Source organism: Tachypleus tridentatus, chromosome 9 (genome assembly GCF_004210375.1).
Source record: "Tachypleus tridentatus isolate NWPU-2018 chromosome 9, ASM421037v1, whole genome shotgun sequence".
In the NCBI taxonomy this organism is placed as follows: Eukaryota; Metazoa; Arthropoda; class Merostomata; order Xiphosura; family Limulidae; genus Tachypleus; species Tachypleus tridentatus.
Window position 1 is genome coordinate 57,685,508 of NC_134833.1, and position 72,089 is coordinate 57,757,596.

The 72,089-nt window shown below is 32.3% G+C and overlaps 1 protein-coding gene across 1 annotated transcript; it reads right to left on the minus strand.

The window, feature by feature from the left end:
• Positions 1 to 27,153: 27,153 nt before the first annotated feature.
• On the minus strand, positions 27,154 to 52,225 carry LOC143227378 (B-cell receptor CD22-like). Its single transcript, XM_076458832.1, has 14 exons — positions 52,219 to 52,225; positions 51,421 to 51,786; positions 41,229 to 41,546; positions 38,556 to 38,852; positions 37,980 to 38,252; positions 36,698 to 36,961; positions 35,695 to 36,033; positions 34,214 to 34,468; positions 33,187 to 33,456; positions 31,140 to 31,277; positions 30,009 to 30,042; positions 29,567 to 29,676; positions 28,319 to 28,421; positions 27,154 to 27,513 (listed from the first exon to the last, which is right to left on the minus strand). Exons 1-13 carry the CDS (start codon positions 52,223 to 52,225, stop codon positions 28,336 to 28,338), a joined length of 2,757 nt encoding a protein of 918 aa, XP_076314947.1. The 3' UTR covers positions 27,154 to 27,513; positions 28,319 to 28,335.
• Between the last annotated feature and the right edge of the window lie 19,864 nt (positions 52,226 to 72,089).

The following is a 72,089-nucleotide window of genomic DNA, read 5'->3' on the forward strand; positions in this document are numbered from 1 at the left end:
ACTTAAAACAAATTACTAGCAAAAGAAAAATTGAAGATCTAAAGTTGGTTCAGTATTAATAACGTTCTAAAAAATATTTTTAATATTGCATACCGATATTTGATATTGGTAATTGCTTCAGAATAAATATGTAGCTTTTTCAGAGTAAATAAAAATACGTGATGTTTTCACGTTAAATATACAGCATTTTAATAACGTATATTCAGTACAGAATTTTCATAATAAATACACATCATTTTAAATATAAATATACAGCGGTTTTACAGAAATATAAACCATTTTCAAAAATAATCACATGGTATTTTCAGAAACACTTAGATCGTTTGCAAAATAAACATTCGGTGAAAACACAATGTAAACATATGACGTTCTCGAAAAACTATAAAACTGATAGTTCTTAAAGTAAACGGTATTTTCGGAGCAAATATGCGCATATAAGCAAGGGGATTCGGTCAAATCCCCTATTTTTATCATGTAAAATTTTTATACTTATATGGTTATAACGCAGCTGCTTGTGTTATTTAACGTTTTCTACAAAGTCCACATTCTTTTGATGAAGGATCACTATTTTTTGGCTTGAAATAATCATATGCAATGGCTTCCGCTGAAACTTTGTTATTGAAAGTCACAAGCCGTATTGTTATTGTCAGGTTTGTAGGCCAAGTTCCTTATAATAGGTGTTTGTGACTCCTTAACAATAAATTTCAACAATAAACGAACAGCAACATATTTGGTTATCACAGATGTAAGACGTAACATACTATTATTTTACAGAGTTATTTAAATCTATATAAATATAAAAATACCGTCTGTTGTATGTCCATATAACTTCTTCGCAAGGTGTGGATGGATCTTCAGCAAAAGCAACATGTAGATTCATTAGATTTGTATGTACACTTCTGTATTTTTTACAACGGCTTACAAGGGAAGCAACTTTTCATGTCCTGAAACAATCTTTCATTAATCATGAACTTACATACTTCTGTCCAAGAAAAGTGTATTCTAGTTAATTAGAAACGTAATTTAACAACTAATAATTACTCTGTATATAGATAGTACATTACTTTAATGTAACCTAAATATTTATGGTAATTTAAGTTTAGATCCACATGCAGTGTAACAAAAGAGAGTTAATTTATTGACGTCAGACTGAAAGTTTGTTGATTTTATGTGAATAGCCGTGCAATTGTTTAAAATATGTTTCATGTAATATTTATTCCACATTTAACTTCATACCCTCTATTTGCTAACAATTTTCTTGGGAGTGCAGGCCTCCAGATCGCCATGGCATCAGAATGTACAGTATGTGTTGGCTTGTGATAACACAAAATAGAAACGCTCTGATATCAATAACCGGAAGGCCTGGCATGGCAGAGCGCGTAAGGCGTGCGACTCGTAATCCGAGGGTCGCGGGTTCGCGCCCGCGTTGCGCTAAACATGCTCGCCCTCCCAGCCATGGGGGTGTATAATGTGACGATCAATCCCACTATTCGTTGGTAAAAGAGTAGCCCAAGAGTTGGCGGTGGGTGGTGATGACTAGCTGCCTTCCCTCTAGTCTTACACTGCTAAATTAGGGACGGCTAGCACAGATAGCCCTCGAGTAGCTTTGTGCGAAATTCCAAAACAAACAAAATCAATAACCGGGCCTTATATAAAGAGCATTTTAACAATGTAAATACAAATACTATGTACCACACCATACCTAACTATTTTGTAGCGTTACGCTTCGTAAAACGTAAAAAAAAAAAAAAATATGGAGTCAATCTATATTTCTGTGCATCCACACAAATATAAAATTTATGGAAAGTTTTACGAAAACAAAAGTTTAAAATTTTAATTTCCCTCCCAGGTCAGACAATCAAATATTATAAAATACAAAAATTCTAAGTACTCTTCGCATAGACGCATTTTATTCGATTTTCTTAGTTGTTTTCTTCTTTCTGTTAGAAACCGAGAGAAATTTGCTTTTAGGCTACGGTGAAAGTGGGATCGGAAGTGATGGAAGACATTAATCCGTCCATTACCAGGTCTAGCACAGACGTAGCTGCTGTGTTCACTGGAATAAATTTCGTCAGTGATGAAGGAATACAGAAAATAAAATCTTTCTTCTTTGGAAGAGTTCAGGAGAAACTGACTTTGAGAGTGTGCCAAGTCAATTTTACAAAATCACGACTCTAGTGTTCCTACGTGCATTGGCAATTTTTTCTTTTGTAATTCCAATAAAATATTAAATGTTCTAGTAAATTATAAACTTTTATCGCTAAAAATCTCCTGATATCTACATTCAAAACCAATGACGGCTAATGCTGATAACATTCTACTAATTATATAGTACTGTTTTTGTTTCTCGTAGTTGTGTTAGCAAATTATATAAACCTGTTTTTGTTTCTCGTAGTTGTGTTAGCAAATTATATAATACTGTTTTTGTTTCTCTTAGTTGTGTTAGCAAAATTTTTACGTCAACTTAGTCAATGAACTAATTTCATAACGAATTCGTGTTTTTATAGTGGAAGTTTTACATAAACGGCAAACATTGTAACAAGTTAACAAATTCAACAAGCACAATATGTCCAAGAGCATTATTCTACAGCTAAGACTAATTAATACCGCTTGCCGCAGTAATTACGAGATAACAACGATAACACTATTTATCATCTTTTTTGTTTCAGCAAATATTTATTTCATTATTTCATAGTCAGATGTAATTTTTAATATATGATAATTTGGAATTCAGCCTAGTGTGTATTATCATTCATGGAACTAGAATCTCACCCATTCAGTTAATATGTTTTTTAATTGTACTTCAACATTATTATTTCTTATGATGTTGTTACCTTGCACGATAAAACCTCTAACTAACTTTAAATGCCATTAACTAGTAAACCAAAGAAATGTGGATTTAATTAGAATAATGTTCTTCAAATTCACACAAAACGCAATTAGCCAAAAAGTATTTACTGATCATGTAGGAAATAGCATTATACCATTTCAGTATTTGATAAGACAAAACAATATTCCAAAACTTACATGGGATTAATCATAATGGTACTTCATAAACCACTTTAGGATTAGCTAGAATAATATTTTATAACAATATTCCACAAGCTCGTAAAACGTACTCAGAAATGGATTAGCGAGGACATTTTTCCTAATTTCAACATGACAGGATTAGTTGTAACATCCAAAAACTTACTAAATATGAGGGTAAAATGTTGTAAAAAGTACAAAATATTACTCAAAAGGTTATCACATACATACCATGAGTGACAACGACAATATGTTATAAAAACAATGACAAATATACAGTTTGGTAATCATAGTAATTTGTAATCTTGTAGTAGAAAACATTTGAAGGCAAGGATAATATTATATAAGCTTCTACATGGCAAGATTAGTGTTTTAAAGAGAATTGATTAAGCATTTATTTAGGCTAAAAAGAAGCTTTAAAATACTCTTAGAAGAATGACTGGATTTTAATTCAAGAAAAAAACAATTTTTAGTTTTTAGATAATCTCGTGTTTTCTTCATGTCTTCATTTCTTTGTGAATAATGGTTGAAGTAAAAATTAAATTTCATCAACATAAATAAATGTATCCCGAAAATGATTTAGAAATATCGGTAAAATAAAATTTTCAAATTCATATTATTTGATCAACTAAAAAAAAATCGAAACTTGTTAATAATTGCTTGCTCATTCTGTTGAAAACACATGAAGTAAATCATGAGTTACAGCTTTCAAGATACCTATGACATCAAATATTAAAATATTTATTAAATATATCAATATATTTGAGATTTTAAAATTGAGTTAAAGGGAGAAGTCAGTACTTATTTGTTCAAGTAATAAGCACAATCGACGTATTGTTTTTATTAAGAAGATACGATGATAGCGTGGCATACACAAATAATGGTAAGTGCTTTGGTTAAAAACATTTTGCGCACGCACACACACACAGAGAAAGAACGACAAAAATCTAAATTAAACTATGACCGATAAGAAGATTGAAGCTAGTGAAAAGTCACAATATTTTCAGATGAGATGAGAAGTAGCCAGAAGTTCAGTACTTAGTCGATCTTGACAGCCGCTCTAAGTACCATTAGTAGAACTTGTTTGTACGCCACGTGGGCTTTCTCAGCCTCAAGGCTGAATGTACATTTTCCTCAATCCAGCCGCAGCACTTACCACACTTGGTCTCTGCCTGTAGCGACAAAGAGAAAAGTTGTACGAGTTAAAATATATATTAGTGATTTTAACCATCGATTTCATCAGCTTATGTTATCCCTCTTTCTCTCCATATTTGTTCTTCACTCTTATCCTTATTGAAGAAATCAATAACCTTTACGTCACAAGTTTTTTAGTGGCTGCTCTTTACCCAACCAGGCTGTCAGAAGAGTTAGTTTGCTGGATCGAACGACTCAGACTAAAACACACACAAAAAAGGCTTAAGTGAGGATCTTTATATGTATTAGAAGTCCAATAAGTTACTCCACAGAGGTCACTTTGACTTTCATACTGAAGAAAGATCAGACGACCGCAAAAAATGTATCGCTTAATTTAATTAATGAAAAACGGAAAAACCCAAAGAATCTATAACTTAATTTAATTAATTGAAAACGTTTGTTTGTTTGTTTTGGAATTTCGCACAAAGCTACTCGAGGGCTATCTGCGCTAGCCGTCCCTAATTTAGCAGTGTAAGACTAGAGGGAAGGCAGCTAGTCATCACCACCCACCGCCAACTCTTGGGCTACTCTTTTACCAACGAATAGTGGGATTGACCGTAACATTATAACACCCCCCACGGCTGGGAGGGCGAGCATGTTTGGCGCGAACCCGCGCCCCTCGGATTACGAGTCGCACGCCTTACGCGATAAGCCATGCCTAATTGAAAACGAAAAACCCAATGAATATATAACTTAATTTAATTAAAGTAAAACGATAAACTCGATGGATATATAACTTAATTTAATTAGTAGAAAACGGAAAACCCAAATAATTTATAACTTAATTTAATTAAAACAAAACAAAAAATTCAAATAATATATAAAGTAATTTAATTAAAGAAAAACGAAAGACCCAAAGAATAGATAACATAATTTAATTAATGCAAAACGGTTTTGGTCTGGTTTGACTTTCGCGCAAAGCTATACGCGGGCTATCTGCGTTAGTCGTCCCTAATTTAGCAGAATAAGACTAGAGGGATGGCAGCTTTTCATCACCACCCACCGCCAACTTTTGGGCTACTTTTTTAACCGTCACATTATAACGCCCCTACGGCATGTTTGATATGATGGAGATTCGAACCAATGACTAACGGTTTACGAATAGAGTACCTTAACCACCTGGCCATGCCGGGCAAGCAAAACGGACGAACCAAAAATATAAAACTTAATTTAATGAAGAGAAACCAGAACCTAAAAACGATTAATTCCCAAAATATGTCTACAAACAAACAGTTAAAAATGTGTTTTGTAAGATTCAGTATCGGGTTTCTTCTTCAAATCATTTAATTCTATCATTACCAGCAAGGTCCATAGCAAGTTATAGTGTAGTTATACATTTCCTCAAAATTACTTGAGTTATAGTTTAGTTATAAGTTTCGTCGGCACTATTTAAGATATAGTTTACTTACACATTTCTCAAGATTACTTGAGTTATAGTTTAGTTATAAATTTCCTCAACGTTGTTTGGGTTATAGTTTAATGATATATTTTCTCAACATTATTTGAGTTATAGTTTAGTTATGATATTGATAACATTTCCTGATGAGTTTCAGGGGAATTATTTCGAGTAGTTAGAGATCGGCATGAATTCTATAAATATGTTAATATGTTTTAAAATGGGATGTTTCGAAACATAAATCGTTTCATCTTTTACCCTTTAATAACTTGTTAAACCAATCACGTCAATCGCTGGCCATACACGTGATTATTTTTTGAACCATAAACTAAAGTATCGATTACTCTCTAAAAAATCCAATTCTCTGACTTCAGTGAAGTGGCGTTCGGTTTAAAGGCTGTACTGGTGAAAGAAGGGGTGTTATGGATAGGTAATTTAACACCCACATACACAATTCTTTGTTAAATAATGTAAAGCAAGCTGTGACTGGTTCAATGCAGATAAATCGTAAAATAAGAGCTGTTGTTTAAATATCCCGAATAGCCGTAAGTTGTGTGAACGAACATCTCCCTCTAACGGTCATTAGGGAAACATTATAATAGTCATAAAATGTCCGACCTGACCTTTCAGAATGCACTTGTGTTCAAAATTTTACCAATAAGTTTATACTAATAGCCTCATAAATGTGCACTTAAAGTCGAATGAAATAGGCTAAAAGAGTTGTGTCACAAAACCATTACGGTTATTCTGATGTCGAAATGTTTCAATCATAAGAAAAGCCACATTGTCTGTGATGTAAGTAGACGAAACACAATCAGTTTCTGTAAGTAGAGCCATGTAATTGTCATTGTTAAAAACTATAAATATGTTTGACATATGTTTCTATAACATGAGTGAGAAAACTGTCATTTATAAAAACTACACTAATGTTGATTATATATGTGCAATGTTGTTTGTTTGTTTGTTCGTAGTTAAGTACGATAGGCTATCTTTGCTCTGCTCACCACAACTATCGAAACCCTGTTTCCAGCGTTGTAACTCTGCTGACTGTTAAGTAAGTTTGTTGATTTCAAGGAGTAATAATGCTATGAAGTCCAGATTTTAATTCCTTCTAGTGAATAGATCCGAGATAGCCAACTGTTAGCTTAGTGCTGAACCAACAGCAGCGTTTTATACTTGATTATCTGTTTCACAGCGAAATTGAAATTTATTTTTGCAACCCCACATTTATATAAGTTATTTATAATATGTTTGTACAACAACAAACAAAGACTTTCTAGTCGTAATTTTCTGAATTAATCCAAATGACAGCTACTCGAATTACTTAAATGGGTTATAAATGATATGTGGATTTTCTGGAGGGATCTTTATATAAGGTGATCAAATAATTAAAAGATAACTATCGATAACACCATTCAAATAAATTCTTGGAGTAAAATTTATGTATATACAAAAAGTAGATAAGGTACATAAATTAGTCTAATTGGTAGCCTCACTTGAGAACTCTGTACACACCGATGTTTAACATAGATCAATTAAAAGCTAAAGTTGAAGTGTGCAGAAGAGATAGATAGATTAGAATAGCAATTGTACGCCGTTCTACTAGGGTCATTAATGATGGAAATCAACTTTAGATGAATTCTTATCATTGTCTTAACAACAGTTTTCTTATCGATTATAAGTAAAAAAAATTGCGAGTTGTTGTCCCTTCGAGAAGTTCAATGTAGAGAACAAAATTTATATTGTTAGCGATAAATTCTAAGTTAAGGTTTGCAATTTTCAGCCATGAAAATTATTCCTGTGTTATTTTCTTGCTTTACAAACAATGTTTGTCGAACAAACAAACAAACCTCCAGTGAACTCATATTCAGGATACGTCATTGGATTGAGGGCATGAACGAGGATAACTTTTGCTAGGCCTAACTGCACTCGTTAAGCCTACTTAACATGCTTGTGTTTCATCCACGTATATAACTCAGATGTTTCCACTTTTATATCATAAATCAGATAGAGTTATAGAATGTATTTCCTATGGAATACTATATTTTAATATAAAATTCCATCAAAACAATCCATTTTTTTGTTTCTTCTGTTTCCCCATCAAATAATTTATCTAGAAAGAAAGAAATTATGTAGAGTTCTTGTAGTTCCTTCTTAGATGTGAAAGAAATTTGTCTTTGCTTCCTGTGTATGAAAGAGTTCTTGAGTGCATGTCATTTATTCTTTCTTTCATCGGAGTGAAAGAATGCTTCACGTCCTTTTCTGGGTATGAAAAATTACTTGTTGTTTCTTTCTAGGTGGAATACTTCATTTCGCAACATCTACTCTTCATAAACAAGCAAGTCTGTATTGTACAGTTAATTGCATACAGACTCACTTATTAGGATGATTAGTATTTGGGATCATTATGTTTCGTATGAAGAGGCTTACAATCACGGAGGAGTTGACTCACAGAAATAATTAAGTTCGATCATTATAGTAATTGTAGAGTATTTCGAAGAAACGAATTAACTAAGAGCAAAAGGAAAATGGATTTAAAACGTTATTCATTCTTTAGAAGCAAGGCCTGTCGTCAGGAAATCTCTTCACGGAGAGTAGTGTCTGAGAAAATGCCACATGTCCTGTGTACACTTTCGATACCCGTCACTCTTATACGAAGGAAGGTAAACGGACGAACATTCCAGTGCTAGATATACGGTTAAAAGATTAGCTTCATTAACTGTATGCACTATTCATCTTTTTCGTTTCATCGGTCTCTACAGAAATCTCTTTATGTTGAGATCTTCCGGGAAGTGCGTATAAATAGAGACTAGAAAAAGTTGTTTTTTTTAACGTCTCTAATAACGTTTAGAAGAATTTCCATGATAACAACAAACAATTTCCAGCTGAAAACAAATAATATAATATCGTTAAGCCAGTTTGTTATCTCTACTCGTCAACTGATTGGAGATAAATTGGATGAAAGTAATGAATGCTTCGCCATTATTAACTTCATTTATTGGAAAGCCTTAACATCCGTACAGATTAAAACAGATATTATAACTAACAAGTTTCGTACGTATAGATATAAATAAAAACAAAACAAAGAGAGACTGGACAAATGGTAATATATTATCTGGGTTTGATCTCTGATGCCAAGTTTAGGTAACTCAGGTTAGACTCGCGCTCTACCTTGTGCAATATATTAAATAACGGACAGGTCAGATAACATTTGAGCTGCAGGCCTTTTTAGCCTTCATTTAACACTGATGACCACAACGAGAACAATTAGTAAACAGCTACTCTTAGTCTGATAGATCTTTTAACTTTCACCAATGCTGAAATTGAACATAACACAGCTCAAATCTCAGGCTTTTAGACCGCAGCCTTTTATACAAAACACTATGCCTGGAATTACTGGTGTAAGTTAATCATTCAATAGATTTCATAAATGAAATATGGCAAGTGAGAAATAAACAACAACATAGATGTACAGTATGTTTAACAAAGTTAAAAACAAAGTAAATATAGCCTTCAGTCAGTTTTAAAAACCAACCATTATGATGAACATTATAACAGTCTTTGTTAATAGATGGGAAATAATTGCCTTCTCATAACTGCCAGGAAGAGCTGAGACGTTGTGTGTCTAAGTACTCAACTCTTAACACCTAATATGATTTTCTATAACTGTTACCTAGTTGGAAGTTTGCGTTTGGAATATGTCTGGTAGCTAGAATACCCCAAAGCACTTATAAGCACAGCTAATGATTGGCTATCTTTGCTGTGATAATCTCGGGTATTAGCGGATTAGGACCACGACAGAGTCAGCTAGAGGTCATTTATTTAGATCAAAAAGATTTCAATGAATGTATCAAATGTGTGTGGCAAATTTCCTTTAAAATTTGACATTTTTTTTATTTTAATATTTATTAGAAACAATAACTTTTGAAATTTCATTCCTATCAGTACATTTATCCAATTATTTGCAAAACAAAAGAAACCCAAACTATAATTTTATTTACAATAAATTCCTCGTATATCGTGAATATGTCACAGAAAACAAAACTGCTGTGAAAACCATAGAATATATTCACATCCTTTTTGTTCTTTATCGGCCCAAAGAACATAAAAGATATCGATTTCGTTGGTTGATTTATTGTTTTATGGCACAAAGCAGCTAGGCTATCTGCGCCAAACATCCGGTAAAAAGGTAAAAGTAAATTGTAGTAAAATTCATAAAAGGAAATGAAGTTAAAACAAAACAGAGTTTAAAAACATAAATAGCATAAAACCAATGTTGACATCTGGTCTACAACGTTAAGAGAGAAACTACAGTAAGAGAAGTTGTAAAGACTTTCTGTAGTATAATGGTAATTATCATAACCCGTCAGGAGGACCAACAGGTAAGTACAAGAACCACCATCAGTTACCTGAAGTTGGCCTTTCCAGTCCTGGAGTCGAGTTATTTAATGTTATGGTCATTTTCTAATTTTAAATCAAAATAGAGAGACTGTGATTCTTAAAAGGGGACCACATTAAATAAGGTTTAATGTATAAATTAAAAAACTTAAATGACATTAAAAAGATTGATGGCTTTTAAAAAACTAAAAACTTTATCAAGGTGGACAGTTTCACTATTACCAATAACACTGTTTAACGTTATGGACAAACCTTGGGACAGAACATGCTTAAAATGTTGCCGTCGTTGAGAGTCGTAATGATGGCAAGAAAGTAAAATGTGGCTTTTAGTGATTTGAGTGTTACACAAACTACACACTGGTGCATCAGTTCCAGATAAAAGAAAACGATGGATTAAAAACTGTGACCAATGCGTAGTCTAGTTAGAGCATCTTCCTCCTTCCGATCCTTACGGAAGCAAGACGGCCAAAATCCAATATAGGGTTTTATTTGGAAAAGCTTGTTTTCACGTTGCTCACTCCAAGTCGACTGCCAGCTGACACGGAGCCGAGCCTTGAACACAGGACCATAGTCCATGTATGGAATAGGCACAGTGGTGATAGTGCCAGAGCAGATAGATTTAGGTGCCGTGTCTGCGAGCTTGTTCCCACAAATACCAACGTGGCCCGGTATCCAGAAAAAAACGAATAGAAGTAGATTTAAAGAGAAATGAGCCAGTCGGTTTTGAATAGCGGCGGGAACAGGGTGTGAGCCAACGTGAAGCGATTTCAGGGCCAGTAGAGAATTAAGCGAGTCAGGATAAATAGTGCAATTGGAGTACTACTTAGCTATTATGTGATCCACGGCAAGAGAAATAGCGTACAGTTCAGCAGTGAACACAGATGCTGTAGAGGGGATTTTGCGCGCAACCACCGAACCGCAACAAACTATGGCAGAGCCAACACAATCACCTGATTTTGAACCATCCGTATAAATAGGAATGGAAAGATTGTTTGAAAGATGTTCAGTAAATAAAAGACGGTACTTCCAATCGGGAGTATTTGCTTTTCTCAGATGACTTAAAGAAAGGTTACATTTGTGGACTGTAATAAGCCATGGTGGGATGGGCTGACCAGTGGATACTACAATGTTATCCAAGGACAGACCCAATTCATTCAACTGCTCCTGGATACGAAGGACAAAAGGGGCAATGGCAGATCGTCTGTTCTGAAAAAGTATGGCCACCCGAGGAAGGAAAACACAACCCCAGGTGGGATGCTTTGGTAAGGAACGAAGTTTCCAAGCATAAAGTAATGACAGTTGCAAACGGCGAAGGTGCAAAGAAGGTTCATGAGACTCTATGTTTAGCTATGAACTGTGGTGTGGACAGCCCCAGAGCTATGGAGGTGTGGATAGCCCCAGTGCAGAGCCGAAGTCCTTGATGATGAATGAGGTCCAGCATCTTAAAGGCCGATCTGATGACATATTGGTGGAAACAACCACATCTCAACAGAGTGAGCTCCTCTTGCATTCAAATGCAATTGGGGATATACCTATTGAGGTTACACCTCATGCTACTTTGAATTCGTCATGAGGAGTTATTGTTGAGAGAAATTTGAAGAACATCTCCGAGTCAGAGATTCTCGCTGATTTCCCCTCAAGGAGTTTCTGCGGTGAGGCGTATTTCCACTCGCAAAATTGGAGTTACATTGCCGAACAATATCCTCGTATTGACATTTACATCACCACGTGCACCTGCCACCATCTAGGCAGGTTATCTTAATTGCAGAGTACGGGGTGTTTGTGTGTTTTTCTTTTAGCAAAGCCACAAAGGCTATCTGCTCAGCCCACCGAGGGGAATCGAACCTCTGATTTTAGCGTAGCGTTGTAAATCCGGAGACATACCGCTGTACTAGCGGGGGGCTGCAGAGTACGGCCGTATTTCAAACCCTCTCCGATGTTTCCAGTGTCAGAGGTTCGGTCACTCAAAGACATCATGTCATGGTTCCCTGACATGCGCTCGTTATGGTGGTAAGGACCATGATGCCTATGAGTGTGAAACAGACCCAAATTGTGTCAATTGCAATGGCTCTCACCCGTCCTACTTTCGTTCTTGCCCTAAATGGTTGGAAGAAAAGAGGTGCAGCGATTGGAAACGATTCATAACATTACTTCTCCTGACGCTTGAAAGTTGCTGTCACCACTTCATCTCGGTCATATGCTGCTGCACTTCGTTCCACAGCTACTGTGGGAGTGCAGACAGATCTCTATGTGCTTCCAAGAAAATCGTTCTCAAAACAAATGCAAAGCATTTAAACCTCCATGGTTAAAAAAGTTGATGAATCAACTTCTACACCCATCTCTGTCATTCCATACATTCCAACAAACCCCAAGATCCACATCCCTCTGGTTCCAGGTACAGGTATTTCTTCAGATACATCTTCTTCTCCCACCCCAAGATGCAAAACAATCATTCGTTTGTGTTCTCAGTCATTGGAATTCCCTTCCAATAACAAAGACTTGCTCAATCGACCCACAGCAGGATCCATGGAGGTTGATAGACCTCCCTCAAATAAGGACAGTAAAGAAGAAAGACGTGGTCGTAAACAGAAGGGTTCTTCAACCAATTCGCCTATACGTCATTAAAAATGACCACTTTGATACAATGGAACAGTCGAGGTTTACGTTCTAATCTGGATGACATTAAAACACTGATTGCTTCCTACCATCCTGTATGTCGTACCTTACAGGAAACATTTCTGAAACCTGCCGATACAGCCACCTTTCGGCAATTTTCTTTGTACAGAAATGACAGGCTATGTGATGGACAAGTGCATGGAGGGGTGGCACTATTGGTTGATCAGCATGTGCTCATCCTGACTTTGCAACTCAATACACCCTAAGAGGCCGTAGCCATCCATGTTTCCTTGGGTCATACCACCACTGTTTGTTCTCTCTACCTGTCACCTGGAGAGACATATGATAAAAAATATTGAAAACAACACGTTTAATTCTACCTATATTGATATATCAAATGGTAAAACTTTTTTTTACAAATCGGTATAGCAGTAATGTTGCTGTTTATGTCAAGTAAAACACGTATTAATTGTTGAAGAATTATTTGCTACTATATCGAGAGTCGAAAAACAAAAACGTTTTCTTTGTCATGATAAGAAATAAAATATTTGTTAGACATACACGGCGTATAGTTTTGGGAACGCCGTTACCGTCATCAGGAGGTAGAGAATATATTTGTGAACTTTCTATTTAAAAAATCGCACCAAAATTTTTATTTTCGCAGAACCTATATAAAACCTGTCATAAGGTGAACATACTGACAACCTCTGTACCTTCCTATCATAACTACTGTTAAAACTCAAACACTTTAAATTGATGCTGCTCTTGATACAACCGTAATCCTTTCTAAGAATTAATACCAGTATTGATAATGAAGACAATGCACTTGTTCCTTTATATCAACTCACTTCTCCTGTTTTTTAAATTAACTCACTTCTTCTGTTCCTTTATATCAACTCACTTCTCCTGTTTTTTTATATCAACTCACTTCTCCTGTTTCTTTATATCAACTCACTTCTCCCTTTCCTTTATATTAACTCACTTCTTCCGTTCCTTTATATCAACTCACTTCTCCTGTTTCTTTATATCAACTCACTTCTCCTGTTTCTTTATATCAACTCACTTCTCCTATTCCTTTATATCAACTCACTTCTCCTGTTCCTTTATATCAACTCACTTCTTCTATTCCTTTATATCGCACCTACACGATTTCCGAGTTCTGTATTATCCACCTTCCTCACTTTATCATATTCTATCAACATGTTTCTGTCAGCATACCGTCCTAACCCTATTTTATCATTCCCGAGACACTCATATTAATCAGTACCAGTACTTCTCTCCTGTCATCTCATCACCTGCTTATTTTCTATTATTCCAACACTCCTGTTTCTGTTTCTTACTATCCAAATATGGATTCTTCCTGTGAAATCTCTTTAATGAATTAGTTCAAGTGACAGAGGTCTGTTAAGTTACAACGAGGAAAATAATTTATTAACGTCATGTAAGTACGAGCGCTAATTCAAATAACGTATATTAATAGATTTAATACTGACTGAATATCACTTAGAATAAAACCTCGGGTTTCGATTTTGTCCTTTCTGTCCTTCCAAGTACGTATGCTAGAAACTTCAAAATATATACATTACATGTATTGTAACAATATATAAACACATTACATTGTAGAGACATTATGCAGTTACTTTGCTATTGGGTATATAAGTATTTTTTCTACATAGCAACAGTACATGGGTGGTAAATAGTTTAGCTAGTAGCAACGACACATAGCTACGAGTTTACTATATTGCTACAATACATGGGTATTTTTCAACGTAGCAAGGACTACAATGCAGTTTACTACTTAGTAGCAGGACAGAGATAGTTTACTATATGAAAGTGCATTTATAGTTTATTACGTAGCACTCAAATATTTTCAGATTAGGTTAAACAAAAAATATATTTAAACTGGTAGAAATATGCAGAAAGCAGTGGGAGTAGAGATGGATTTGTTAACTGTTTCACGACATGGTTTGTACCTTCAGCTTTACGTATCATTCATAAACTATTTAAGCACATCTACTACATCCAGAAACGTAGAAAGATAGAATTCAAGAGAAAGAGACACAAGTAGACGGACAGAAAAATTATATAGACATTTAATTAGGTCATATCTAAACTTACACTTAAAGATGAAACAACTTAAACCATAAGGACGAATGACATTTACAAATTTTTATAACATTAATATACGTTTATTTACAGATATTATTTTATACAATACGTGAATCGTCTTCAATAGGAAAACGTTAGATGGGTGTTGAAGTAAAGCCAAATAATAAATGACGGGTATTGGTGGCAGGTTGTTTTTCCTCTGGACAGCAACCAACAAAGTAAAATTGGTTATGCCTGAAAACGAACATATGTCGAATAAATTGTTTTCATGTTGAACATATAAATACTATTTAAATTGTTTCACTAGATTGATAACTCGGTCCTCAAGTAGCGTCCTGCTTAGCACAAATAACACCATTCTTAGCATTCTGAGACATGTCTCTTTGCCTGTGTATCATTAACGTTATTTATCTTTACTGTGCATTAAACGCTAATAACAAAACACCTCTTCCCTATTGTTTCTGTAACTATATTCGAAATCTTGTGGATAGTTAGGAAGACAGTCTGCTCTCTTATGTATCTGTTTTTCAGAAACAGACTACTTACTAGGTGTTTTAAGAACATGATATAAGAACAAAACCAAAATTTCAGTACTATGTGATTTTACTCACGAAATCTTGAAGGTTTGTTTGTTGTTTGAATTTCGTGCATAGCTGCACAAGGGCTATCTGCGCTAGCCGCTCCTAATTAAGCAGATAAGACTTCAGAGAAGGCAGTTAGTCTTCATCACCTACCGCCAACGCTTGAACAACTCTTTTACCAACGAATAATAGGATTGACCGTCGCATTATAACGCTGAAACAGCGAAACCTTGAAAGCAATCATCTATATTTCTCTCTTATAAGTGAAACACATTTTGTATTATGCGGATTTACTTAAGGGATAATTTTGTACGGTTATGTCTTACAAGGTTCTTCTAAACGATAAATTACACATTTTATGGCTTAACATTTGTTTTCATCTCGTATTTTGAGTGGCTGAGAATTCTGATTTTATGATCAGTTTTGCTCTAGATTATAAGACGATTGTTTGAAAGACGGTTGAACAGTTATATTCTAACCAAAGACACCAAACCCATAGTCGAATTGGTTGTTATTAACGATTCGAAAGACGAGTGAGAAGGGAAGTATGTATATATCAACGTAACCAGGTGGGTATGCTACCGGGAGCCACACGCAATTTATATTTCAAGTCCGCTTTGTTTCCGCGTTAATTTCGCCACACACATCATTCACTCTTGGCTTCTGTTGTGACGTTCATAATGTATGCACATGTAGAACTGTTTGTTTTGTCAAGCAACAAGGGCAGGAAAATATGTATTGATTTTTGGGACAAGATGGTCTTTTTCTGACTTGCTGAAATGAATTTCTTAGAAACTTACTTGATAATTCTTATAGTTATTTTAACAAAAACATGAACATGAAATTATACAACTGAGAAATTGACTATCAATCTGTACAACAAATAATGCGTTGGGGAAACCTTGCAATGTAAGCAGAATTTATTCACACCAATATAAACTTAGCTGAACTACTATTACACCAATGCAAACTTAAATTAACTATTTACTAAACATTATCAAACTAATATCAACTTAAATTAACTGTTTACTAAATTTTATTACATGAATACGAATTAAATATATTCAGCTAAAAATTCTCACAACAAAAACTAAACCAAACTGTATCATGAACATTTTATAGCATTTTGAAGATAGATAAACAGTATGTTGGGTATTGTTCCAACAACACGAACTTAGATTAACTCTATCTTAGGTAAATGCTGTTATAATAACACAAACTTAGATGAGTTGCATCTTGAACATAGTTTTTATGTTATGAATCTTGATGAACTATATCTTAAACATTGTTATAAGGGTATTACCTAGATGAACTCTATTTTAAAAATTGTTACAAAAATATGAACCTAGATAAACTCTAACTATAAAGATGTATTCAGATCAAACATTTAAACTTTCTAAGGCGAGGATATCTATTTTTATTTAAGGACGTTAGAAAATAAAATAATAAAAATCATGTTGGGGTACTAGCTATATTCCAGAAGAGTAATAGACCAAATAATATACTCAAGTCAAGGATTATGGATTAACTTTGGGTGTCAGTACCATCGACAAAGAAACCTGGAACAATCTGTACCAAAACCAAAGTGCGACGACATGCAACAGGCGAGAATCTACGAACCGCAAAGATTTTATTAAAAGCCGTCTAAATGTCCTAGTCAAAACTAAGCAACGTAATTAAAAAGGATCTCTGTGCGGAAAAGCAGCGCAATTAACGTGTAAAATGTAACTTTAAGAAAATGTCTTGTGGCAAGAATATATTATAAGAACGAATATTTCATAAGGATAATATCTTGGTAGGAAGAATAGTCCGAGAAAAGAACATATTGAATGAACAAATATTTTATAAGAATATTATACTGATTGGAAAATAGTTTAATATTAATATCCATTACATTAGTCTGAAAGGAAGAATCTCATGATGTTTTTTTCTTGAATATTTTTATTTTATTGTGCAAAAGGTTAGTTTTTGTAATAAATAATTTCTATCAAAAATTCCGCAAAAAGAAATTATCTAGCATGCAACTTCTGTCTCAGCAAATTGACAGTAATAGCAAATTACTAACTACTTTATATATACACCCAAATTGTTCCAAGAACTGAAACTTCCAGTTCATCTGGATTGAAAATTTTATTGGAATATATATCTTAAGAACCAAACAAACCATTGCCTATTGAATGTCACGTGATACGTCTTTATGCAATATTCATGTGAATAAGAATTAGTGAGACAAAAGTTAAATATTTAATCTTATTCTAGTTTATATCTATCACGTGATTTAATTTATAGCATTAATTACACTTAAGGTTAAATATCGTATTTTTTGTAATAGTTACGTTACAGAAAAAAAAAACAGTCTATGTATGACATACGTCCCCAACTATGTCTAGAATCTATTATTAAACGTGTATATTGTTATAAAAAATAAGGTTATATTCAATAATAAGTTTTAATTCAGAATTTGTTTTCAGGCAATTTTGTATTAATCACATTTAGAAGAGTAAAAATGATTTCAAACACGCGAGTTGGAAATAGCTGAAAAATCAATTTCTTATTCTTCCTAGATTGTAAAAAGACAATCAACAAAGGCACTGTTAGAAACATCAGTATTTTCTAAAGCCTAAGGCGCTCTAAAAATACACTGTTTGAAACAACAAAGTTTCTAAAGCCTAAGGACATTCAACGAATACACTATTTCAAACACCGTAGTTTCTAAAGCCTAAGACACTCAACAAAGGCGCTATTGGAAAGATAAGTAATTTCTAAAGCCTAAGACAGTCAACGAACACACTATTTTAAAGACCATTACCTTCTAAACTCTAAGGCAGTTAACCAGGACACTACTTCAAACACCAGTAGTTTATAAAGCCTACAACAGTCAACAACTACACTATTTCATACATCAGAACTTTATAAATCTTAAGACAGTTAATGAGGACTCTATTTGAAATGCCAGTTGTTTCTAAAGCATAAGGCAGGAAATAAGGTACTCACAAAGACACTTATGGAAACACTTGTAGTTTTCAAAACCTGAGGCAGTCAAAATACACAATTTGAAATACCAGTAGTTTCTGAATCCTTAGGCAGCCAACAAAAATATTATTTAATACACCAGCAGTTTCTAAAGCCTAAGGTAGTTAACGAAGATACTATATAAAATACAAATAGGTTCTAAATCCTAAGGCAAGCAACAAAGACACTATTTGAAACATCAGTAGTTTCTAAAGTTTAAGTTTGTAAACGAAAACAGTATTGGAAACACCAGTAGTTAAAGCCTAAGATCGTGAACAAAGAAACTACAGCCTGAACTTACATAATATTTTGAGATAATATTTAGTTGTACGTAGTAAGTTTCACTAATTCTTACGTTTCTAGAATAGTTAAGTACACCCCCATTGAGTCTGAACATCTTATCACACCCTCTTGTTTGTACACTATCTAATTACTTTTTAAGTTTCTATATTACATAATTAAATCATTTTATTTTCAGATTAAATTTTGAGATATCTTGTGACTAAATACGTATTTAAATATAAAAAAGTAGAATTTATTTGCAGACGTGTTGTTGTTTTTTTCATTTATCCTGTCTTTGCCAAAGTCAACCAGTTTGAAGTTACTAATACAATGGTCGGTTTACAATATCATATAAAAAAACCATTTTACCATAAATAGTATTATCATTCTTATATTAAAATTGTAAAAGAGAATGGAATAGTTAAAACATACGCTAAAAGCACCAGAAATCAAACATGTAATTTGATATAACAGCACTGCTTATGTTATCTAGTACTTGCATGATAGCTTCAGTTGTAAGAGCTTACTGAAGTATTTTCTAGTCAATTCACTGTAGCCTCTGTTATCCTTGTTCGATAAACATATATTATTATTATGATATGATCTACTCGCAATCTGAGGGTCGCGTGTTGGAATCCCCGTCACACCAAATATGCTCGTCCTTTCAGATGTGAGGGTTAAAAAGTAACGGTCAATACCACTATTACCAGTACAGTACAGTATTACCATGGAGGTTTAGTTCATCCAGTTAGAAATGGTTACTATTTTTATAAATAATCACAGCATTACCCTGGATGTTTAGTTTAGCCAGTTATAAATGATGATCATTTTAATACATCATCACAGGCTACAGCATTACCATGGATGAGTAGTTTCCCTAGTAAAAAATGATTACCATTTTTATAAATATCACAAGGTAGAATATTACCATGGATAATTAGTTTCTCTACTTAGAAGTGGTTACCCTTTTTATACATCATCACAGGGTACAGTATTACCATAGATGTTTAGTTTACTTAGTTAGAAATAGTTGCCATTTTTATAAATCATCACAGGGTGCAGTATTAACTTGGTTGTTCGGTTTATCCAGAAGAAATTGTTTCAATTTTTAAAAATCAGGAGGTACAGAATATATTTGTGGACTTTCTATTTAAAAAATTGTACCAAAATTTTTATTTTTGCATAACCTATATAAAACCTGTCATAAGGTGAACATACTGACAACCTCTGTACCTTCCTATCATAACTACTGTTAAAACTCTAACACTTTAAAGGTAAACATACTGACAACCTCTGTACCTTCCTATCAAAACTACTGTTAAAACTCAAACACTTTAAATTGATGCTGCTCTTGATACAACCGTAATCCTTTCTAAGAATTAATACCAGTATTGATAATGAAGACAATGCACTTGTTCCTTTATATCAACTCACTTCTCCTGTTTTTTAAATTAACTCACTTCTTCTGTTCCTTTATATCAACTCACTTCTTCCGTTCCTTTATATCAACTCACTTCTCCTGTTTCTTTATATCAACTCACTTCTCCTGTTTCTTTATATCAACTCACTTCTCCTGTTCCTTTGTATCAACTCACTTCTTCTATTCCTTTATATCGCACCTACACGATTTCCGAGTTCTGTATTATCTACCTTCCTCACTTTATCATATTCTATCAACATGTTTCTGTCAGCATACCGTCCTAACCCTATTTTATCATTTCCGAGACACTCATATTAATCAGTACCAGTACTTCTCTCCTGTCATCTCATCACCTGCTTATTTTCTATTATTCCAACACTCCTGTTTCTGTTTCTTACTATCCTAATATGGATTCTTTCTGTGAAATCTCTTTAATGAATTAGTTCAAGTGTCAGAGGTCTGTTAAGTTACAACGAGGAAAATAATTTATTAACGTCATGTAAGTACGAGCGCTAATTCAAATAACGTATATTAATAGATTTAATACTGACTGAATATCACTAAGAATAAAACTACGGGTTTCGATTTTGTCCTTTCTGTCCTTCCAAGTACGTATGCTAGAAACTTCAAAATATATACATTACATGTATTGTAACAATATATATACACATTACATTGTAGAGACATTATGCAGTTACTTTGCTATTGGGTAGATAAGTATTTTTTCTACATAGCAACAGTACATGGGTGGTAAATAGTTTAGCTAGTAGCAACGACACATAGCTACGAGTTTACTATATTGCTACAATGCATGGGTATTTTTCAACGTAGCAAGGACTACAATGCAGTTTACTACTTAGTAGCAGGACAGAGATAGTTTACTATATGAAAGTGCATTTATAGTTTATTACGTAGCACTCAAATATTTTCAGATTAGGTTAAACAAAAAAATATATTTAAGCTGGTAGAACTATGCAGAAAGCAGTGGGAGTAGAGATGGATTTGTTAACTGTTTCACGACATGGTTTGTACCTTCAGCTTTACGTATCATTCATAAACTATTTAAGCACATCTACTACATCCAGAAACGTAGAAGGATAGAATTCAAGAGAGAGAGACACAAGTAGACGGACAGAAAAATTATATAGTACAAGAAACTATGTAAATGCGCAAGTTTAATTATTTTACAGATAGAAAACCTTGAGAAGCTTTGTGGTTAATTGCAAACAAGCAAATAATTTAATATATGGTCGAACGGAAATCTTTCTTTATATTCGTGTTTTAAGCGTTCCGTTGTTCAATGAAATACCAAGCATAAAAAACAAATCAAAAAATTTAGTTGTATTTACAAACAGTTCCATTTTTTGTTTCTTATCGACAAGCCCACGCGTGATCACGTGGAGGTCAGTTTCACTCCTCTCTAAGATTGTCACGCACATTGACGACATGTTGAGAAAACAGGTAAAGACGCCGAGAGAGACAAAAACGGTGTCTCTTATTGATCGTCTTCTAAAGTTTTATGTTGAAGTTTAGTTACAAGGTAATGGAGCTAAATGTGCAAGTTATTCGTTGTTTTAGCTGTGGAAGCATTGGAGCAATATATATGTATATATTTAAGTAGTTTTTGCTATTATTGAGACAATATATGATTCACGGAACCAGTTTAACTCCTTCAATATCTATTTATTCTGTTTACAGAAATTTCAAGGAATACCTTATAACGGTTATCTGCACTTAGTCTATATAATTTTTAACACTCCTACGAAAATAGGCCCCACTTGAGTGTTAACGGTTAGAATAGAAGAAAGGGAGTTAGCTAGTCCGCAGCACCCATAGCTAACACTTATGGGGAAAAGTACATCAAACTTTGAACCTCAACCCTTCACTAAGCTCTAAATTATGCTCGACCTAGAAATTTCGAGTAATAAAATGCCTTGTAAGCATAACCCAAAATAACTCTAAATATTTAGCTTTTCATATCGATTAATCCACAATTAGTACAGAGTTAAACAGGCGACTTCTGACTTAATCAGAAAATAATACAGAATTGAGCATGACGTCAGGAAAATCATATGTAAAATCAAAGGATGGATATGCAGCCATCTACCAAGAATTAACTGGTACAGTTAGAAGATGGGCCAGTGAAGAGATAACATATAGTCATAGCTTATGAGAATAGCCAAAACATTTTTAATTAACCATTTCGTGATCGTCTTTACTGAAATCCCTTTTCGAGATTAGGGACCTCTTCTGAAAATCCCTTAAAATACTAAGTAGAAAGTTTATTTGCTTCTTTGTCAGGGGTAAACCTTCCTTGACCTCTTGTACAATGTACTTAAAAGGTCACGGTACTTCTACACTTCTGTTGTGGCCACACGCACATACGATCCACTGGTAACATTCTGACCATTCTTTGACCTTAATCTTGCAGATTGGTTCTGTATCTGACATCTGTAAGCAATTCTAAACTCTTTACACTGTCAAAAGTTTAAGACCATACTGAAACGAAGCGTTAATCGGTAAACACGTAACAAAATTTAGTCATTTGTGTTCAAGCATTAGCATTGTCAACATCTCCCATTGACATCTTCTGTGTTACATTGGATAAAAACATGGCAAAGGATAAAAAGTTGACAGAGTTTGAACGTGGCAGAATTGTCCAGCTGCAAAGCAAGGTGTCTCTCAACGTGCCATCGCTGGTGAGATTAGGCGTAGTAAAACTGCTGTTGCAAATTTTTTAAAAGACCCTAAGGGATACGGAACAAAAATTTCAAGTGGTTAGCCCAAGAAAATTTCGCCAGCGTTTAGCAGGAGGATTCGACGGGTTGCCCGGCAAGACACCAGCCGATCGTCGAACCAGATTAAGGCCCTTACGGACGCAGAATGCTGTTCAAGAACAATAAGACGGCATCTACGAGAGGAAAGCTTTAAAAACCGTAAACGTCTTCAAAGGCCACGCCCCCTTCCACACCACGAAACAGCTCGGTTAAACTTTGGTGACAAGCACCAAACATGGGACATAGAAAAGTGGACAAAGGTTTTGTTCTCTGATGAGAAACAATTTAACCTGGATTGTCCAGTTGGTTTCGAACTTTACTAGCACGATAAGGAAATTTCACCGGAGACATTTTCTACACGACACAGTGGAGGAGGTTTCATCATGATCTGGGGTGCTTTCTACTTCCATAAAACAATGGAGCTTCAGGTTATACAGGGACGCCAAACGGCGGCTGGCTACATTGGCATATTAGAGGAAGCATCCTTATTGACTGAAGGCCCTCACTTGTGTGGAAATGACTGGATCTTTCAGCAGGACAACGCTGCAATCCACAATGCCCGCAAGATAAAGGACTTTTTCATGGCGAAAAACGTGATTCTTTTGGACCATCCAGCGTGTTCACTGGAACTTAACCCCATTGAAAATGTTTGGGGGTGGATGGCAAGGGATCTCTATAGAAATGGCGGCAAGTCCAAACAGTGCATGATCTTCGTGAAGCTATCTTCACCACTTGAAATAACATTCCAGCCAGTCTTCTGTAAACGCTTATATCGACTATGCCAAAGCAAATGTTTGCAGTTATTCGCAGTGACGGCCGTGCAATTCACTACTGAGACCTCTTTTTGGGCATTTCTTACCCTGTTTAGGGCTTCTTTTTGGTATGGTCTTAAACTTTTGATCAGCTAGTATTTAGGCTAATTTCATAGTGTTCACATTTTCCCTATTAAATGCTGAAAAGTTTTTTATTTTTATTTTCCCTTGTCTTATTTTCATCTCTCGAAACTTTACTCAAATAAGTGGTCGATTCTAACAACGCAAAATACATATTTTTTATGTCCATTAGCCTTAAGATTTCGACCAGCAGTGTATGTACAACTGTTTGCGAGTAGAATAACTGATGGCCAAAAACTAATATTCTAGCTCCAACTAATCCCACAAAAAGTCAACGTGTTTTCGTAACCGTTCCCCGTCGGGACAGCAATAAGTCTACGTAGCAACAGTGCTAAAATTCGTGGCTCGATTCCCCTCGGGATGACAGAAAATCCAATGTGACTTCGCTCTACAACAAACAAATTTCTTTGCAACTATTTCTGTCTTTCGCATTTACTCTAAGTTGTATTCTGGCAAACAACAGTAAATAAAACATCCTGAATTTAAGTGGTTACGAGTGTTAATGAGAGAGCTCTAATTAAATCAAAGATTACTAGTTACAGATCTAAACATGCTAATCTATATACGTTTAAAAAAACGGCTTTTCCAATACTTATTAAACATTTTGTGCCATTGGAATAATATGGTACTGTATTATAATTCCTGATAATACCTAAAGGACTAGATGAAGAATGTTTATTTTATAATAGGCCTAATTCTAATGTTTTATGTCAATTATAATTGATAATAACCATTCTTCGCTAATTTGGAAGAAGGTATTCACGTCATAACAACTGTTTTTTGCTTAACAAACGACATATATAAGTGGCGTTGCGTTTCTTGTGTCTGAACTGAGGCAAATCGCGTCGTTTTCAATGGATATGGCGAATATATGTACTTGAAATACTGTTATCACACGCTCTCTTTAGCCTTTAAAATACCAAATAAACTAGACAAAAAAGATCAATTTAAAAAAAAAACAGCCCTAATAATTATGTCTAATGACAAAGTGTTTAATGTTGACACTTAGTATGGTTACAAATTAATACGAAAACTGCCATCGAATGGTTTATTGAAGGAACCCAAAAGATGCAGTCAATGACTGGGTAATTTCACGGACTCAGAGTATCACTTCTACTGATTGTTTAATCTTAAGAAGTCCTGTATATTCCGTCATTAATAAGGAAATTCGAAATATTCCATTTGACACCACCATGACGTTACACGACAAGAACGTGAAGCCACCATGCTATTACATGAAGGGAACGTTTTTTACGGGTTTGTTAGTATGATGCACAAGTTTGTTTTCTCGGTTGTATTTTTGCTAAGCCAAAGAATGTTTGTTTGCTTTTAAATTTCGTTCAAAGCTACAAGAGAGCTGCCTGTGCTTGCCGTTCCTAATTTAGGAGTATAAAACTAGTGGGAAAGCAGCTAGTCATCACTATCCACCGCTAACTCTTGGGATACTTTTTTACCAACGAAAGTGCGATTGACCGCACGTTATAACGCTTCCACGGCTGAAATGCGAGCATGTTTGGTATGATGGGTATCTGAACCCGCGACCCACAGATTACAAGTCAAGCGCCCTAACAACCTGGCCACGACAAGCCTACAAGGAGTGTATATACATATACATGTTTCTTAAACAAATTGTTGTCTTTCATCGTTTCATTCGCGATGTACAAAAAAAAAATCGTTATTAATTTACGTTTCACAGTACGTAAAGTTTACAGCCTTTAGAAATACCAAGTACGTTAGAATAAAACACGATATTTTAGTTTTCCAATGAAATAAAAATCACAAAAGTTCTCAAGTAGGACTTTCCACAAAAAATTTAAAAAATGTTCATAACGACAGTTAGTTTTATGAAGTGCTAAGCTTTTGTCTGTACAAGGTTTAATGCTTACGTGCGAAAATGACTGATTTAAATCTCCAAGGTTCACTTATATCCCTACAGGCGTTTTTAGCAATACAGAAGAGCTTTGAGACTCAACGAAGGTTAACAGACTCAGAAAGAAACCCTGGGAATACACGTTACGCAAATACAGTAACATACTACTTGTGTTTTGTTATTGAAACAAATATATTAATTTCATCAATGAACAAACCAATAGTCTATTCTTCAATCAGACAAAAATCTGACAAAAGAAATCTTTAACAAGACCTCGCGGAGAACGTTTTGTTTTTCTCCTTATAGATTTTTTTTTTTTACTTCGGTGTTTAAAGTATGGGTAACCAAGTCTTTAAAACTAGTGAATATTATTTGAAACCAATGATGGCATCACTAGAGTTCTAACTGAAGAAAGAACCAATAAATAACTTTAGTAGCCGTTCATTTACTTACTCCCAAAGGTACAAATATCCATCCAATTTAAATATCTTGAACATGGGAACTTTTTTGAGAGGGGTTTCCAAGTTCTTACTGCATTAAACCACAGCTTATGAAGATGAGAAATGCATGATACTGTTAAAGTACTCTATATGTGTATGTTCATTTGGTGGGGGATATCACTAGAAATGCATGATACTGTTAAAGTACTCTATATGTGTATGTTCATTTGGTAGGGGATATCACTACATTTGTGGAATTGCATTATTAATACATTTGAATTGATACAGAATATATTGTGTAGTTAGTGCCTCGAACTTAAAATTAATCAGGATAAATAGCATTAAACAAAACACATAGTTAAATACGTCACTTCGTACTGGTTTTTATAGACAGAATACGTGGTTAAAAAACTCTCTTTGTACAAGTTTTTATAGACACAACACATGGCTAAATAGATCACTTCGTACCGATTTTATAAACAGAACACATAGTTAAATAGGTCTCTTTGTAAATGTTTTATAAACAGAACAAATGGTTAAATAGGTCACAATGTACCGGTTTTTATAGACAGAACACACTGTTAAATAGGTGTCTTTGCACAAGTTTCTATAGACAGAGCACATGGTAAAATAGGTCACTTCTTGCTGGTTTCTTAAAGAAAGAGCACATACGTAAATAGATCTCTTTGTACCGGTTTTTATAGACAAAACACGTGGTTAAATAGGTCACAGTGTACTTGTTTTTATCGACAGAACACCTGGTTAAATAGGTCTCTTTGTACAGATTTATGTAGACAGAACACATGGTTAAATAAGTCGCAATGCACTGATTTTTATAAACAGGACACATGGTTAAATACGTCATTTTGAACAAGTTTTTATAGATAGAATACACGGTTAAATAAATTACTTTATAGTGGTATTAATAAACATAATATATGATTAAATACATCACTTCCTATCGGTTTCTTATAGACAGAATATATGGTTAATAAATATCATTAGAGATAATATGTGGTTACAAAGTTCGCTTTGTTTCTGTTTTTGTTGACACAGTACAAAGTTAAATAAGTCACTTTGTATCTGTTTTTGTAGAAAGAATGCATGATTAATAAATATTATTAGAGAGAATACATGGTTAAATAGGTCATTTAGTAACTGTTTTTTATTATTTTCTTGGGCTCAAATATACGTACATTCAACGTTTTGAAATAGCTCCAAATTAAGGACAAATTTTGCCAGTTCTTTAACCATTTCTTAATTACTAACAGTTTTAATCACCACATTTCTTTCAGCAACTTCTGGGAGAAAGTATCTAAAAATAAATATTTCTCTCATAAAAAAATCCAGAATTTTATTTCCACAGTTCACTGTGTCAAAAACTTCATCAGCCCCCTTTGTTTTTCTTTATAACATACACGTCTAAACAGTAACCGGCTCCTCGTCCAAACGGTGCGCGAGGAAGGTGTAATGTTTTTGTGGGTGGGGGTGATCAGTGCTGAAAAGAAACGAACAACATAGTATTATTTAATAAACGTTGGTGTTTACCAATAAACTTGAAATGTTTTCAAAATCAGAAGATAAAATATATGCTTATAAACGTGAAACATTTATTTAATATATACTATGATCTGATTTTAAAATTTATGAAACTTTATATCAAAATTCTTGTGTATTAGAGTAGAAACGTTTTTTTCTTGAAATCATAATAAGTTTATTTTAATTTTCATAAAGAAATAACTCTGAGGTATAGGTCGATTACTCTCTTTTCAGTGAAATATCAGAAGGCATGTAATTTTCAGAAATTTACAACCTTAAATACACTTTAATTAAACCAAAAGTTTGGAAGTGCGTGAAACTGACATTTTATCTAATAACACAGATCTAAGACTCGGGTCGAACCACAAAATAAATATTGTATTCATGGCTAGTTCATCTAGATAGGACTTCAAACTCCTTTGTCAATAGTCTGTTTCAAACGTAGTATAAACGGGTTCAGGAAATCTGAGCGTTGTAGTGTAAGTACATCATTTGCTTTTCATATTTTAAAACACCTTGAAGCACAAACGTCCTTCTGGGCTAACTATATTCATATTACACTAGATCTCTAAGAACGAAGAATGTGAAAAAACAGCTGGGAACTCTTACAAGTCGTACTTTTCTAGGACACAGCTAAGAGAAAATATTTTAAACTGATTACGATTGGTATGATTTCAGAATGCATATGAGATAAAGTATTTTTAAGTTAAATAACGTTTGTAACTATCTTAAGATAAAGTTATGGATGTGATAATGCAGCTAACCTGATTTTGTTATCTTGTCATCTGCGGTCGTTTCCACTTCGGCTTAGCGGGAAGTTTCGGGAACTCATGTGCTCTTCACTTACCAGGTCAGCGCAGTTTCGGTCTGCGAAATATGGAAAAATTACTGAGTTGACATAAACTACAATAAACACTCGTTTTACCTCGTAAAAAAAAACTAAATCATCCAAAAATGTACCATTTTAAAGAGCGAAAAACTATAGAAAACTCAACACAAGGCTGTCTTGTGAAGAAAAACGTCTCCTCAAGAAAAAAACATATTTCCACAATACAGATACCAACAACTATAATATTTAAGAAACAACAACCATTTTTAAGAAAGGCACACAACTATCTCCAACTGGAAGGTGAATACAAATCACTCGGTGAAGGACATTAGCTTTCTCCAAGAACCACTTAAAAATATACTTTATGAAAAACAACTGTCTTTAAGAATTACACTCAGTGGCCACTTTATTATAAAAATAAATGTACTCCTGCTCTTTAACGCAATTAGCCAAACAGCGAAGCATGTGGCTGCAGCTCAATGTATAAAGCATGCAGAAGTGGTGAAGAGGTTCAATTGCTGTTTGACCAAACATTAGAACGAGGAGGATATGTGATCTAAGCAACTTTGACCGTGAAATGATTGATAGTGCCAGAAGTAGTGGTTCCAGCATTTCAAAAACTGCTGACCTCCTGGGATTGGCCGACAAATCTTCAGGAACTGCATGATGTTATCGAATCAGCATGAACCAAAATTTGTAAGAAATGTTTCCAGCACCTCGTTGAATTCAGGCTGCTCTGGAGATAATAGGGGGTCTTACCCGGTACTAGATAGGTGTACTTAATAAAGTGTCCACCGAATGTACAAGTCTACCTTGTCCATTAACAAGAACTGTGTGTTTCATGGGGGCTGGAATAACTTCTATGAACTACACATACGTGTATGTCTACCCGTGAAGAATATACATCCAGGAAGTACAAATAAATGTATCATAGTTAATATGAGAAACAAACATAAAAATGAACATACAACTTTTTTTTTCAGAAATAGAAAAGAAAGTTTGAAAAATGAAGTTAAATAGATACTCATTAGTTTTATAAAATAAACTATACAGAAAACAGTTTTATATAATAAACTCTACAGGAAACTTAAGTTTTATAAAATACAATATACTGGACACGTAAGATGTGCATATTAATTTCACAAGTATTGAAATAACAGGATAGTAATGTTAAATTTTATACCTCCAACAATGTGCCTCAATAGAGGACTGCCGTCTGGTTTATCCAGGGTCGTCAAGAGAGGGGATGCTCCACCTGGAGTGTCATCAGCAGTTAATTCCTTACCCTCGGGTCTACGTAACAAAATACAAGGGAGCTCTCAATACCTCCCTGTGAGCTAAAACCTGTATTTTGTATAGGTTCTTGTTACGTAATTTAGACTTGCTGATAAAGTCTGAGCACTATTGCTCCTTTAAAGGTATTTAATATACACTAAAATTACCAATTTTTCTGAAAGTTCTTGGATTATACGTATGCCTAAGACATACAGTATTTGTATTAAGTAATGACAAACTATTTATATGTATGACTAGAATATACAATATTTGTGTTATTAATGACTAGCTAATTGAGTTGTTTTACCTTAAATCTAGCATTTTTCATTGACAAAATAAGCTACACTCACATCTGATGTTGCACTAAGTCTGTCTTTCTGGTTCCTGAAAACAAACACCAAAAAAATTCAGTTTTATTTTGTAATCACCCTTCTATATCTACAAGTTCTATAGTTATGTTCAACATAGGTGGGGTAAGGTTTTTTTTTTAACTGTTATTAAATTTAAATTTTATTTGTAAGAACTTAACACTGAAATGTGTTGTTAAGTAACTATATGAAGTAAATTATGTAGAAGGACGTCTTGAATAATAGGTAATGTTACTATAGTATTTCGCTAAAAATTGATTTCCGGTTTTCATGGCAACAACCAACATGGCGTCTTCAAACTCACACGAAATGGATTATAAATCTATGTATGCTTTTTCTCAAGCGAATACGGGAATGGAGTAGCATTCTAACGAGGGTGAATTAGTGCTACTGATTAAACTGTTTCAAAATAAATTTCCAAAGATAATACTGTTATGTAGAACACCAAGTAACAGTGCATTCTTATTCTCGATGCTGTAACTTAAATTTAGTTTCTGAAAATTTCTCGAACTTTTAACCTCATTTATTCAAATTGAGGAATTGCTTGTTACTATTTGATACTGATTATCACATCACTGGAAAGTATTTATACAAACAATACACCACCGGTTGTTGTAGAAAGTGTATCATGCAAATAAGACATCATTTACCTTTATGGAAATTATGTTATATAAAGAACACGTCACTGACATACAGTCGTATAGTCATGTTAAATGTAAACTTCTTACTGTTATTATTTGAACGAAGGATAATAATAATAAATTTATCTGTTATTAGACATCACTATTAGGCCTATTAATTTTTATAACTTTGCAATCCATATCCAGTCCCTTAAATATACAACGCAGTATTAACAATACATTCTGAAGTATTAACTGACAACACATAAAGTTGTTAAAAATATACTTAATATCATTTCTATTCATCAACAATAGAACAACTGAAGTAAAAATCCTATATCATGAAACACTATCCTAACCAAAAGATAATTCATTTTCTTAGTAGCACATAAATTCTAAGAGGTTGGACTTCTGTAATTGTTATATATATTATCTAATAATAAGTGTGTTGTTGATGTCGGATAAACTCAGAAAGAACAGCTATTGGTCGTACCTCTCATTCGTCGTTTGAGCAGGACAGCAAACAAGCAGGTTACTAGGACAACTACTAGAACCACTAATCCTCCAGCGACCCCCGCCACAATGATAAGGTTTTCTTCCCTCAGTAACAACTGGACCCATCCTTCCGGCGCTAAGAAATAAAAACATCATAAATAAAGTACACTGAAATTAACCTGAAAGTAACCTGAAATTACAGGTCATTAAGATTATAACTGGGGTCGTTAAGCCTCGCAGTGAGTCTGTTCGTTGCTAAGTAAACACATTATATATTCTCCCGTTTAAGATCTGGTTGTCGGGTCTTATCTCAGTTAAGACACATATCGTCGCTTAAGTGAAAAATACTCGCTTTATTATGTATTTTGTTTAGTTATTTATTTATTTCTTTTGTGTTATAAAACATGGTTAATAGGAAGTTAGCAACGGTTTAATAAAAACTTCAAAGATAAAAACTTTCGCTTGGTTCAAAAACTTTGGAATTCCAAATAGTTTAATATTATACGAAAAGTTTTTGGTTTTCTTGTAACAGAATAGACAAAAATGTAAAATATTTAAGTAATCTTATTACACTTTAAGTTTCTCTGGTTTATTGCCTTGTGGAAGACAAGCACATTTTCACATACAGTATTGAACAAGGTAACTTTTGATATAATTTAGATTTTGGACTTTAGTAAAAGTATAAATATTTCAAAGAATACATCTGTATAAATTAAAAAAATGAAAATATCATTTAGTATTTCCAGTAGATTCTTTAATTTAACTGAAACAATTGTTTGTTTTTGTTTTTTTTTAATTTCTCACAAAAGTACTCGAGGGCTATCTGTGCTACCCGTCCCTAATTTAGCAGTGTAAAACTAGAAGGAAGGCAGTTAGTCATCACCACCCACCGCTAACTGTTAGGCTACTCTTTTACCAACGAATAGTGGGATTGATCGTTACATTATAGCGCTCCAATTGTTGAAAGGGCGAGCATGTTTGGTGGGACCGGGATTAGAACCCGCGACCCTTAGATTACGAGGCGCACCCTTAACACGCTTGGCCATGCCGGGCCTCTGAAACAATTAAAATAATTAATGTTTTTAATTCAACTTGTTACAATTATTTGTTTATTATTAAATAAAAGCTACACAATAGGTTACCTGCGCTTTGCCAGTCGCGCGTGTCGAAACCTGAAATTTAGCATTGTAAGCTGTAACTTACCACTGAGCCATCGGGGAGACCAACTTCTTACAAATTATAATATTTATCATTGTACATTGTTATACAGAAGTTCATTGATATGTTTGAAGGGTTATAATGCTAAAAACAGAGTTTCAATACCTGTGAAAGCCACTGCACAGATACCCCACTGCATGACTTTGTGATTAACAACAAAATAGCTATAAAATGTACAGATTTCGCCCTAATATACATGATGCTATTACTTTGTTGTTTATATCACTGATATTATGCTATTTAGAAATGGTATATTCTTCAAATTTTAAGGCAGATTTATTTACATAAATAAATCAACGCTGTATATCCACCAACACGCAAGGTTGATTGTGAACCTCGACCTCCTTCGGTCATCGAAACATTGTTCACTCCTCTAAGTAAAATATTTTCTCAACCCAAACGAGCCATTTTTACATATATATTTCTCTACAAGTGAGTTTTCTCGACATCACTGATTTACATATATATTGTGTAACCACTGTTAAGTTAAGCCTTATTCTGTTGTCTACAATAATTTGGATGAGTATCTAAACAGAAAATATGAAAGTATTAAAATGGTCATATCACTATCTACATTACTAGGGATATTGTTTCAAGAATCAGTGTAAACACGATATAGATTTGGTTCTAACAGACTCCTCTTCCTGTTACTACAATAAGACGTTACGATCTGAAGAAAGCTTTAGTATAAAAGCGAAACGACGTCTCATGTCGAAAAACCATTAAAACCAAACTTCTACCACCAGCTTCCTACGGAGTTGTTGCGGATAACTGACTCAACTTTATTTCTAAAACAACGATTTCTTGTTAACTTGTGAGAAACATACATGGAAAGTCGGCAAGAGGAACATAACACGGATCAGATTGGCCAATCACGTTCGATGCAACACAGGAGTAGCTACTGATACTACTTGGATTTTCTTTAGAAATCTTCAGGGCGCTGTGACTGGCTCCATTGGTCACGTGGTAAACATGGACAGTGGAGTTGTTCCTGTACCACGTGAAGTTTACGACCCCAGGGTGGGAGTGGGCCTGACAGGTCAAAATCAAAGTTCCAGATCCGTCGTATCCTTTTCTTATCATGCACTCAGGCTTATCTGTTTGTAGGACAGAAAAGTTTACATCAAATTTGTTCACATGGGCTATAAGAAACAAGTATAGTTAGAGAGAACAATACAACCCAAGCAATACACGGTATGAAAGCTACCTTTTAATTAAGTTGAATTATAACACTCTTCTCTTGAAATTTGTTATCACAATTAAGCTCATAAATTAACTACATATATCTTAAATGTTTAATATAAAACGATGCCATGGAAACGTTAAGGTGATAAACAGCGTGTTTAGATGAAAGTCCGTCATTCCTTCTCCCTAACTGAATGTTCACTTGGAGTGATCACGATGGTTATGGTTTCTAATTAAGAGAGGAACTTACCCAGCAATCAGCGCATCAACTGGTGCAACAAGTAAACTTATCAAATAATTACAAGGTTGATAAATTGCTGTCCTTTAATGGAGCTCAAGGTTGGAAAATAATAGACGCAGCATTCGCAGCTTAAACCACTGCGGAGTATGTCTGTTACAATTTGTGTATTAAAGGACATTTTATTGTTCGAAGTTCTAGCGATAACACGTGGTAATCGCACACAATAAAAATACACTATATTATATCACAATTTCAGCTTTTAACATCAAGTGGTCAGTCAAAATACAGTCTTACATTCGTACTGACTTGGTCAAAGTAAAAAATCACACGAAATGGATATTCGGCATGCTATCTAGATTCGCTGTTAATCCAGGTCAGAAATACAACTACTAAGTAACAAATAAGCAAGGATAAAAAAAGCCACTCACGAAGAACTCGAATCACAGCTGCTGTTTTTGCTCTACCGTGCCTGTTGCTGACAACACATGTGTAGTTTCCCGCCATTTCCTTAGACAAAGATGAATTAAACGACAACACCGGACCTTGGGAAACAGGTTCGCCTTTCTGGAGCCAAATATACTCTCCATCGGGATGAGCGGATGCTGAACACACCAGGTCCTCCGGGACCTCCCCCTTCAAAATCTCCAACTGAACCATCGAAATCTTGATGTCCTCAGGGGGGTCTGAAATAGTGTAACCAATACCATTAGGCTGCACGTTCTCCCGACGGTAGAAATCTTCTAAAACCCAAGATAGAAGAAAATTTACGCATGGTACAAAAGAGTCAAAAACACTGCAATAAATATTGGAAATGTGCAAAATGAAACAACAACTAACAACTTTCTCTCCAATGGTGGTAATTTATAATGTTTTAGGCTCGAATTATATTTTCTCTTTTGCCTTTTTTAAATATGCTTTCGTTTTGTTTGCGTTGTGTTTCTAATATTCTAAAGTGTCTTGAACACTTTCTCGTCTTCTAGATATTTTTTAATGGATAAGGCTAAAGATATGAACAATTTCAAAGTAACAGCTTCAGCTTGTTTACCAAGAAAAATAGTTATAACTGGTATCTGTCCAAAACCAGAAATAATTTTTAACACAACACCCATCTTTCATAAAGTGTTTTCTCTCCAATGACTATCTGTATTACAGAATAAAGAGTTCTATAGGGGTTACTATCTTTTTTTTTTTTAATAATTTTTTCTGTTTCAAAAAAATCAGTTAGTTGTCTACAATAGTGTGAATATTATTACACGAAGCAGATTATACACAAGCCAGCATTGAATGATATTTACTATTATCGACTTAGCAAACTTTCATCTTTTCTTAGTCCGTGTTCATCTGTTGTATATTAATCAGAACAAGCCACTGGATTTGTCTTGACCAGTGTTCTTCTACTGTTGAATCTTAACTAGAAAAAGCCACTACATCTGTCTAGGCCACTGTTATTATATGTTGTTGTATATTAACCAGAATAAGCCACTAGATCTGTCTATGCCACTGTTCATATGCTGTTATATATTAACCAGAACAAGCCGCTAGATCTACCTACACAAGTGTTCATATGTCGTAAATTAATCAGAGGAAGCTACTAGACAAGTCTAAACCTTTGTTCATCTGATGTTCGGTATATATATATTACAATTAGTTTGACAAGTCAAATTAACACTTACTATTAACATGAACATAATCATTTAAGTATTTTTGACACAACTTATTTAATCTATAGTGTTAACACTTGAGACTTTAATCACTAATTGAACAACCACGCTCTTTGTATATTATAAAGCTAATAAGCAGTTTGAGACCCATTACTGTTCATCTTTAGACGTTTTGGAACATCAACAAACACGCTTGTGCTATTTCGGAAGATAATTAATATACAAGGGGAACATACATTTGTACTTACATTCCAGACGAAAGACCATACTGCTGGAGACTGCTTTACCCACTTCATTAGCCGTTGTCTTACAAGTGAAGTTGTTGAAGTCAAAAGTCGGGAAAGGCAGGAGGCTCATGTTCCACGAGAGAACACTAAGTACAGACTTGAACGTATTACTGTCGACATCTGCTGGCTGTTCAAAAGTTTCAATGAAGAAAAACTTCGAGCCATTGAGGTTCTCATTATTTCTGAACCACATGATGTCACATAAAGGTTCGCACTCTACTCTGCACCTTAAGTTCACAGTGTGAACGTTTCGTAGAGCGCCCCCTATAGCAGGTAGCTTCTCCACAAATCTGGGAGGTGCTATGTTAAAAACATGAATGATACCGTGAAATAAATTTACAATATGGGAAAACAAAAAGGAATAAATGTGTGTATTATGCCATGCAGGGAAAACCGCTAGAGGGATGAGGTAAGGAGAGCTATCTTTCAGTGATGTGAATTCCTCTTAATGTTATTTTTATAATAAGAAAAAGAATTATGGGTTGACTATTAACTTTTTCTGTGTTTAGAACTAATGCAAAGTCATATGAAAAATTTGTTTAACTTTTAATTTTCAGTCCAAATAAATAACGCGGAGACCTAGAAACTAACCTTAACTCGTACATTTCTGCTTAGTAAGTGATATATATGCAGATGACACATTATTTATAACTCATAACTCTTCGTTCAAATAACAAACACGGAGACATATCAGGAATTACTTTAAATCACATCTGTTTATCCCCCCAAAATAAAACGCAGACATATAAGAAATTTATTTAACTCATAACTCTCTGTCCGAATAAATAACACCGAGGGATATTTATAGATCAATCAAAGATTTCTAACATTTTAACTTCCTGTTTGAGTAACCAATTAAGAGATGTAGGATAAGAAAACACTTAAGCCTTAACCATTGTGACTAAATTCAATTTGTTGTGCAATACAATTTCTCGTGAGAGCTACACTACCATTAAGCTCTTACCAAAGGCATCCAGTCGGTAAAGGACTGAACTTCCAATCGCCACTTCATTCACTGCAGAGCAGGAATAATTACCTTCTGTCCCTACCGAAATGGGCTCGCTAATATATAAATTAGAAGTGGAATTCAGCACCAAGCCATCTTTTTCCCAGCGATAGAAACTAGCAGACGGAAATCCCATATCACTGACCTCACAGAACAAAGTTACTGGATGCCCTTTAAGTATTCTTTGGTCTGGAGGTAGCACTGTAGCAACACCAGGTGGATCTAAATTACCAAATTCAAGGATTTTGATGTAGAATTCTGCACCATTAACATACAAACATAGCTGATTAAAAGTAGTGAATTTTTAATAAAACACTTCTCGAAACACTGTTTATAAACAAGAAACTTCTGTCAAAACACTGTTATAAACAATGAAGTCGTCTAGAAACACTGCTTATAAACAATGTGTTCCTCTCGAAACGCTTTTTATAAGAAATGGATTCCTCCGAAAACACTGTTTATAAACAATTAAGTTCTTTAGAAACAGGTTATAATCAATGCATTCCTGTCTAAACACTATTTATAAACAATGTGTTCCTTTCGAAACACTGTTTATAAACAGTGAATCATTCTATAAACACTAAACAATGAATTCCTCTAGAAGCACTGTTTATAAGCAATGAATTCCTCTCGAAACACTGAAAAATAAATTCCTCCTAAAACGCTGTTTACAAAATTCTTAAAACACTGTTTATAAACAATACATTATTCTGAAAACATGGCTTATAAACAATGAATGATTCTGAAAACACTGTTTATAAAGAATATAATTCTCTCAATATACAATATAGACAACATCTTACTCTCGAAACTGTTTTTAAACATTAAACTCTCATCAACACACTGTTTATAAACAACAAATATTTGTCAAAACTCTTGAAAACTCCCTTCAAACTACTTTGCAAATAAATTAGGCTTGAATAACAGAAAATATTAATTATTAAAAAAAATCATACATCCCTTTTAAAGAAGTTATGACAAGGCTTAAGATGTAATAATCTATTGTCGTTCTTTGAAATGATAATTTTGTCGAACGTGTTCTAAGATTTTTCTCAAGTGTTAAAAATAATGATTTGACAGTAGAATACATTTGATAACTTGCGCACAACAGTGTTTAACACTAATGACAAACTAAGAAATAATATGTTAAGACAGTGTTTAGTACTAATGACAAAGCTAGTGAGAGTGATAAGTATTTATAGATAAACTAAACAGAAAACGGTAGTTTAATAGAGCTCACATTGCACTATGAATCTCTCAGATGACGACGTCGAACTCCAGCCGGCCTCGTTCAATCCCTGACAAGAATAATTACCAGTGAAATGTCTCTTAACACCGACGAAAATCAACCGGTTAACTGTTGTTTGTTCTAAAAACTTCCCGTCCTTGTACCAGTTCACTTCCGTAAGGTTTTTAGGGTTACCTTTCAAGGTTTCGCATGTAAGCCAGACAGAGAAGTTTGTCCCCTCTGTAGCTATGGGAGGGTGTATTACCAGTCTGACGTGTGAAGGATCTGGGATATGAATAAAAAAAATATCAAATTTTTAGAGAAATAAATATCTAGTCTTTTTTCTTTTTTGTCCCTAAGACACTGCAATAAGATATTTACTTCCTATTTGCTTGTAAGAATAATTAATTAAAATAATATGTATTTATAACAGTTATAAAAATATAGCATAAAGTATAATTTTAAGAGGCACAAAATAACAGGTATGGATTTTAATTAAGGTGGTCGTGGAGTTAAAATGATCTATTCTGAGTTACTGGTATGAAGACCCTATGAAAAGAAGTTCGATATCAAATTAAAATTCATTACACAAAATATCCAACTGCACAAAATTTAGAGACGTCCCTCTTCCATAAGCGTTTTTTACTTGGCAGCTGTAAACCCCGGCGTCTCCTCGTCTGACGCTTTTGATGTCTAACTTTGGTATAGGATTTTTAGTTAAAAGGAATCGGTCTGTTCGGGCTTGAGACAGAATTCTGTTGTCTTTAAACCAAACGATCTCTGTAACGTTCGGAGGATTGGCGTTAAAGTAACAAGTTAAGACGGCTTCGTCAGATTCGTTCACAGGGTAGTACCCTCGAGGTAACACTTCTACCGCTGGAGGAACTGTAACAAAGTAAAAGTATTCTGTTGTTACTTTATACGTAACATTTGTAAACCACGAGAAAGTATTATGTTTTTACCTCATAGCGAACATGTGTAAACCGTCTGTCTGTTCCTACATTATTAATAATGTATAAAACAGCCTGTTGCTACATTATTAATGCCTTGTATAAAACAGCCTGTTGCTACATTAGTAATACCTTGTATAAAACAGCCTGTTGCTACATCATTAATGCCTTGTATAAAACAGCCTGTTGCTACATCATTAATGCCTTGTATAAAACAGCCTGTTGCTACATCATTAATGCCTTGTATAAAACAGCCTGTTGCTACATTATTTATACCTTGTATAAAACATTATTATTAACATAATTTTAGGTTTGTTTCCTAAATATTATTTTCTGGCTTTTAGTCATAGGTTACACATCGAATGGGTTGAAAGATATTATATCATGAATACAATTTTCTTATCTTTATAATTAGCGCAATTATTAATTACATGAATATTAACTAAGATAATTTCACCTCTGTTCCCCATTCAAGCTAAAGTAAACTGATTTCTAATAGAACTTTTATCTGATTTTAGAGAGAACCTGGTTATAAAAAATATGCACGATTTCCAAGTTTCTCTTTTATTGGCAGTAAATGTATTGAAAAATATTAACTTGAGTAATAGCCTTGTAAAAGTAAAAGTTGAGAGATTTTTATTACTTTGTTTCGTAAATTTAAATGCTTCAGAGATAAAGCGCTATTACACTGTTCAACATATAAAATCTTATTCTGATTGAACGTGTACAGCATATAATTATCCTTCTCTTTATAAACTGATGGATATCTTTTTGCCATAATCTATCACTTCTAGACAGCTACATTTCAAGTAATATTTTTCGTTTACTTAAAGGAAACTCTCCGGGAATAAAAGAAATATTATTTTACAAACTGTTCACAAGTCTTCTTAAAATATGGTTCTTCGCTTATTTACACGACATTATCCTCAATCACATATGAATTAAATTCCAAACCCTGAGGTATTTTAAAGCGCTATATTATTTTTAGCTTTCTCGAATTTTCTTTTTGACCCTGCTCCATGGCTAATTGTACATCAATACTTGACCCATACTTATTTTCAGATTTTCTTAGAAGAAGAAATTCCCCATTCTTCCCCTATTCACGACTCTTCCATTTCCAACATAATCGTATGGCTTTCACTTTAATTTTTTTTTCCAAACACATCTCTTTTTTATTCTACTTAAATATTTCTTCTTTAAAAAAATAAAATAACTTCATTTATTTTCTTCATCTTTTATTGGAAACTAAATTGATTGAATTATTTTACTTCAGCCTTTCTTCAAAAGTAATATAATCTTATTTATTTTAGTTAAACCTATTTAAAAAAAAAAAAAAACTTACTTATTTTCGTTTGTTTGTTTAAAGCGTAAGGTTTCACAACGGATTATCTGCGCTATCCATTGCGAGAATCGAGCCTCGAATGTTTGCAAACGTAGAAGGTTTTCATGCATACAGTTGATTCTAAAGGACCTCTTTCATTTATTCACTTATTTTTTGACTGAGCACCAGAAGTGATTGAAGGTTTAATACATAGCTAGCTATTTTATCCCTAGGTAGCACATGACCTACCTAAATCTCAAAGTGTCTCCTAAAAGTCATTAATGACCTCTCAAACCCATAAGCCATGATATTATGCTTCTAGCTCCAATGTCTAAAGTTGATCTTGAAGTTTAGTATTTTAATTATCCTAATCAAAGGAACTAGGCCTGGTATGGCAGCGGGTTCAAATCTCTACTACCGAACGTGCTGATCCTACATGGTTGCTCTTGGTTTACAACAATTACTGACCGACCCCTAATTCATAAAGACTAAGGCCGAAGTAAATAAAAAACAATCGAGGGAAATCATGTTTAGAATAAACATAGCTAAAGCTATTGCTAATAGATCTTTACAAAATTATGACATAGTAAGAAATTAACTTTCAAATGAGTTATCCAAAAAGTACATTAAGTAAAAAACTAACGAACTTCTGTAAAAGAAATATTTAGTTCCATTGGCATTTCACCATTTCTTGACATTCTCTATATTATTTTATTTTTCTAAGTTACCTGCATCAGATATTTTGAATATAAATTGCAAATTATATTATTTTAACAAACAACGATTTCTGGTCAATATTTGAACTTCGTCCAAGCAACATCAAGGGAAAGAGGAATACAAACAAAACTCTACAATCACTCACTTCTTACTAGGGAGATTAGAACCCCTTTCTGTTACATTTTTACATAGTCTTGCTTTAACCATTATCCAACTCTTCACAAATTTTGCAAGCGTTGTTAATTAAATATAGCACAGCATAACCAGACTTACAAAGAACTTCTAAAGTGGTGGCTTCTAAAAGAGGTGTTTCTAGTCTTTTTTTGATGACGTTGTTGGTTCCCTTACAGAAGAATTCCCCACGATGATCATGTCTAGAAGCTATAAACACAAGGGTGCTTGTTGTACGATACGTTCCGTCACTCATCAAGTCCTTGCTTGTTATTGGTTGAGGTCGAACGATCTCTGACCGATTGTACCAGGTGATATTTGCGGCAGGACGAGCGCCCTCAACAGTACAAGTTATAGAAACCATCTCTCCTTCCACAACCGGAGTTGATCGACCCCGAACTCTCAAAACCAAAGGGCGAACTACAAAGTTTAATACAAAAATATCGAAAATAAAATAATAATTGTTTGGAATTCCTTTATATTTCATATATTACTTTGATTAATAAACTACATCCTTTAATCTTAAACGATTTCCTCAGTTTCTGTCTCAGCAGCAATGAAAGACAAATCTACTATAGTTTATAATATATCGACTTAATTAAATCAGTTTGCATCTTAAAAGAAAAACATTTTCTGTGTAGTCTCGTGAAATCTTATTCTAAAATATCTATCAGCATTGAACGTCCATTAGAATAAGCACCAATGTCGTTCTAAAATATCTATCAACACTGAACATCCCTTATTCCAAGCATCAACCTCATTATAAAATATATCTATCAATACTGAACGTCCCGCGGGTTCGCATACCCTTCGCGCCAAACATGCTCGCTCTTTCAGCCGTGGGGGCATTATAATGTTACGGTCAATCCCACTATTCCTTGGTAAAAGAGTAGCCCAAGAGTTGGTGGTGGGTGGTGGTGACCAGCTGCCTTCCCTCTTGTCTTACACTGCTAAATTAGGGACGGTTAGCGCAGATAGCCCTCGAGTAGCTTTGTACAAAATTAAAAAAGCAAAAAAAACAAACTGAACGTCCCTTATTCGAAACACCAAACTTATTCTAAAATATCTATCAACACTGAACGTCCCTTATTACAAGCATCAACATCATTCTAAAATATCTATCAACACTGAACGTCCCTTATTCCAAGCACTAATGTTATTCCAAAATCTTCCTTTCAGTGAACATTTCTCATCCTCAACACATCTGCCTTATGCTGATAATTTATATCCCAGTGACTGTCTTAACGTTAGTTTTTCATTCTTAGATATATTGTAATACTAATAATGTTAAAAGTGGGTATTCTATTGAGGTTAGTAGTATTGGTAAGAAAGTAATATATTATGTCTAATACAATTATAAGTAGGTAATAAATATTGGTTAATTCGTTTATAAGTAATTTTTTGACAATTAAATACACTATTCTGGTTGGTACGTATAGTAAATGTAGCATACTGGTATATATATTGTACTTTATGGAAGAGTGTGTTATTATAGTAAATTAAATGTAAAGTTTTAATGAGGTAGTGCAATGCCCCGTTTAACAGAGAGAATATTATAGTTAGAAGATGTAGTGTATTGATGCTAGTTTATTGTTTTGGTGAGTAAGTGTAGTGTTATAGTCGTTCTATAGCAATCTGGTAGCTTGTGGGCAAGCACAATGATTTGTTAAGCACGTGTAGTATTCCGTTAGTAAACACTGTACTATAGCAGCTGACTTCTCCATACAACGTGTTATTGTGGTATGGACTAGATGTTTTTCATCGCTGTATTCTTTTATTTCCCTCGTTTCTTAACCAAAATCAATACGTCGATAATTATCGCAAGTATCCGATAAATAATGCATTTCGCGTGTGCTCTAAAGAATGATCGTGTTCTTGCTTAACTTGAATCTTCTGAAAATTAGCAATTAACATTTTTGTACATTCTAAGAATAAAACAACATTTTAAGGATGACATATATTTTTTTAAACAATATCTACATTTTATATGAAAAGGATAACTTAAATCACACACCATCATTTCTGTAAAAGTATAAGATTTTTCAGTTTTAAGAATTCCAGAGAAAAAAAAGAGGTATCTCAGATATCCCGACGTGAAGAAAATGATTTACAACAGATACTTAAGAATGATATCGAAAATGAGAAAAAAATGTGCTCAGCTTCTTAAAACCCCATCAAAAGAGAGCGGAGATTACTTTTTATTTAGTTATATATCATGAAGCTTATTACTATGTTGCAAAACATATTTTTGAAGAAAAAACAATCGTGTATTTTGTTTAGGGAAAGTTTAAAAATTAACATAAATGAAATGTTCCTTGTATAGAGGAAATGTTGATAGTAATATACAATTTTGAGATAGGACGTATTTAACGAAAGTGATAGCCAAATTACATACTTAAAATCTGTGTTTGTACTTCTTATTTTGTATTAAATAAACCTTTTTCATGAAAGATATTTCCATATCTTGTCAGATTGTGAATTACTTGTCTTTAGTGGTTTTCTTTTATCATCTGTAACAGCGGCTTTACTCATAGCCTAGGAAATCCCCTAGGGTAATCATTCTATTCTGTGAGGGAACTATATTTTCATCCTTTAATAGCAGTAATGTAAACGTTATGACACAAACCTTCTAGTTCATGTGAATATTTAAAACTTTGGGGATAGTGTTATATTACTTGTTCAAAAATATGTCAAACGAAGTATGAAACTTAGCAGATAAACAATTCAACTTTAAGCACTGAAGTTTATTACCGTATTATAAAATTGTTCAACGTAAAATTCACTTAAAATGCAACATTTCTTGTCATTGTGTTTGTATGTGTGTGTGCCAAGTATACACGTTTGAGTGAGTTTGGCATGTCGTGAGGATATAGTGCTGTATACATTATATTCTTACTAAAAAGATACAGGATGGAACGAGTTTGGCATATTGTGAAGATATACTGATTTAAAATGACCATGACAAGGATTTTCAACCTTTATTCTTTTCACGAATTTGTTTAAATTCGTATTTTGCCCTAAATATTACTTTGCACAAAGATATTTTCTGGATGTTATACGTAATCTAAACCGAAAAGTTATAAGCTAATGGATATTACGTTCTGTACTTAGAGATTTTCGAATAGGAATATGAAAATTCCTTGTGAGTTCCACCTTGCTGACCAAATCGATGAGTTTTCATACAGTTCTGAAGAGCAGAGAGAAAGCAAAAGCTTGTCACTTCATCAGGTGCTTAACAGCCCAACGTGTAAACTGAAAGCCTTATGGAACATTTATTGTTATCTGAAGTTAAATTCTGTAATGTGTTGCTGTGAAATAGCGATAATTTTATGAGTTACAAATCACCCGTTAAATAATCTCCTCTGTGGCTAATGTTCCATTATTTAGTCTCCTCTGTAAGGATTATTTGGCATAAATATAAAAGTGTTTACCGAAAACATAATGAAGCGTTATAAGCACTCGTTCAGAAGAGATAGGGTTATTTTTGTGTTTTCAGCTAGAGATTTAATTAAAGAAATGTTTATAAGACCACCCGGTAGTAACAAGGTCTAAGTGTTAACGCTCTAATTCTAGGATGATATTCTAAAATTTGAACACGATGTATGTATATCATCTCATGTTGTCAATATTTATCCTTTTCTCGATGTAATCATTCTTATGTTTTCAATACAAAGTAGGCCCGGCATAGCAAGGTGGTTAAGGCGACCGACTGGTAATCTGAGGGTCACGGGTTCAATTCCCCGTCACACCAGACATAGTCATCCTTTCAACCGTGGGGCATTATAATGTTACGGTCAATCCTACTATTTGTTGGTAAAAATGTCGCTCAAGAGTTGGCGATAGGTGGTGATGACTAGCTCAGCTGTCTTACCTCTAAATTAGGGACGGATAGCGTTTGGGATGGATAGCCTTGGTGTAGCTTTTCGTAGAATTCAAAACAAAGAAACAAAACCATATAGAGTAAAATATAACTGTCATACCATTACAAAATATTAACAAAATACTTTGTCAGGATTTCACTTATAGAACAGACTTCACACTTAATAGCTGCTATTCCAGTAGTATATGGGTACTAAACACTAACCACAAATGAACTTCAAGCAACAGTGTGTTGCACAAGAGGTATGTTCTCAAACATAAGGTCTATTCAGTGTCTTGAGTAAACACCGAGTACTGTTTTTGTTCGATTTTCCTTTGAAGCTAATGTGAAACTACTTCCTCACTATGGTCGATGTACGTGACAAATCGAAGCCAATTATTTAAATGTGTTCCCAAAACAGAAGAACATAAACACTGCCTAAGGAAGACGTTTAACTTTTGGGTCTACGTGAATGGCGTAGTAAGGAACAAAGATAATTTCAAGATAAAGGAGATAGACAAGTTATATCCTTCGGTTCTTGTATCATAATTCTCTAATTAGTTATGTAACTAATATACTTAATAATATAGCCTTTCTTTAGCAGTTGCATATCCCGTGAGTATAGGCTTTATAGGATAATTGACAGTTGAACAGTATCTTCTGTCTGTTATCACCTGTTTACTTTAAGCGTTGCTTTTGTTATATGATTTTCTTATTGTCTTTTTTATTTATTACATCTATTTAATTTTGTTTAAATACACAGAAAATATATCAATTTAATCTCTTAGTAACAAAACGTACCGGGAAGAAACAACTAGCGATTCAACCTTTTAAGTCTTGAAGAGGTTTTGAATAAATTGATTATTGATAGAGAAGATGACCTGGAATTAATTAATGTGTAATACACGGAGGACGACTACCTCATATTTAAACTTACATTCTTATAGATGAACCAAACCATAAGGACGAATGACATTTACAAATTTTATAATATTAATATACGTTTATTTACAGATATTATTTTATACAATACGTGAATCGTCTTCAATAGGAAAACGTTAGATGGGTGTTGAAATAAAGCCAAATAATAAATGACGGGTATTGGTGGCAGGTTGTTTTTTCCTCTGGACAGCAACCAACAAAGTAAAATTGGTTATGCCTGAAAACGAACATATGTCGAATAAATTGTTTTCATGTTGAACATATAAATACTATTTAAATTGTTTCACTAGATTGATAACTCGGTCCTCAAGTAGCGTCCTGCTTAGCACAAATAACACCATTCTTAGCATTCTGAGACATGTCTCTTTGCCTGTGTATCATTAACGTTATTTATCTTTACTGTGCATTAAACGCTAATAACAAAACACCTCTTCCCTATTGTTTCTGTAACTATATTCGAAATCTTGTGGATAGTTAGGAAGACAGTCTGCTCTCTTATGTATCTGTTTTTCAAAAATCGTGGTAAACACATTGTTTCTCAAAACACCTAGTAAGTAGTCTGTTTCTCAAAATGTGTACTAAACACACTATTTCTCAAGAAACATTATGGTATAAGAACAAAACCAAAATTTCAGTACTATGTGATTTTACTCACGAAATCTTGAAGGTTTGTTTGTTGTTTGAATTTCGTGCATAGCTGCACAAGGGCTGTCTGCGCTAGCCGCTCCTAATTAAGCAGTATAAGACTTCAGAGAAGGCAGTTAGTCTTCATCACCTACCGCCAACGCTTGAACAACTCTTTTACCAACGAATAATAGGATTGACTGTCGCATTATAACGCTGAAACAGCGAAACCTTGAAAGCAATCATCTATATTTCTCTCTTATAAGTGAAACACATTTTGTATTATGCGGATTTACTTAAGGGATAATTTTGTACGGTTATGTCTTACAAGGTTCTTCTAAACGATAAATTACACATTTTATGGCTTAACATTTGTTTTCATCTCGTATTTTGAGTGGCTGAGAATTCTGATTTTATTATCAGTTTTGCTCTAGATTATAAGACGATTGTTTGAAAGACGGTTGAACAGTTATATTCTAACCAAAGACACCAAACCCATAGTCGAATTGGTTGTTATTAACGATTCGAAAGACGAGTGAGAAGGGAAGTATGTATATATCAACGTAACCAGGTGGGTATGCTACCGGGAGCCACACGCAATTTATATTTCAAGTCGCTTTGTTTCCGCGTTAATTTCGCCACACACATCATTCACTCTCGGCTTCTGTCGTGACGTTCATAATGTATGCACATGTAGAACTGTTTGTTTTGTCAAGCAACAAGGGCAGGAAAATATGTATTGATTTTTGGGACAAGATGGTCTTTTTCTGACTTGCTGAAATGAATTTCTTAGAAACTTACTTGATAATTCTTATAGTTATTTTAACAAAAACATGAACATGAAATTATACAACTGAGAAATTGACTATCAATCTGTACAACAAATAATGCGTTGGGGAAACCTTGCAATGTAAGCAGAATTTATTCACACCAATATAAACTTAGCTGAACTACTATTACACCAATGCAAACTTAAATTAACTATTTACTAAACATTATCAAACTAATATCAACTTAAATTAACTGTTTACTAAATTTTATTACATGAATACGAATTAAATATATTCAACTAAAAATTCTCACAACAAAAACTAAACCAAACTGTATCATGAACATTTTATAGCATTTTGAAGATAGATAAACAGTATGTTGGGTATTGTTATAGTTATTTTAACAAAAACATGAACATGAAATCATACAACTGAGAAATTGACTATCAATCTGTACAACAAATAATGCGTTGGGGAAACCTTGCAATGTAAGCAGAATTTATTCACACCAATATAAACTTGGCTGAACTACTATTACACCAATGCAAGCTTAAATTAACTATTTACTAAACATTATCAAACTAATATCAACTTAAATTAACTGTTTACTAAATTTTATTACATGAATACGAATTAAATATATTCAACTAAAAATTCTCACAACAAAAACTAAACCAAACTGTATCATGAACATTTTATAGCATTTTGAAGATAGATAAACAGTATGTTGGGTATTGTTCCAACAACACGAACTTAGATTAACTCTATCTTAGGTAAATGCTGTTATAATAACACAAACTTAGATGAGTTGCATCTTGAACATAGTTTTTATGTTATGAATCTTGATGAACTATATCTTAAACATTGTTATAAGGGTATTACCTAGATGAACTCTATTTTAAAAATTGTTACAAAAATATGAACCTAGATAAACTCTAACTATAAAGATGTATTCAGATCAAACATTTAAACTTTCTAAGGCGAGGATATCTATTTTTATTTAAGGACGTTAGAAAATAAAATAATATAGATCATGTTGGGGTACTAGCTATATTCCAGAAGAGTAATAGACCAAATAATATACTCAAGTCAAGGATTATGGATTAACTTTGGGTGTCAGTACCATCGACAAAGAAACCTGGAACAATCTGTACCAAAACCAAAGTGCGACGACATGCAACAGGCGAGAATCTGCGAACCGCAAAGATTTTATTAAAAGCCGTCTAAATGTCCTAGTCAAAACTAAGCAACGTAATTAAAAAAGATCTCTGTGCGGAAAAGCAGCGCAATTAACGTGTAAAATGTAACTTTAAGAAAATGTCTTGTGGTAAGAATATATTATAAGAACGAATATTTCATAAGGATAATATCTTGGTAGGAAGAATAGTCCGAGAAAAGAACATATTGAATGAACAAATATTTCATAAGAATATTATACTGATTGGAAAATAGTTTAATATTAATATCCATTACATTAGTCTGAAAGGAAGAATCTCATGATGTTTTTTTCTTGAATATTTTTATTTTATTGTGTAAAAGGTTAGTTTTTGTAATAAATAATTTCTATCAAAAATTCCGCAAAAAGAAATTATCTAGCATGCAACTTCTGTCTCAGCAACTTGATAGTAATAGCAAATTACTAACAACTTTATATATACACCCAAATTGTTCCAAGAACTGAAACTTCCAGTTCATCTGGATTGGAAATTTTATTGGAATATATATCTTAAGAACCAAACAAACCATTGGCTATTGAATGTCACGTGATACGTCTTTATGCAATATTCATGTGAATAAGAATTAGTGAGACAAAAGTTAAATATTTAATCTTATTCTAGTTTATTACTATCACGTGATTTAATTTCTAGCATTAATTACACTTAAGGTTAAATATCGTATTTTTTGTAATAGTTACGTTACAGAAAAAAAAACAGTCTATGTATGACATACGTCCCCAACTATGTCTAGAATCTATTATTAAACGTGTATATTGTTATAAAAAATAAGGTTATATTCAATAATAAGTTTTAATTCAGAATTTGTTTTCAGGCAATTTTGTATTAATCACATTTAGAAGAGTAAAAATGATTTCAAACACGCGAGTTGGAAATAGCTGAAAAATCAATTTCTTATTCTTCCTAGATTGTAAAAAGACAATCAACAATGGCACTGTTAGAAACATCAGTATTTTCTAAAGCCTAAGGCGCTCTAAAAATACACTGTTTGAAACAACAAAGTTTCTAAAGCCTAAGGACATTCAACGAATACACTATTTCAAACACCGTAGTTTCTAAAGCCTAAGACACTCAACAAAGACGCTATTGGAAAGATAAGTAATTTCTAAAGCCTAAGACAGTCAACGAACACACTATTTTAAAGACCATTACCTTCTAAACTCTAAGGCAGTTAACCAGGACACTACTTCAAACACCAGTAGTTTATAAAGCCTACAACAGTCAACAACTACACTATTTCATACATCAGAACTTTATAAATGTTAAGACAATTAATGAAGACTCTATTTGAAATGCCAGTTGTTTCTAAAGCATAAGGCAGGAAATAAGGTACTCACAAAGACACTAATGGAAACACTTGTAGTTTTCAAAACCTAAGGCAGCCAAAATACACAATTTGAAATACCAGTAGTTTCTGAATCCTTAGGCAGCCAACAAAAATATTATTTAATACACCAGCAGTTTCTAAAGCCTAAGGTAGTTAACGAAGATACTATATAAAATACAAATAGGTTCTAAATCCTAAGGCAAGCAACAAAGACACTATTTGAAACATCAGTAGTTTCTAAAGTTTAAGTTTGTAAACGAAAACAGTATTGGAAACACCAGTAGTTAAAGCCTAAGATCGTGAACAAAGAAACTACAGCCTGAACTTACATAATATTTTGAGATAATACTTAGTTGTACGTAGTAATTTTCACTAATTCTTACGTTTCTAGAATAGTTAAGTACACCCTCATTAAGTCTGAACATCTTATCACACCCTCTTATTTGTACACTATCTAATTACTTTTTAAGTTTCTATATTACATAATTAAATCATTTTATTTTCAGATTAAATTTTGAGATATCTTGTGACTAAATACGTATTTAAATATAAAAAAGTAAAATTTATTTGCAGACGTGTTGTTGTTTTTTTCATTTATCCTGTCTTTGCCAAAGTCAACCAGTTTGAAGTTACTAATACAATGGTCGGTTTACAATATCATATAAAAAAAACATTTTACCATAAATAGTATTATCATTCTTATATTAAAATTGTAAAAGAGAATGGAATGGTTAAAACATACGCTAAAAGCACCAGAAATCAAACATGTAATTTGATATAACAGCACTGCTTATGTTATCTAGTACTTGCATGATAGCTTCAGTTGTAAGAGCTTACTGAAGTATTTACTAGTCAATTCACTGCAGCCTCTGTTATCCTTGTTCGATAAACATATATTATTATTATGATATGATCTACTCGCAATCTGAGGGTCGCGTGTTGGAATCCCCGTCACACCAAATATGCTCGTCCTTTCAGATGTGAGGGTTAAAAAGTAACGGTCAATACCACTATTACCAGTACAGTACAGTATTACCATGGAGGTTTAGTTCATCCAGTTAGAAATGGTTACTATTTTTATAAATAATCACAGCATTACCCTGGATGTTTAGTTTAGCCAGTTATAAATGATGACCATTTTAATACATCATCACAGGCTACAGCATTACCATGGATGAGTAGTTTCCCTAGTAAAAAATGATTACCATTTTTATAAATATCACAAGGTAGAATATTACCATGGATAATTAGTTTCTCTACTTAGAAGTGGTTACCCTTTTTATACATCATCACAGGGTACAGTATTACCATAGATGTTTAGTTTACTTAGTTAGAAATAGTTGCCATTTTTATAAATCATCACAAGTGCAGTATTACCTTGGTTGTTTGGTTTATCCAGAAGAAATTGTTACAATTTTTAAAAATCATCGCAGAAGATGGAGAGAGCCTTACCATGGATGTTTAGTTTATCCAGTTAGAAATGGTTATCATTTGTATAAACCGTTATAGAGGATCGAGAAAAGAAGGCCAGCCTTACCATGTATGTTTAATTTTACCCATTTAGAGGTAAATGTTGAAGTAGCGGTGCTGTTGACAAAACAGGTCAATTTGGCGTCCAAATCCCATCGTGAGAGGATAAATCGCAAGGTAGAAACCACATCAATACCACCTTGACTACTTGGGGTACGTAATGTTTTCATCGGCATATGTGATGTCCCATTCCACCACGTCACATCCGGTGCAGGCCTACCTCCAGAGGACTTGCATTTCACAACCATAGTGTTCCCTTCAAGAAATGGGCCAATGGTGGTTCCATTTTCAACCACTGTATTATCTACTGTTACCAGAGGTTCTGATGGATTAACTAAAAGAAAATGAGAAGAATGAGTTTGGGTAACATTGTCTGTAATCAATAAAATGCTGACAAGAATGTAATATCTTTTTGAAAAATAGTTTTATAAGCCAATTCATCATTCTTTTATATGTTAGCTATGTGTTTTGTTTGTTTGTTTTCAAATATTTGCGTACAGCTATCCAAGAACTAACTAAGCTACCCGTCCATTATTTAGAACTGAAAGAATAAATGGAATACAGCTAGTCATGTATTCCCAACCATCCTCAACTGTTAGACTTTGACTGTGTCACCTATACGACGAAACATAAATTAATCTTTTTGTTTTTTTTAATAACTATACGTGGTCGCAGGATCTACAGATTCGCAGTCTAGTAGGTTAACCATGGGACCGTATAATTGTGTATTATACGAAATATAGTATCTACGTACTTCATGAGGTACTGGGATTTGCAGTACATTCTTTTAAAACAGTGTTTTTACCTTTCATGTCTGCATCATTAGAAGTAGTGACATCAAATCAATCGATCAGTTGGTAAATAAATAGAAACGCGCATCTATTTAGAAGTCAGATAGATAGAATGATTCGATACCCTAATAGATATTTTGCTCTAGAATAATGCATTCGTGTGATTTATGATTCTCGGAGAAATGGGAATTATGACGAAAAAAACCATTTCGACTGCATTGCACTTTCTAAACAGACCATACGTAGCTTGATTGATTATACGCCATCATATATGAATAATGTTGGTTGGTCTGCATGTACTGTGTTTTAGATACTTATTAGAACACAGAAAATATTAACCCTAGTTCTATATTAAGAGGAAACCTTTTTTATTAAATCATCAGAACCAGAAAGTGCGCATGCGAGAACAAATCAAACCAATGATTGCTGAAGGAGGACGGGCCCATCTGTTTAATTTCTTAGATACAGCATGCACATAAAAATAATACCTTTTACTGCATTTATTCTCTATAAACAATCCTAAAAGTGTAATTTTCCCACCTTGATGAGAAAACGGGAGTATGTGGGGGCGACAAAAGTGTTGTCTTATAATATGCATATTTCTTAACTATTATAAAACATACCATTAAGGGCTAGGCATGGCCAGGCGAGTTAAGGCGTTCGACTCGTCATCCAAGGGTCGCGGGTTCGAATCCTTGTCGCACCAAACATGCTCGCCTTTTCAGCTGTGGGGGCATTATAATTTGATGGTTAATCCCACAATTCGTTGGTAAAAGAGTAGCCCAAGAGATGGTGATGGTTCGTGATGACTAGCTGCCTTCCTACTAGTCTTACATTACAAAATTAGGGACGGCTAGCTCAGATAGCCCTCGTGTAGCTTTGTGCGAAATACCAAACAAACATACCATTAAACACGACACAACATCGTGTTAGAAATTTAAGACGAGATGCACACGGAGAACGTATTGGTGATGTCGAGAAAACCTACTTGTAGAGAAAAATATTTTCTCAACCCAAACGAGCCGTTTTTACATATGTAAAGAACGTGTTGATTTTAACATGGATTGGAAGCAGCTTCTTTTATATGGCTACTGGACTAAAACAAAGAAAATCCGTTGATTTTAGCGTGGATTGGAAGCCTGTTTTCTTGTTTGGTTACTGGAGTAATATAAAGGAAATCATTTTATTTTAATATTTCTTCCAAGAGTCTCAGGTTTTCCTGCTGGACTACATGGTTCTAGCTATAGATATACGATTTTATTAGCGGTGTCTTTGATAACCCTAAACTGGGAGAATATATATCAGAAAACAGCCCGACAGATGTATACGAGCTATAAAACAAAACAATCAGACGGCTACACAACACATTTTGATCGTAGATAAGTTCAGAAACACGAATATTTTCGCATAACCTTTGAATTGACCTTCTGGTAAAACACTTCGGGTTCTAATTATTGGTAATGATTTCACGAATATTTATATTCAACATAATATGTGAAGTTTCCTGTTATCTTTTAGAATATTAAATGTTTTCTAAAAGGTTCTTAATGTTTATTAAAATAGAGTATAATCTCGAAGTATTGTGTTTTAATTTATTTATTCTCCTACAGGCCCGGCATGGCCAAGCGCGTTAAGGCGTGCGACTCGTAATCCGAGGGTCGCGGGTTCGCGCCCGCGTCACGTTAAACATGCTCGGCCTCCCAGCCGTGGGGGCGTATAATGTGACGGTCAATCCCACTATTCGTTGGTAAAAGAGTAGCCCAAGAGTTGGCGGTGGGTGGTGATGACTAGCTGCCTTCCCTCTAGTCTTAAACTGCTAAATTAGGGACGGCTAGCACAGATAGCCCTCGAGTAGCTTTGTGCGAAATTACAAAACAAACAAACAATTCTCCTATATTGTAATCTGGAAGTATTGTGTTTTAATTTATGTATTTTCCTATATTGTAATCTCGAAGTTGCTGTGTTTTAATTTATTTATTCTCCTATATTGTAATCTCGAAGTTGCTGTGTTTTAATTTATTTATTCTCCTGTATTATAATCTCGAAGTTGCTGTGTTTTAATTTATTTATTATCCTATATTGTAATCTGGAAGTATTGTGTTTTAACTTATTTATTCTCCTATAATTTAATCTGGAAGTTGTTGTGTTTTAATTTATTTATTCTCCTGTGTTGTAATCTGAAAGTATTGTGTTTTAATTGACTTGTTATTCTATATTGTAATCTGAAAGTTGCTGTGTTTTAATTCATTTATTCTACTATACTGGGGCAGGCAGGCATCGCCAGGAGGTTCAGGCAATTGACTCGTAATCTGAGAGTTCCGTTATACCAAATATGCTCGCCCTATTAATCGTGGGTAGTGATGACTAGCTGCCTTCCTTATAGTCTTACACTGCAAAATTAGGGACGGCTAACGTAGATGGCCCTCGAGTAGCTTTGTACGAAATTCAAAACAAACCAATCTATTATAGTGTAATCTGCTAGTACTTGTGCTTAATTTATTTATTCTTCTATAGCATACACTGTTAGTAATTTTATTTTAAACTGTTTATTCTCTTCTAGTCGTGTTTTACTACATTTATTTTCCTATAGCGTAATCTGGTGGTAGTTGTGTTTTAGTTTATTTATTCATCTATTGTGTAACATCGTAGAGTTGTGCTTTAATCTGTGTATTCTATTCTCCTGTAGATAGACCTAGTAGTAATTGTGTTTTAATTTGTTTATTCTCCTTACGTATAATTTGGAAGTAGTTTTATTTAATTTAGTTATTCTCCTATATTGTAATGTGGTAGTTGTTGTGTTCTAATATATTTATTCTCCTTTAGTGTAATGGGGTAATATGTGTTTTAATTTAATTATTTTCGTATAGTGTAACCTGGTAGTAGTTGTGTTTTAATTTGTTTATTCTTTTACAGGATGCCACCGTTAATACAGCGGTAAGTCTAAGGATTTATACGCCAAAATTAGGGATTCGATTCCCCTCGGTGGGCTCAGCAGATAGCCCGATATGGCTTTGTTATACCACACACTCTTTTACGGTGTAATATGGTAGTACTTGTGTTTTACTATATTTATTCATCTTTAGTGTAAAATACTAGTAGTTGTGTTTTAATTTTTTATTCTTCATAGTGTAATCTGAGGGGAGTTGTGTTTTAATTTATTTATTTTTCTGTAGTATAAGGTGGTAGTATTGTGTTTTGATTGATTTATTATTCTATACACTAATATTGTGGTAGTTTTGTCTTATTGTATTTATTCTCCCATAATGTAACCTGATAGTAACTATGTTTTCATTTATTTATTTTCCAGCAGTGTAATTTGGTAGAGTTGTGCTTTAATTTGTTTATTCTCCTATAGTTCAACCTGGAAATCGTTGTGTTTTAATATTTTCCTTTATTTTCTAATAGTATAACCTGGTATTACTTGTGTTTTAATATATTTATTCTCCTATACTATAATGTGGTTGTAATTGTGTTTTAACTTATTTATTTTCCAATAGTGCAATTTTGTAATAGTTGCGTTTAATGTATTTATTCTCGAAAAGTTTAACATGGTAAGAGTTATTTAATTTATTTAATATCATATAGTGTAACATTCTAGTGGTTGTGTTTTAATTTATTCATTATTCTATAGAGTAATTTGTTCGTATTTGTGTTTCAATTTATTTATTCTCCAATATGTAACAAGGTAGTAGTCGTGATTAAATAAAATTATTGTCCTATACTGTAAATCAGTAGTAGTTGTGTATTAATTTACTAATTCAACAGTGTAACGTGGTAGTAGTTTGGTTTTAGTTCATTTATTCTTCTATACTGTTAACTGATAGTACTTATTTTAATCTATCTATTCTTTAACAGTTTAAACTGATAATATTTGTGTTTCAATTTATTTATTCTCCTATATGTAACCTGGTAGTAGTTGTTTTTTTATTTATTTAATCTCTTATAGTATAACCTGGCAGAATTGTGTTTTCATTTACGTATTCTCCTATATGTAACCTGGAAGTAGTTGTTTTTTTTATTTATTTAATCTCTTATAGTAGAACCTGGCAGAATTGTGTTTTCATTTACGTATTCTCCTATATGTAACCTGGTAGTAGTTGTTTTTTTTATTTATTTAATCTCTTATAGTATAACCTGGCAGAATTGTGTTTTCATTTACGTATTCTCCTATATGTAACCTGGTAGTGGTTGTTTTTTTTATTTATTTAATCTCTTATAGTATAACCTGGCAGAATTGTGTTTTCATTTACGTATTCTCCTATATGTAACCTGGTAGTAGTTGTTTTTTTTTATTTATTTAATCTCTTATGGTATAACCTGGCAGAATTGTGTGTATTCTCCTATATGTAACCTGGTAGTAGTTATTTTTTATTTATTTAACGTATACCTGTGTTGTTCTCCTATATGTAACCTGGTAGTAGTTTTTTTTATTTATTTAATCTCTTATAGTAGAACCTGGCAGAATTGAGTTTTCATTTACGTATTCTCCAATAATGTAAACTGGTAGTAGTTGTTTTTTATTTATATAATCTCTTATGGTATAACTTGGCAGAACTGTGTTTTCATTTACGTATTCTCCTATATGTAACCTGGTAGTAGTTGTTTTTTATTTATTTAATCTCTTATGGTATAACCTGGCAGAACTGTGTTTTCATTTACGTATTCTCCTATATGTAACCTGGTAGTAGTTGTTTTTTTATTTATTTAATCTCTTATGGTATAACCTGGCAGAATTGTGTTTTCTTTTACTTATTCTCCTATATGTAACCTGGTAGTGTTATTTTTTATTTATTTAATCTCTTATAGTATAACCTATGTATTTATATTCTAATGGTGTGTGTTTAATTTATTTTTCTCCTATAATGTACGTAACTGGTAGTAGTTGATTTTTATTTATTTAATCTCTTATGGTATAACCTGGCAGAATTGTGTTTTCATTTACGTATTCTCCTATATGTAACCTGGTAGTAGTTGTTTTTTTTTATTTATTTAATCTCTTATGGTATAACCTGGCAGAATTGTGTTTTCATTTACGTATTCTCCTATATGTAACCTGGTAGTAGTTGTTTTTTTATTTATTTAATCTCTTATAGTATAACCTGGCAGAATTGTGTTTTCATTTACGTATTCTCCTATATGTAACCTGGTAGTAGTTGTTTTTTTATTTATTTAATCTCTTATGGTATAACCTGGCAGAATTGTGTTTTCATTTACGTATTCTCCTATATGTAACCTGGTAGTAGTTGTTTTTTTATTTATTTAATCTCTTATGGTATAACCTGGCAGAATTGTGTTTTCTTTTACTTATTCTCCTATATGTAACCTGGTAGTAGTTGTTTTCTTATTTATTTAATCTCTTATAGTATAACCTGGCAGAATTGTGTTTTCATTTACGTATTCTCCTATATGTAACCTGGTAGTAGTTGTTTTTTTATTTATTTAATCTCTTATGGTATAACCTGGCAGAATTGTGTTTTCATTTACGTATTCTCCTATATGTAACCTGGTAGTAGTTGTTTTTTTATTTATTTAATCTCTTATAGTATAACCTGGCAGAATTGTGTTTTCATTTACGTATACGTATTCTCCTATATGTAACCTGGTAGTAGTTATTTATTTAATCTCTTATAGTATAACCTGGCAGAATTTTTTTATTTATTTAATCTCTTATAGTATAACCTGGCAGAATTGTGTTTTCATTTACGTATTCTCCTATATGTAACCTGGTAGTAGTTGTTTTTTTATTTATTTAATCTCTTATAGTATAACCTGGCAGAATTGTGTTTTCATTTACGTATTCTCCTATATGTAACCTGGTAGTAGTTGTTTTTTTATTTATTTAATCTCTTATAGTATAACCTGGCAGAATTGTGTTTTCATTTACTTATTCTCCTATATGTAACCTGGTAGTAGTTGTTTTATTTTTTATTTATTTAATCTCTTATGGTATAACCTGGCAGAACTGTGTTTTCATTTACGTATTCTCCTATATGTAACCTGGTAGTAGTTTTTTTTTATTTATTTAATCTCTTATGGTATAACCTGGCAGAATTGTGTTTTCATTTACGTATTCTCCTATATGTAACCTGGTAGTAGTTGTTTTTTTATTTATTTAATCTCTTATAGTATAACCTGGCAGAATTGTGTTTTCATTTACGTATTCTCCTATATGTAACCTGGTAGTAGTTGTTTTTTTATTTATTTAATCTCTTATAGTATAACCTGGCAGAATTGTGTTTTCATTTACGTATTCTCCTATATGTAACCTGGTAGTAGTTGTTTTTTTATTTATTTAATCTCTTATAGTATAACCTGGCAGAATTGTGTTTTCATTTACGTATTCTCCTATATGTAACCTGTAGTAGTTGTTTTTTTTATTTATTTAATCTCTTATGGTATAACCTGGCAGAACTGTGTTTTCATTTACGTATTCTCCTATATGTAACCTGGTAGTAGTTAGTTGTTTTTTTTATTTATTTAATCTCTTATGGTATAACCTGGCAGAATTGTGTTTTCTTTTACTTATTCTCCTATATGTAACCTGGTAGTAGTTGTTTTCTTATTTATTTAATCTCTTATAGTATAACCTGGCAGAATTGTGTTTTCATTTACGTATTCTCCTATATGTAACCTGGTAGTAGTTGTTTTTTTTATTTATTTAATCTCTTATAGTATAACCTGGCAGAATTGTGTTTTCATTTACGTATTCTCCTATATGTAACCTGGTAGTGTTTGTTTTTTATTTATTTAATCTCTTATAGTATAACCTGGCAGAATGTGTTTTCATTTGTATTCTCATTTATCTCTTATAGTATAACCTGGCAGAATTGTGTATTCTCCTATATGTAACCTGGTAGTAGTTGTTTTTTTATTTATTTAATCTCTTATAGTATAACCTGGCAGAATTGTGTTTTCATTTACTATATGTAACCTGGTAGTAGTTGTTTTTTTTTATTTATTCTCTTATATGTAACCTGTGGTAGTAGTTGTTTTTTTATTTATTTAATCTCTTATGGTATAACCTGGCAGAACTGTGTTTTCATTTACGTATTCTCCTATATGTAACCTGGTAGTAGTTGTTTTTTTATTTATTTAATCTCTTATGGTATAACCTGGCAGAATTGTGTTTTCTTTTACTTATTCTCCTATATGTAACCTGGTAGTAGTTGTTTTTTTATTTATTTAATCTCTTATAGTATAACCTGGCAGAATTGTGTTTTCATTTACGTATTCTCCTATATGTAACCTGGTAGTAGTTGTTTTTTTATTTATTTAATCTCTTATAGTATAACCTGGCAGAATTGTGTTTTCATTTACGTATTCTCCTATATGTAACCTGGTAGTAGTTGTTTTTTTATTTATTTAATCTCTTATGGTATAACCTGGCAGAATTGTGTTTTCATTTACGTATTCTCCTATATGTAACCTGGTAGTAGTTGTTTTTTTATTTATTTAATCTCTTATGGTATAACCTGGCAGAATTGTGTTTTCATTTACTTATTCTCTTATATTGCAACCTGATAATGTTATAATTTAATTTATTTAATCTCCTATAGTGTAATATTCTAATGGTTGTGTGTTAAATTATTTACTCTCCAATAATGTAAACTGGTAGTAGTTGATTTTTATTTATATAATCTCTTATGGTATAACCTGGCAGAACTGTGTTTTCATTTACGTATTCTCCTATATGTAACCTGGTAGTAGTTGTTTTTTTATTTATTTAATCTCTTATGGTATAACCTGGCAGAATTGTGTTTTCTTTTACTTATTCTCCTATATGTAACCTGGTAGTAGTTGTTTTTTTATTTATTTAATCTCTTATAGTATAACCTGGCAGAATTGTGTTTTCATTTACGTATTCTCCTATATGTAACCTGGTAGTAGTTGTTTTTTTTATTTATTTAATCTCTTATGGTATAACCTGGCAGAACTGTGTTTTCATTTACGTATTCTCCTATATGTAACCTGGTAGTAGTTGTTTTTTTTTTTTTTTTATTTATTTAATCTCTTATGGTATAACCTGGCAGAATTGTGTTTTCATTTACGTATTCTCCTATATGTAACCTGGTAGTAGTTGTTTTTTTATTTATTTAATCTCTTATAGTATAACCTGGCAGAATGTTGTGTTTTTATTTACGTATTCTCCTATATGTAACCTGGTAGTAGTTGTTTTTTTATTTATTTAATCTCTTATAGTATAACCTGGCAGAATTGTGTTTTCATTTACGTATTCTCCTATATGTAACCTGGTAGTGGTTGTTTTTTTTTATTTATTTAATCTCTTATAGTATAACCTGGCAGAATTGTGTTTTCATTTACGTATTCTCCTATATGTAACCTGGTAGTAGTTGTTTTTTTATTTATTTAATCTCTTATGGTATAACCTGGCAGAATTGTGTTTTCATTTACGTATTCTCCTATATGTAACCTGGTAGTAGTTGTTTTTTTATTTATTTAATCTCTTATGGTATAACCTGGCAGAATTGTGTTTTCATTTACGTATTCTCCTATATGTAACCTGGTAGTAGTTGTTTTTTTTTTTTATTTATTTAATCTCTTATAGTATAACCTGGCAGAATTGTGTTTTCATTTACGTATTCTCCTATATGTAACCTGGTAGTAGTTGTTTTTTTTATTTATTTAATCTCTTATGGTATAACCTGGCAGAATTGTGTTTTCATTTACGTATTCTCCTATATGTAACCTGGTAGTAGTTTTTTTTTTTTTATTTATTTAATCTCTTATAGTATAACCTGGCAGAATTGTGTTTTCATTTACGTATTCTCCTATATGTAACCTGGTAGTAGTTGTTTTTTTATTTATTTAATCTCTTATGGTATAACCTGGCAGAATTGTGTTTTCATTTACGTATTCTCCTATATGTAACCTGGTAGTAGTTGTTTTTTTATTTATTTAATCTCTTATAGTATAACCTGGCAGAATTGTGTTTTCATTTACGTATTCTCCTATATGTAACCTGGTAGTAGTTGTTTTTTTATTTATTTAATCTCTTATGGTATAACCTGGCAGTATTGTGTTTTCATTTCCTTATTCTCTTATATTGCAACCTGATAATGTTATAATTTAATTTATTTAATCTCCTATAGTGTAATATTCTAATGGTTGTGTGTTAAATTATTTACTCTCCAATAATGTAAACTGGTAGTAGTTGATTTTTATTTATATAATCTCTTATGGTATAACCTGGCAGAACTGTGTTTTCATTTACGTATTCTCCTATATGTAACCTGGTAGTAGTTGTTTTTTTATTTATATAATCTCTTATGGTATAACCTGGCAGAATTGTGTTTTCTTTTACTTATTCTCCTATATGTAACCTGGTAGTAGTTGTTTTTTTATTTATTTAATCTCTTATAGTATAACCTGGCAGAATTGTGTTTTCATTTACGTATTCTCCTATATGTAACCTGGTAGTAGTTGTTTTTTTATTTATTTAATCTCTTATGGTATAACCTGGCAGAATTGTGTTTTCATTTACGTATTCTCCTATATGTAACCTGGTAGTAGTTGTTTTTTTTATTTATATAATCTCTTATGGTATAACCTGGCAGAATTGTGTTTTCATTTACGTATTCTCCTATATGTAACCTGGTAGTAGTTGTTTTTTTTTATTTATTTAATCTCTTATAGTATAACCTGGCAGAATTGTGTTTTCATTTACGTATTCTCCTATATGTAACCTGGTAGTAGTTGTTTTTTTATTTATTTAATCTCTTATAGTATAACCTGGCAGAATTGTGTTTTCATTTACGTATTCTCCTATATGTAACCTGGTAGTAGTTGTTTTTTTATTTATTTAATCTCTTATAGTATAACCTGGCAGAATTGTGTTTTCATTTACGTATTCTCCTATATGTAACCTGGTAGTAGTTGTTTTTTTTATTTATTTAATCTCTTATAGTATAACCTGGCAGAATTGTGTTTTCATTTACGTATTCTCCTATATGTAACCTGGTAGTAGTTGTTTTTTTATTTATTTAATCTCTTATGGTATAACCTGGCAGAATTGTGTTTTCATTTACGTATTCTCCTATATGTAACCTGGTAGTAGTTGTTTTTTTATTTATTTAATCTCTTATGGTATAACCTGGCAGAATTGTGTTTTCATTTACGTATTCTCCTATATGTAACCTGGTAGTGGTTGTTTTTTTTTTTATTTATTTAATCTCTTATAGTATAACCTGGCAGAATTGTGTTTTCATTTACGTATTCTAACCTGGTAGTAGTTATTTTTTTATTTATTTATATGTAACCTGGTAGTAGTAGTAGTTTTTTTTATTTATTTAATTTTATTTATTTAATCTCTTATAGTATGTGTTAATAAGGCAGAATTGTGTTTTCATTTACGTATTCTCCTATATGTAACCTTATAGTAGTAGTTGTTTTTTTATTTATTTAATCTCTTATAGTATAACCTGGCAGAATTGTGTTTTCATTTACGTATTCTCCTATATGTAACCTGGTAGTAGTTGTTTTTTTATTTATTTAATCTCTTATAGTATAACCTGGCAGAATTGTGTTTTCATTTACGTATTCTCCTATATGTAACCTGGTAGTAGTTGTTTTTTTATTTATTTAATCTCTTATAGTATAACCTGGCAGAATTGTGTTTTCATTTACGTATTCTCCTATATGTAACCTGGTAGTAGTTGTTTTTTTATTTATTTAATCTCTTATGGTATAACCTGGCAGAATTGTGTTTTCATTTTCTTATTCTCTTATATTGCAACCTGATAATGTTATAATTTAATTTATTTAATCTCTATAGTGTAATATTCTAATGGTTGTGTGTTAAATTATTTATTCTCCAATAATGTAAACTGGTAGTAGTTGTTTTTTATTTATATAATCTCTTATGGTATAACCTGGCAGAACTGTGTTTTCATTTACGTATTCTCCTATATGTAACCTGGTAGTAGTTGTTTTTTATTTATTTAATCTTATGGTACCTGGTAGTAGTTGTTTTTTTAATCTCTTATAGTATAACCTGGTAGAATGTGTAGTAGTTGTTTATTTTTTTATGGTTTACTGTGTTTTATTCTCCTATATGTAACCTGGTAGTAGTTGTTTTTTATTTATTTAATCTCTTATGGTATAACCTGGCAGAATTGTGTTTTCATTTACGTATTCTCCTATATGTAACCTGGTAGTAGTTGTTTTTTTATTTATTTAATCTCTTATAGTATAACCTGGCAGAATTGTGTTTTCATTTACGTATTCTCCTATATGTAACCTGGTAGTAGTTGTTTTTTTTATTTATTTAATCTCTTATAGTATAACCTGGCAGAATTGTGTTTTCATTTACGTATTCTCCTATATGTAACCTGGTAGTAGTTTTTTTTTTATTTATTTAATCTCTTATAGTATAACCTGGCAGAATTGTGTTTTCATTTACGTATTCTCCTATATGTAACCTGGTAGTAGTCATTTTTTTTTATTTATTTAATCTCTTATAGTATAACCTGGCAGAATTGTGTTTTCATTTACGTATTCTCCTATATGTAACCTGGTAGTAGTTGTTTTTTTATTTATTTAATCTCTTATGGTATAACCTGGCAGTATTGTGTTTTCATTTACTTATTCTCTTATATTGCAACCTGATAATGTTATAATTTAATTTATTTAATCTCCTATAGTGTAATATTCTAATGGTTGTGTGTTAAATTATTTACTCTCCAATAATGTAAACTGGTAGTAGTTGTTTTTTTATTTATATAATCTCTTATGGTATAACCTGGCAGAACTGTGTTTTCATTTACGTATTCTCCTATATGTAACCTGGTAGTAGTTGTTTTTTTTATTTATTTAATCTCTTATGGTATAACCTGGCAGAATTGTGTTTTCATTTACGTATTCTCCTATATGTAACCTGGTAGTAGTTGTTTTTTTATTTATTTAATCTCTTATAGTATAACCTGGCAGAATTGTGTTTTCATTTACGTATTCTCCTATATGTAACCTGGTAGTAGTTGTTTTTTTATTTATTTAATCTCTTATGGTATAACCTGGCAGAACTGTGTTTTCATTTACGTATTCTCCTATATGTAACCTGGTAGTAGTTGTTTTTTTTTATTTATTTAATCTCTTATGGTATAACCTGGCAGAATTGTGTTTTCATTTACGTATTCTCCTATATGTAACCTGGTAGTAGTTGTTTTTTTATTTATTTAATCTCTTATAGTATAACCTGGCAGAATTGTGTTTTCATTTACGTATTCTCCTATATGTAACCTGGTAGTAGTTGTTTTTTTATTTATTTAATCTCTTATAGTATAACCTGGCAGAATTGTGTTTTCATTTACGTATTCTCCTATATGTAACCTGGTAGTAGTTGTTTTTTTTTTTATTTATTTAATCTCTTATGGTATAACCTGGCAGAATTGTGTTTTCATTTACGTATTCTCCTATATGTAACCTGGTAGTATGTAACCTGGTTAGTTGTTTTTTATTTATTTAATCTCTTATAGTATAACCTGGCAGAATTGTGTTTTCATTTACGTATTCTCCTATATGTAACCTGGTAGTAGTTGTTTTTTTATTTATTTAATCTCTTATAGTATAACCTGGCAGAATTGTGTTTTCATTTACGTATTCTCCTATATGTAACCTGGTAGTAGTTGTTTTTTTTATTTATTTAATCTCTTATAGTATAACCTGGCAGAATTGTGTTTTCATTTACGTATTCTCCTATATGTAACCTGGTAGTAGTTGTTTTTTTTATTTATTTAATCTCTTATGGTATAACCTGGCAGTATTGTGTTTTCATTTCCTTATTCTCTTATATTGCAACCTGATAATGTTATAATTTAATTTATTTAATCTCCTATAGTGTAATATTCTAATGGTTGTGTGTTAAATTATTTACTCTCCAATAATGTAAACTGGTAGTAGTTGATTTTTATTTATATAATCTCTTATGGTATAACCTGGCAGAATGTTTTCATTTACGTATAACCTGGTAGTAGTTATTTTTTATTTATTTAATCTCTTATGGTATAACCTGTGTTTTCATTTACGTATTCTCCTATATGTAACCTGGTAGTGGTTGTTTTTTTTTTTTATTTATTTAATCTCTTATAGTATAACCTGGCAGAATTGTGTTTTCATTTACGTATTCTCCTATATGTAACCTGGTAGTAGTTGTTTTTTTTATTTATTTAATCTCTTATAGTATAACCTGGCAGAATTGTGTTTTCATTTACGTATTCTCCTATATGTAACCTGGTAGTAGTTGTAACCTGGTAGTAGTTTTTTTTATTTATTTAATCTCTTATAGTATAACCTGGCAGAATTGTGTTTTCATTTACGTATTCTCCTATATGTAACCTGGTAGTAGTTGTTTTTTTTTTATTTATTTAATCTCTTATACGGTATAACCTGGCAGAATTGTGTTTTCATTTACGTATTCTCCTATATGTAACCTGGTAGTAGTTGTTTTCTTATTTATTTAATCTCTTATAGTATAACCTGGCAGAATTGTGTTTTCATTTACGTATTCTCCTATATGTAACCTGGTAGTAGTTGTTTTTTTTATTTATTTAATCTCTTATAGTATAACCTGGCAGAATTGTGTTTTCATTTACGTATTCTCCTATATGTAACCTGGTAGTAGTTGTTTTTTTTATTTATTTAATCTCTTATGGTATAACCTGGCAGAATTGTGTTTTCATTTACGTATTCTCCTATATGTAACCTGGTAGTAGTTGTTTTTTTATTTATTTAATCTCTTATGGTATAACCTGGCAGAATTGTGTTTTCATTTACGTATTCTCCTATATGTAACCTGGTAGTAGTTGTATTCTCCTTTTTTTATTTATTTAATCTCTTATAGTATAACCTGGCAGAATTGTGTTTTAATTTACGTATTCTCCTATATGTAACCTGGTAGTGGTTGTTTTTTTTTATTTATTTAATCTCTTATAGTATAACCTGGCAGAATTGTGTTTTCATTTACGTATTCTCCTATATGTAACCTGGTAGTAGTTTTTTATTTATTTATTTAATCTCTTATAGTATAACCTGGCAGAATTGTGTTTTCATTTACGTATTCTCCTATATGTAACCTGGTAGTGTTTTTTTTTATTTATTTAATCTCTTATGGTATAACCTGGCAGTATTGTGTTTTCATTTACTTATTCTCTTATATTGCAACCTGATAATGTTATAATTTAATTTATTTAATCTCCTATAGTGTAATATTCTAATGGTTGTGTGTTAAATTATTTACTCTCCAATAATGTAAACTGGTAGTAGTTGATTTTTATTTATATAATCTCTTATGATTTTTTATTTATATAATCTCTTATGGTATAACCTGGCAGAACTGTGTTTTCATTTACGTATTCTCCTATATGTAACCTGGTAGTAGTTGTTTTTTTATTTATTTAATCTCTTATGGTATAACCTGGCAGAATTGTGTTTTCATTTACGTATTCTCCTATATGTAACCTGGTAGTAGTTGTTTTTTTTATTTATTTAATCTCTTATAGTATAACCTGGCAGAATTGTGTTTTCATTTACGTATTCTCCTATATGTAACCTGGTAGTAGTTGTTTTTTTTATTTATTTAATCTCTTATAGTATAACCTGGCAGAATTGTGTTTTCATTTACGTATTCTCCTATATGTAACCTGGTAGTAGTTGTTTTTTTTTATTTATTTAATCTCTTATAGTATAACCTGGCAGAATTGTGTTTTCATTTACGTATTCTCCTATATGTAACCTGGTAGTAGTTGTATAACCTGGCAGAATTTTTTTATTTATTTAATCTCTTATAGTATAACCTGGCAGAATTGTGTTTTCATTTACGTATTCTCATATATGTAACCTGGTAGTAGTTGTTTTTTTATTTATATAATCTCTTATGGTATAACCTGGCAGAATTGTGTGTTTTCATTTACGTATTCTCCTATGTGTAACCTGGTAGTAGTTGTTTTTTTATTTATTTAATCTCTTATAGTGTAACCTGGTAGTAGTTGTTTTTTTATTTATTTAATCTCTTATGGTATAACCTGGCAGAATTGTGTTTTCATTTACGTATTCTCCTATATGTAACCTGGTAGTAGTTGTTTTTTTATTTATTTAATCTCTTATAGTATAACCTGGCAGAATTGTGTTTTCATTTACGTATTCTCCTATATGTAACCTGGTAGTAGTTGTTTTTTTATTTATTTAATCTCTTATAGTATAACCTGGCAGAATTGTGTTTTCATTTACGTATTCTCCTATATGTAACCTGGTAGTAGTTGTTTTTTTTATTTATTTAATCTCTTATGGTATAACCTGGCAGAATTGTGTTTTCATTTACGTATTCTCTGTAACCTATATGTAACCTGGTACCTGGTAGTTGTTGTTTTTTTTTATTTATTTAATCTCTTATAGTATAACCTGGCAGAATTGTGTTTTCATTTACGTATTCTCCTATATGTAACCTGGTAGTAGTTGTTTTTTTTATTTATTTAATCTCTTATGGTATAACCTGGCAGAATTGTGTTTTCATTTACGTATTCTCCTATATGTAACCTGGTAGTAGTTGTTTTTTTATTTATTTAATCTCTTATGGTATAACCTGGCAGAATTGTGTTTTCATTTACGTATTCTCCTATATGTAACCTGGTAGTAGTTGTTTTTTTATTTATTTAATCTCTTATGGTATAACCTGGCAGAACTGTGTTTTCATTTACGTATTCTCCTATATGTAACCTGGTAGTAGTTGTTTTTTTATTTATTTAATCTCTTATGGTATAACCTGGCAGAACTGTGTTTTCATTTACGTATTCTCCTATATGTAACCTGGTAGTGGTTGTTTTTTTATTTATTTATTTAATCTCTTATACGTATTCTCCTATATAACCTGGTAACCTGGTAGTATTCTCCTATATGTAACCTGGTAGTTGTTTTTTTTTATTTATTTAATCTCTTATGGTATAACCTGGCAGAATTGTGTTTTCATTTACGTATTCTCCTATATGTAACCTGGTAGTAGTTGTTTTTTTTATTTATTTAATCTCTTATGTATAACCTGGTAGTAGTTTTTTTTTTATTTATTTAATCTCTTATAGTATAACCTGGCAGAATTGTGTTTTCATTTACGTATTCTCCTATATGTAACCTGGTAGTAGTTTTTTTTTTATTTATTTAATCTCTTATAGTATAACCTGGCAGAATTGTGTTTTCATTTACGTATTCTCCTATATGTAACCTGGTAGTAGTTGTTTTTTTATTTATTTAATCTCTTATGGTATAACCTGGCAGAATTGTGTTTTCATTTACGTATTCTCCTATATGTAACCTGGTAGTAGTTGTTTTTTTATTTATTTAATCTCTTATGGTATAACCTGGCAGTATTGTGTTTTCATTTACTTATTCTCTTATATTGCAACCTGATAATGTTATAATTTAATTTATTTAATCTCCTATAGTGTAATATTCTAATGGTTGTGTGTTAAATTATTTACTCTCCAATAATGTAAACTGGTAGTAGTTGTTTTTTATTTATATAATCTCTTATGGTATAACCTGGCAGAACTGTGTTTTCATTTACGTATTCTCCTATATGTAACCTGGTAGTAGTTGTTTTTTTATTTATTTAATCTCTTATAGTATAACCTGGCAGAATTGTGTTTTCATTTACGTATTCTCCTATATGTAACCTGGTAGTAGTTGTTTTTTTTATTTATTTAATCTCTTATAGTATAACCTGGCAGAATTGTGTTTTCATTTACGTATTCTCCTATATGTAACCTGGTAGTAGTTTGTTTTTTTATTTATTTAATCTCTTATGGTATAACCTGGCAGAATTGTGTTTTCATTTACGTATTCTCCTATATGTAACCTGGTAGTAGTTGTTTTTTTTATTTATTTAATCTCTTATAGTATAACCTGGCAGAATTGTGTTTTCATTTACGTATTCTCCTATATGTAACCTGGTAGTAGTTGTTTTTTTATTTATTTAATCTCTTATGGTATAACCTGGCAGAATTGTGTTTTCATTTACGTATTCTCCTATATGTAACCTGGTAGTAGTTGTTTTTTTATTTATTTAATCTGTTATAGTATAACCTCAGAATTGTGTTTTCATTTACGTATTCTCCTAGTATGTAACCTGGCAGAATTGTGTTTTCATTTACGTATTCTTTTTTTTATTTATTTAATCTCTTATGGTATAACCTGGCAGAATTGTGTTTTCATTTACGTATTCTCCTATATGTAACCTGGTAGTAGTTGTTTTTTTATTTATTTAATCTCTTATAGTATAACCTGGCAGAATTGTGTTTTCATTTACGTATTCTCCTATATGTAACCTGGTAGTAGTTGTTTTTTTTATTTATTTAATCTCTTATGGTATAACCTGGCAGAATTGTGTTTTCATTTACGTATTCTCCTATATGTAACCTGGAAGTAGTTATTTTTTTTTATTTATTTAATCTCTTATGGTATAACCTGGCAGAATTGTGTTTTCATTTACGTATTCTCCTATATGTAACCTGGTAGTAGTTGTTTTGTTATTTATTTAATCTCTTATAGTAGAACCTGGCAGAATTGTGTTTTAATTTATTTATTCTCCTATATGTAACCTGGTAGTAGTTGTTTTCTTATTTATTTAATCTCTTATAGTATAACCTGGCAGAATTGTGTTTTCATTTACGTATTCTCCTATATGTAACCTGGTAGTAGTTGTTTTTTTATTTATTTAATCTCTTATAGTATAACCTGGCAGAATTGTGTTTTCATTTGTTTTCATTTACGTATTCTCTCTTATATATAACCTGTAACCTGGTAGTAGTTGTTTTTTTTTATTTATTTAATCTCTTATAGTATAACCTGGCAGAATTGTGTTTTCATTTACGTATTCTCCTATATGTAACCTGGTAGTAGTTGTTTTTTTATTTATTTAATCTCTTATGGTATAACCTGGCAGAATTGTGTTTTCATTTACGTATTTCTAACCTATATGTAACCTGGTAGTATTCTCTCTATATGTGGTAGTAGTTTTTTTTATTTATTTAATCTCTTATGGTATAACCTGGCAGAATTGTGTTTTCATTTACGTATTCTCCTATATGTAACCTGGTAGTAGTTGTTTTTTTTTATTTATTTAATCTCTTATAGTATAACCTGGCAGAATTGTGTTTTCATTTACGTATTCTCCTATATGTAACCTGGTAGTAGTTGTTTTTTTATTTATTTAATCTCTTATAGTATAACCTGGCAGAATTGTGTTTTCATTTACGTATTCTCCTATATGTAACCTCCTATAGTAGTAGTAGTTTTTTTATTTATTTAATCTCTTATAGTATAACCTGGCAGAATTGTGTTTTCATTTACGTATTCTCCTATATGTAACCTGGTAGTAGTTGTTTTTTTTTATTTATTTAATCTCTTATGGTATAACCTGGCAGAATTGTGTTTTCATTTACTTATTCTCTTATATTGCAACCTGATAATGTTATAATTTAATTTATTTAATCTCCTATAGTGTAATATTCTAATGGTTGTGTGTTAAATTATTTATTCTCCAATAATGTAAACTGGTAGTAGTTGTTTTTTATTTATATAATCTCTTATGGTATATGTGTTTTATACGTACCTGGCAGAACTGTGTTTTCATTTACGTATTCTCCTATATGTAACCTGGTAGTAGTTGTTTTTTTTATTTATTTAATCTCTTATAGTATAACCTGGCAGAATTGTGTTTTCATTTACGTATTCTCCTATATGTAACCTGGTAGTAGTTGTTTTTTTATTTATTTAATCTCTTATAGTATAACCTGGCAGAATTGTGTTTTCATTTACGTATTCTCCTATATGTAACCTGGTAGTAGTTTTTTTTATTTTTTATTTATTTAATCTCTTATGGTATAACCTGGCAGAATTGTGTTTTCATTTACGTATTCTCCTATATGTAACCTGGTAGTAGTGGTAGTTTTTTTTATTTATTTAATCTCTTATAGTATAACCTGGCAGAATTGTGTTTTCATTTACGTATTCTCCTATATGTAACCTGGTAGTAGTTGTTTTTTTATTTATTTAATCTCTTATAGTATAACCTGGCAGAATTGTGTTTTCATTTACGTATTCTCCTATATGTAACCTGGTAGTAGTTGTTTTTTTTTTTTTTATTTATTTAATCTCTTATGGTATAACCTGGCAGAATTGTGTTTTCATTTACTAGTATTCTAATTTATATGTCTAACCTGGTATAATGTTATTTTTATTTATTAATCTCTTATGGTATAACCTGGCAGAATTGTGTTTTCATTTACGTATTCTCCTATATGTTGTGTGTTGTTTTATTTATTTATTTATCTCTTATAGTATTCTCAATAATGTAACCTGGTAGTAGTTGTTTTTTTTATTTATTTAATCTCTTATGGTATAACCTGGCAGAATTGTGTTTCATTTACGTATTCTCCTATATGTTAGTTGTTTTTTTATTTATTTAATCTCTTATGGTATAACCTGGCAGAATTGTGTTTTCATTTACGTATTCTCCTATATGTAACCTGGTAGTAGTTGTTTTTTTTATTTATTTAATCTCTTATAGTATAACCTGGCAGAATTGTGTTTTCATTTACGTATTCTCCTATATGTAACCTGGTAGTAGTTGTTTTTTTTTTTTATTTATTTAATCTCTTATGGTATAACCTGGCAGAATATGTGGCAGTAACCTGGTGTGTTGTTTTTTTATTTATTAATCTCTTATGGTATAACCTGGCAGAATTGTGTTTTCATTTACGTATTCTCCTATTTAACCTGATAATGTTATAATTTAATTTATTTAATCTCCTATAGGTAATGTTGTGTGTTAAATTATTTATTTCTATGGTATAACCTGGCAGAATTGTGTTTTCATTTACGT

Coding starts and splice junctions, on each gene's coding strand:
- LOC143227378 (XM_076458832.1), bottom strand. Junction 31,278..33,186: donor TCCTCTTGCCGACTTTCCAT/GTATGTTTCTCA, acceptor TTTATTTCTTAG/CGCCGGAAGGATGGGTCCAG. Junction 28,422..29,566: donor ATTGAGGCACATTGTTGGAG/GTATAAAATTTA, acceptor CATATTTCGCAG/ACCGAAACTGCGCTGACCTG.